Source organism: Dermacentor silvarum, chromosome 3 (assembly GCF_013339745.2).
Source record: "Dermacentor silvarum isolate Dsil-2018 chromosome 3, BIME_Dsil_1.4, whole genome shotgun sequence".
In the NCBI taxonomy this organism is placed as follows: Eukaryota; Metazoa; Arthropoda; class Arachnida; order Ixodida; family Ixodidae; genus Dermacentor; species Dermacentor silvarum.
The window spans coordinates 88,293,213-88,365,301 of NC_051156.1; positions in this window are offsets into that span (position 1 = coordinate 88,293,213).

The following is a 72,089-nucleotide window of genomic DNA, read 5'->3' on the forward strand; positions in this document are numbered from 1 at the left end:
CTCCCGTAAGGGTTTTTTATAACTTCCCATTCAAGTTCAGGAAATATGGATGGAGAAGCTATGCTGAGATCTATAGAAGAAAAAGTTTTGTTTGCAAGACAATAATATGTAGGTTCTTTTTTGTTTAGCAGACATGCACCGGATGAGAAAAGAAAGCCTTCAATTAGACGGCCTCGAGCATCGGTGCGAGAGTCGCCCCACAGTCCGCTGTGTGCATTCAGATCCCCAAGAACAAGATAAGGTTCTGGCAATTCGTCTATTAGGGACTGGAATTCATGTTTGTGTAAGCGGTAATGTGGGGGTATGTAAAGCGAGCAAATGGTGACGAGTTTGTTTAAGAGAACAAGTCGAACTGCCACTGCTTCGAGGGGCGTTTGCAGCGGTAAACGTTGACACGCTATGCTTTTCTGAATTATAATGGCAACACCGCCTGAAGATGCAAGAGCATCATCGCGGTCTTTACGAAACGTAACATACTGTCGAAGAAAGTTTGCATGTTCCGATTTTAAGTGAGTTTCCTGTACACACAGCACTTTTGGATTGTGTTCGTGGAGAATTTCTTGCACATCATCGAGGTTCCTAAGAATGCCTCGGACGTTCCACTGTATGATTTGTGTATCCATACTGAAAGTAAGATTGGTGCTGTGTGTACAAAAAGGAAGTGTTGCCTTAGATTACAGAACCTTTTCCAGGCCCTGTAACGCGGGATTTGTCCTTTTTGAAGCGGTCGAGGGAGCCTCGCCGCTCCTTAGGCGCTTGATGCGCCGTCGGGATGGGTGTAGTGTCCATTGACTCATGTGAGGCGCTGGACACGCGCTCTTGCGAGCGAGAAATTTCGCGAGAAAGTCTCGCCGCGAAGGACGAGACCTTTGCGCCCACCAGCCCGGAGGTTGATGGGGCTGCCTTTGGGCCTGAGCTGCGCCGGCTGTTGCCAGCGGCAGCAGGGGCCGGAGAGGGTGAGGCAGCCTTGACTGCACCCACCGTGGGCGCTGCTGGCGGTCCTGCCGGTTCGCTACGCGAAGCGCACGATGCCGCCGTGGACTGTTGTGGTGCCGGTAACCCTAGGGTAGCCGGGCTTGTTTGCTGGTTGGGTGGGGTAGGCTTAGCTCCTTCCACCCCGGGGGCAGGAGCCACAAGCGACAGCTCGCTGTGTGCGGGCTGGGCAGGTGGCAGTGGCCGCTGCGACGCTGCCCCCCGACGCGCCGCATCAGCATAAGACGTGCTGTGGAAAAGTGAGCATCTCTTACGGGCTTCCTTGAAAGAAATATTTTCTTTTACTTTTAGGGTGATTATGTCCTTTTCTTTTTTCCAGTTTGGACAGGAACGTGAGTAGGATGCGTGGTCACCACTGCAGTTCACACAGTGAGGAGTGCCAGTACAGTTATCGGAGGAGTGGCCCTGTACTCCACACCTTGCACAAGTTATTTGACCACGACAGCTCTGTGAGCCATGGCCGAATCTTTGGCATTGGAAGCACCGTCTAGGGTTAGGGACATATGGTCGAACAGTTAACCTAATGTATCCTGTTTCGATTGTTTCAGGCAGAACGCTAGATCCAAATGTTAGCACAAGATGTTTGGTGGGGATTTCTTTGTTGTCCCGTCTGATAATGATACGTTTTACATTGGTGACGTTTTGATCTTTCCACCCTTCCAGGAGTTCTGCTTCTGATAATTCTAGGAGGTCTGCTTCTGATACGACTCCGCGTGAGCTATTCATTGATCGGTGTGGTGATACAGAAATTGGTATGTTGCCGAACGTCACAAGGTTGCTGAGTTTCTCGTACTGCTGTTTCTGAGGGACCTCAAGAAGAAGGTCTCCGCTAGCCATTTTGATCACTTTGTAACCTGACCCTAAAGCTTCGGTTAAGGATTTCGCAACAATGAATGGTGAAATTGATCTGGCCGGTTTTTGAGAGTTCTCACTGTGTACAACGTGGTATTTTGGATAGTTGTCTTTTGGTCGGTTGAAAGATAAGCAAAGTTCATCGGTGCGTCCCCTCTTTAGAGGATGACGATCAAGTATGCGGGGAAAAGCTGGTGTTCCCATAGCGGTTTGTTTTATTTCGGCGGCAATGGCGGCCACCCACCACGGAGCCCAACTAGGGGACGCTGCAGCACTTAACGCGTAAGGCTGCAGGCGCCAACCGTACATTGCCACTATAACCTAATATATTATACCCAAGGGAGGGCACATACACAAGGTTAACCCAAGCCGCCTGTGAAAATTTGGAAGTAACGGAAGAGAAGAGATGATAGGAGAGTAAAAGAAAGGAGATAGGAAAGCAAAAGGTTGGAGAGGGGGACAGGAAAAGGCGACCACCGGTTTCCCCCGGGTGGGTCAGTCCGGGGGTGCCGTCTACGTGAAGCAGAGGCCAAAGAGGTGTGTTGCCTCCGCCGAGGGGCCGTAAAGGTCCAAACACCCGACATCGGCTCAACCCCCAGGATCCCCTTTTCCCCGGACACGGCTAAGCCGCGCACGGCTACACGCGGGAGGGTCCAACCCTCGTGTGCTCGGGTACGTGGTGGCGCAACTCACCAAACGCCTGCTGCGCAGACGCCCCTGCGGGGCGAAAGCTGGGACAAGAGAAAAGAAGATTATAGAAGATCTAAAAGTAAGCGGCGATTCCTACCCGTCTTCCTGGTTGGGATCGAGTCCTATGTTATTCTATTCGTTGGCAAACGAAACTCGAACGGTGCGACGTTGCTTGTGTACAAGCACACTCCTCATCAACGCCGAGCGAGCGCCACGGGCTCGGACAAATTGCGAGACTACAGAAGACAGCACACCTGAAAATGAAAGCGCGCAAGCATCTGGATTGATTACAACGCCAAAAAAGAACTCAGCGAGAAGAGGAAGAAAGCACAAAGGATGCAGGAGCAGGAGCATGAAAAAGTATACGTTGAAATAAGATGATGTAATTAGTGCAACCGAGTCCAAAGTTAACAAAGCCGAGCCATGTTCACTTGCGATTGGACATTCGCAACCATCGGGCTTCCTATCGGTGCTGTAGTACCGTGCCCGAACACTCAGACGTTTTTCTTCTCAAACTTTGTCGCTAACCTGTTCGCGCCGTAGTAAACGTGAATTGTGATTGCTACTTCTCGTTTTATTTGGGTGTAGAGAAGCCCCTTTACAAAATTACCGATGGCGTGATATAAAAGGCGGCAGATCCCACGCCCTGTGGGAATCGATGGTATGCGAAGCGGGGTGCGGGGAGTCTACCAAGTTAACGAAACGACCATGACATCACCGAGACATAGGCGGCTGTTTCATGCCTACATGACACACATGTCATGACATGAATTCATGTCATCAGTCCTCAGGAGTCCCTTTAGCTATGCCTAAGAGACCTTAAGGCAAAATCCTTAGTCATGCTCATGACTATGACTTCTACCATCATCCTTTAGTGTTTACTTCACTTACTATCTACGTCAGAACTCATTTCAGTGGTTTTTAGTGTGAACACTTTTTTGCCGAGTCATTTTCATTTTTGTGAGTAATGGTCATGGCTATGGCTTCTACCACCATCCTTTAGTGTTTCCTTCACCCACGTTCGAACCCATTTCCGTGGTTTTTAGTGTTAACAATTTTTTGCCGAGTCATTTTCATTTTTGTGAGTAATGGTCATGACTATGGCTTCTACCACCATCCTTTAGTGTTTCCTTCACCCACGTTCGAACCCATTTCAGTGGTTTGTGAGTGTTAATCTTTTTTGCTGAGTCATTGTCATTTTTGCTGAGTCATGCTGATGACTATGACTTCTACCATTATCCTTTAGCATTTCCTTCACTTAGTACCCACGTCAGAACCCATTTCAGTGGTTCTTGAGTGCTAATTTCTTTGCTGAGTCATCGTCATTTTTGCAGAGTCGTGCTCATGACTGTGACTTCTACCATCATCCCTTAGGCTTTCCTTCACTTAGTACCTACGTCAGAAGTCATTTCAGTGGTTTTTGAGTGTTAATCTTTTTTGCTGAGTCATCGTCATTTTTGCTGAGTCATGGTCATTACTATGGCTTCTACTATCATCATTGAGCATTTCATTCACTTAGTACCTAAGTCTGAACCTATTTCAGTGGTTTTTGAGTGTGAATGTTTTTTCGCTGGGTCATTGTCATTTTAGGCAGCTGTTTCATCACCTACATGACACGCATGTCGGGACATTTATGTCATGACCTATCATTTATGTTTGCCATACACTGTTATCATACTATGCCAATTTTGGTACCTACCAAGTTCACTAAATCGCCATCAGGCCACCAAGACGTAGGTAGCTGTTTCGTGACTTACATGACACACATGTCAGGATTTTCATGTCATGACTTACCACTAATGTTCGTCATACACGCCTCTCATACCATGCCACTTTTAGTAAATAGTAAGTTAACAAAACGACCATGAGAGCACCAAGACGTAGAGAGCACCAAGATGAGATGAGATGAGATGAGAGCACCATGACATGTCATGTAGGTCATGAAACAGCCGCCTACGTCTCGGTGCTGTCATGGTCGTTTCGTTAACTTGGTAGACTCACACCGCTTCGCATACCATCGATTCCCACAGGGCGTGGGATCTGCCGGCTTTTTTTATGCAACGCACCTATAGTTTAGTCATTCTAAGAAGGTAAATAAATTTCTGCCTCTCCCGTAATCTAGAGTAGATGTGAGCATGAAATTGCTGCCATACGGCGTCTTTTTCTGCCTGTGGTGCCGCCGCCTTCAACCACGTTTCTTCTTGCAACAGTCCAACGCGCTTAGCGTGTGTCGCCACTTTTAACAGCGGAGCTGTTTAAGCTTTTCGTTTCCCCGCCTAGCGTTCGCATAACTCGCCTAGCGATGAGGTCACTGCACACAGCTGCGCCTCGCTTCACCTTGGGACAGCCAATCAATAGCTAATCGATAATTGATTAGTAATCAATAAATTCAGGAAAATGCTGGGGATGACTTGGTAGTGCTTAGCGTAGCCCAAATACGTGGCCAGTACCTTGCGATAGCCTATCAATAGCTAATCAATAATCGAACAGTAATCAATAAATTCCGGGAAAAAGATTATGGGGATGACTAGTTAGTGCTTGGCCTAGCCCAAGTACGTGGCTAATACCTTTCGGTAGCCAATCAATCATCATCATCATCATCATCATCAGCCTATATTTATGTCCACTGCAGGACGAAGGCCTCTCCCTGCGATCTCCAATTACCCCTGTCTTGCGCTAGCGTATTCCTACTTGCGCCTGCGAATATCCTAACTTCATCATCCCACCTGGTTTTCTGCCGTCCTCGACTGCGCTTCCCTTCTCTTGGTATCTATTCTGTAGCCCTAATGGTCCATCGGTTATCCATCCTACGCACTACATGACCGGCCCAGCTCCGTTTCTTCCGCTTAATGTCAACTAGAATATCGTCTATCCCCGTTTGTTCTCTGATCCACACCGCTCTCTTCCTGTCTCTTAACGTTACTCCTAAGATTTTTCTTTCCATCGCTCTTTGTGCGGTCCTTAACTTGTTCTCGAGCTTCTTTGTTAACCTCCAAGTTTCTGCCCCATATTTTAGCACCGGTAGAATGCAATGATTGTACACTTTTCTTTTCAACGACAGTGGTAAGCTCCCGGTCAGGATTTGGCAATGCCTGCCGTATGCAGTCCAACGCAATTTTATTCTTCTGTAAATTTCTTTCTCATGATCAGGGTTCCCTGTGAGTAATTGACCTAGATGAACGTATTCCTAGATAAACGTAGACTTAGATAAACGTATTCAGATAAACAGGGGACCCTGATCACGAGAAAGAAATTTACAGAAGAAAAAAATTGGGTTCGAGTGCATACGGCAGGCATTGCCAAATCCTGACTGGTAGCTTACCACTGTCGTTGAAAAGAAAAGTGTACAATCATTGCATTCTACCGGTGCTAAAATATGGGGCAGAAACTTGGAGGTTAACAAAGAAGCTCGAGAACAAGTTAAGGACCGCACAAAGAGCGATGGAACGAAAAATCTTAGGACTAACGTTAAAACACAGTAAGAGAGCAGTGTGGATCAGAGAACAAACGGGGATAGCCGATTTTCTAGTTGACATTAATCGGAAGAAATGGAGCTGGGCTGGCCATGTAATGCGTGGGATGGATAACCGCTAGACCATTAGGGTTACAGAATGGATACCAAGAGAAGGGAAGCGCAGTCGAGGTCGGCAGAAAACCAGATGGGATGATGAAGTTAGGAAATTTGCAGGCGCAAGTTGGAATACGCTGGCGCAAGACAGGGGTAATTGGAGATCGCAGGGAGAGGCCTTCGTCCTGCAGTGGACATAAAATAGGCTGATGATGATGATGATGATGATGATGATGATGATGATGATGATGATGATGATGAAACGTATTCCTTTACAGACTCTAGAGGCTGACTGGCGATCCTGAATTCTTGTTCCCTTGCCGTGCTAGTGAACATTATCTTTGTCTTCTGCATATTCATCTTCAACCCAATTCTTACACATTCTGGATTAAGGTCCTCAATCATTTGTTGTAATTCGTCTCCATTGTTGCTGAATAGGACAATGTAATCTGCCAACCGAAGGTTCCTGAGATATTCGCCGTCGATCCTCATTCCTAAGCCTTCCCAGTCTAAGAGCTTGAATACTTCTTCTAACCATGCAGTGAATAGCATTGGAGAGATTGTGTCTCCTTGCCTGACCCCTTTCTTGATAGGTAACTTTCTACTTTGGAATCCTTGTGCTGTGGAATCCTTGTAGATATTTGCTAAGATGTTCACGTACGCCTCCTGTACTCCTTGATTGCGCTATGCCTCTATGACTGCTGGTATCTCTACTGAATCAAATACCTTTTCATAATCTATGAAAGCCATATAGAGAGGTTGATTGTACTCCGCAGATTTTTCGATTACCTGATTGATGACATGGATATTATCCATTGTATAATATCCCTTCCTGAAGCCAGCCTGTTCCCTTGGTTGTCTGAAGTCAAGTGTTGCCCTGATTCTATTGGAAATTATCTTGGTGAATATTTTATACAATACTGAAAGCAAGCTAATGGGTCTGTAATTCTTCAATTCTTTAACGTCTCCCTTCTTATGGATAAGTATAATGCTAGCGTTCTTCCAGCTCTCTGGTACACTTGAAGTTGTGAGGCATTTCATATAAAGGGCCGCAAGCTTTTCAAGCATGATATCTCCTCCATCTTTGATTAAATCTACTGTTATTCCATCTTCTCCAGCCGCTTTTCCCCTGGTCATGTCTTTCAAGGCCCTTCTAACTTCATCGCTAGTTATAGAAGGAGCTTCTGTATCCGGTTCATCACTATTTCGAATGAAAGTAGCTTTACTGTTTTGGGAACTGTACAGGTCAGTATAGAATTCTCCCGCTGCTTTTACTATGTCATCGAAATTGCTGATGATATTACCATGCTTATGCCAAGCTTTCTTCTTACTGATTTAATGCTGCGTCCATATTTTACGGCTTCCTCAATCTTTCCCACATTGTAATTTCGAATATCCCTTACTTTCTTCTTGTTGATCAGTTTTGACAGTTCAGCGAATTCTATCTGATCTCTTGAGTTTGAAACTTTCATGTTTTGTCGTTTCTTTATTAGGTCCTTTGTTTCTTGGGAGAGCTTCCCTGCTGGTTGCCTTGGTGCCTTACCTCCCACTTCAATTGCTGCTTCTGAGATCAGCCTAGTTGCAGTTTCGTTCATTACCTCTGTGTTATCTTCGTCTTCTTGTTCTAAAGCTGCATATTTGTTTGCTTTCACCCTTACTGCGTCTAGGTTGGCCTGTTTCCTCTTGACTAATTTCACTCTTTCTCTCTTCAAATTGAGAGAAATCCTAGACATCGCTAACCTATGGTCACTGCACTTTACCTTACCTAACACTTCTACATTCTGCACTATGCTCGGATCGGCAGAGAGTATGAGATCTATTTCATTCCTTGTTTCTCCATTAGGGCTTTTCCAGGTCCACTTCCTGAAGAATGTATTCATTATTCGGAGCCTATTCCTTTCCGCGAATTCTACCAACATCTCTCCTCTTGCATTCCTAGAATCGATGCCGTAGTTGCCAATTGCTTGCTCGCCAACCTGCTTTTTCCCCACTTTTGCATTGGAGTCCCCCATGACTACAGTATACTGAGCTTGCACCTTTCTCATTGCAAATTCGACATCTTCATAAAACTGTTCTATTTCTTCATCATCGTGACTGGAAGTTGGGGCGTAGGCTTGTACTACCTTCATTTTGTACCTCCTATTCAGCTTTATTACGACGACTGCTACCCTCTCACTAATGCTGTACAATTCATCAATGTTGCCCGCTATGTTGTTGTGAACTAGAAATCCTAACCCGGATTCTTTCTTATCGGGAAGACCTCTGTAGCAGAGGACGTGGCCGTTAGTCAGCACTGTGTAAGCCTCACCAGTTCTTCTAACCTCACTAAGGCCAATAATATCCCAGGCAATGCCTGATAATTCCTCAAATAGTCCTGCTAAGCTAGCCTCACTCGAGAGGGTACGCGTGTTGAACGTTGCCAGGTTCAGTTTCCATTGGCGGCCTGTCTGAACCCAGAGATTCTTAGCACCCTCTGCCACGTCGCAGGTCTGACCACCGCCTTGGTCAGGTGCTCCGCAGCCACTAGGGACTGAGGGCCATGGGTTAATTGTCGGAGTCATGAGGGAGGTAGTGGCCGAATACTGCACCAGGGAGGCAAATTCCTGTTCTGGTGAGGGAGTGACTTTGATGAAGCTTAGTGGGCCTGCCTAGTTTGGTTGCACCTTAACTAGTATAGCCCCACTACCTCTCGGCAATATTTTTTGCCGGTGTCAGGCACCACTCAATGCCTGAAAATGTAGTGGACTGGAGCAGGATTAGAACTTATGACCTTCAGATTTGAAGTCGGGTGTTCTACCTCTGCTCCACGCCACCACTTTAGCCAATCAATAGCCGATCAGTAATCAAGAAATTCTGCAAAATGCTGGGGATGTTGGTAGTACTCAGCCTAGCCCACACACGTGGCCAATACCTTGCGATAGCCAATCAATAATCGATCAGTAATCAATAAGTTCCGGTCAAGCATAACCCGTAAGGCCAGGACCAGCTAGGTGCCTATCAGCTCCACTGTTTCTTTAGCCTTGCGCTACTAATGCAAGCTGCGCAAATTTTTCTTTAAAAGACTATTACGGGGTTTTGCGTGCCAAAACCACGATCTGATTATGAGGCACGCCGTAGTCGAGGGCTGCGGATTAATTTTGACCACCTGGGGTTCTTTAACGTGCACTACAACGCAAGTACACGGGCGTTTTCGCATTTCGCCTCCATCGAAATGCGGCCGTCGCGGCCGGGATTCGATCCCGTGACCTCGTGCTCAGCAGCGCAACGCCTTAGCTAACTGAGCAACCGCGGCGGCTGAACGTCGCTATTGGAAATGACAAATAAAACTTCAGCGTACTAGAAGCTACAGCTTAGGAACAACTGGGAAGTAATGTTTTTTTGTAATTTGTTTGGAGAGTAACTACCGTATGTAAGGCGGTCCTGTACAAAGGGTTTGGGGCCAGAGGCTGCATTTTCTTTAGTTTTGACAGGTTGCCCGGAAACATGACCAGACAATGAATACATGATCATCAGCATCCTTACTACCGTAAGCGAGTGCTTGACTGCTCTAGAACAAACATACGAGGTCGCGGTGGCGGGGAAGTTAATAATTCTTGATATTATGTTTCATTTCAGTAGTGACCACACCTATTGGTGTTATGAACCTCGAGCGAAGAAACCGTCGCTGCCGTTTCATTTTTCGCATTCAAAGCTTGTTAAAGGAGCATTGTTAACTTGACGTTCAAAAACACTGCCTTGAAAACTTGCACACATTTAATTGATCAGGTGCTCCGGAACCAGGCAGCTCGCTTGTCGAAAGCTGGTTATCCAATTAGTCTACAGGGGCGGTATTCTGTAAGAGTCTACCTAGTGGACTGTCCATTTCGGCTGTCTCTGATTGGCTGCTGCTTGACGTGCTGGCTGGCACCTTCCCGCACATCAAGCAGCAGCCAATCAGCGACAGCTGAAATGGACAGCCCAGTAGGTAGACTCTTACAGAATACCGCCCCAGGTCGCGGTGGCTTAGTGGAGCCGGCGTGGCGTCGGGGAAGCGTGCACCCCAGAGGCCCGGGTTCCCACCAGACCGAAATGTGCCGTAACGGAAAGCTTGCTTCATAAACTAAACGCCCGCACCATCGAGCGCACTGATGGAACACGTAAGGTAGCTGTAGTGCCTTATATTCACAAGGTTTCTGCCTATCTAAAAAAGATTGCGGATCGCCCAGAGGTAACTGTGGTATACAGTGCTCCTGACAAGCTGGAAAAGAAGCATATCTAAAAAAGAAAATCTGGAGGGTTTCTCAAAGACGCATGAATCTAAGTTTGTTCATTGTGTTGAGTATGCCGTATAGAGAATACCGACAAGCTGCGACAAATACTACATCGGGCAGTCCGATAGATGCCTAAATGACCGTGTCGGACAACGCAACAGTAACGTGTGCAAGTCGAAGGATGGTCTTCTTGCCACGCACTGCAGCACGTGCGGTTGTCAGCCACATTTTGGGAAAGGTGACAGTCAAGAATAAAGAAAAGCTAGTATAAGGAATAGTTGAGGCTGAGATAATCGACAGACTGGGCAGACGATGTGTTAGCCCACCGCATCTCGTGTTAGCTAGAAAAAAACTTGCCTTTCTTCGTGCGGATTTTAAATAGTTGTGCGGTCATGTACACTCATAGGCGGCACGTTTTCATTTTTCCGGGAGAGGGGGTAGGGGCACCAGCTTCATCGTGATCAGCCTATGTTTATGTCCACTGCAGGACGAAGGCCTCCTCTCCCTGTGATCTTCAATTACCCCTGTCTTGCGCTAGCTGATTCCAACTTGCGCCTGCAAATTTCCTAACTTCATCAGCCCACTTAGTTTTCTGCCATCTTCGACTGCGTTTCCCCCCTCTTGGTTCGGATAGGTTCCTTACTGAGTCGCTCTTAGTGGAGCTAATTACCTGGTGCTCCCTTGCCGTAAGACAGTCTCGAAGCTACCTTCATGCTGCCATTCGGTGCTTTTTTTTCAGTGAATGAGTGATTCTCAGCAATGCGTGTCCACGTAACGTGTGGACTCCGTTTTTTAACTAATGAGAGGGTTCCTTTCGTAAGGGTGGGTGAAGGAATCTTTCAGAATAAACTTGTTTTCTCGATGCAAGCCACCCGGTATGGATGCATGAAGGGCTCCTCTCATAGTGGTTTAAGTGCCCTTAAGAGTGGAAGGTTTCATAATTTCATATTAAGCGTCCGCACGTTATTGTACGTTTGTGAACATGAATTAGTTTTTCAGTCATTTCAAGACGCCCAATGTTCCCCCAGCAATCCAACGATCAAGTTCATTTTTCTAGTTTCTAATATAAACTCCTTCGTTGGCTAAAGACAGCTTGACAGGTTACATAAGGGGCTCTACATGAACGCGCGTGATTATTTTGTACCATTAAAGACCGCACAAGAAAGAACACACAAACAAAAAATGCGCACAATGCTAGTAATATAGCCATAGTGATGATACCTCACATTCAATATTTCGACCACGCGTGTCTACAGACGAAGAACAGGTGAAGCCGTGAGAGAAAATGAAGACTATGTTTATGGTTCGGTGGCCTTCACCCGATTCACAATTTTCGCGTCGATCCTTGCAGATAAACGCGTCCCGCCTTGTAAGATTTTTTACACAGGCACTGGCGGACACTCCTGGCACGACCACATATTCATGTTCGAGCGGACTCCCATTATTCTTCGGAAACCAGCGCGACGTCCTGGTGGTTCACGAAAGCACAGCGTGGAACCTGTCGCGTAGCCCGGGGGGAGCAGCTGCGAAAGTCGTCCGTCGGCACCGGACTGTGGAAGATGTACTACAAGATGCTACCCACAAAGTTAATCGAGAAGATGCCGCTGAGACGATTGAAGACGCCAAAGCAGGTGAGCGTGCCGTCCACGTAGCGTGTGCTCACACGGAATCATGCAAAGAGAATCGCGTCGAGGGAGCTCAGCCGGTATGTGACCGCCAGGCTGGCGTCACCAGGCGGGCCTACCGTTCGGAGTCCCCGAGCAAGGAGGACCGAGGGGCCTACTGCACAGGACACGCTCACCTCGCCCAAGAGTGAGGCCAACACAAGGGCGCTTTGTAGCCCTTCGTCAAGCACAGCGCCAGATAGACATGCCATAAAGCGACGTCAACCCATTAGTGACTCCTTGGCCAGCAGCGATAGCGAACTGATCAAGGCTACGAGAATATAAAGGGAAAGTGCTCCCACGACAACAACCGCGGGCGCAAACACACGTTCACGAGCTGCCAATCGCCGACCATTACACCCTCCTGCCATGAAAGAGACGCGTTCTGGACCCAGACAGGAAGCTACCACCAGTCTACAAACCGGGCCATGAGCACTGAAAGCCGGAACTACAGAAAACAAGGCTATTCAAGGTTTGCAAGCGTCGGTCCCTCCACGTCGACCTGCGCGGTTGGTATCCAGTCATATGCGAGTCTATTCATTGACAAGCGAAACTCGAACGTGCAACGTTGCTTGTGCACGAGCACACCCATCAGCCATGGCGAACAAACGCCACAGGCTCGGACACATCGCCAGATCACTGAAAAAGGAAAGCGCGAAGGCATCTGCATGGGCTACAACGCCAACAAGAAGCGCAGAGAGAACGGAAAGAAAGCCCACATGATCGAGGAGGAGGATCGTAACAGAGTATTTGTCTAAGACAATGGGATTAGTAAATCAATCGAATTCACAATTTTGTGAAGCCGAGCCACGTCCTCCTGTGATTGCACATTAGAAGTCATCGGCCACCCGCGAACAGCAAGACACTTGCCCCCATTCGCATTTTATGCCACTAACGTGCTCACACCGTATAAATAAACTTAAGATCGCTTCTTCTCGTTTTCTTCGTTATACAATATTACAATTCCTTTAAAATATTATCCGTGTTAATATTGCTACACGCGTGTGGTATTTGATTGTTTGACCGAGGCGCGCGGGCGCCATCACTCGAGAAAAGAAGAGGAAGAACGAGCTGGGCTCGCGCTGTGAACCTAACCGGTCAGCGCTGCAACCGCTGTTGTAAATACATCCTGTAAATAGTTGCCCGTCTTACCGACTCGTTCTTCGCGTAACACCGTGGTGGAGGTGGAACGTTCCCCGTCCTCGCCACGGAGCTTCGAAGCGGCCGCACCGTCGTCTTCTCAGCCATGGCTTCCGATGGAAACACCCCGTCGCCACCTACACCTGCGGCGCCTACCACAACGTACGTTACGGTTCCTAGTCTCCGTGATCCTGGGACATTCTCCGCCCAAAATGGCGTTGACGTCGACGACTGGCTCAGCATGTATGAGAGTGTTAGCCGAAGCCACCACTGGGACCCTACCATCATGCTTGCCAATGTGATATATTATCTGGACGGGACACCGCTTGTCTGGTTTCGCACCAATGAGGTTGAGATATCGAGCTGGGACACTTCGAAAGAGAGGCTTCGCGACCTCTTTGGCAACCCGTCAGGTCGCCAACAGGCTGCGCGAAAGGAGCTTGCTACCCGTGTCCAGTCGTCGACAGAATCGTATGTCGCCTACATACAGGAAGTGCTCGCGCTTTGCCGGAAAGCCGACGAGCACATGACCGAGGTTGACAAGGTGGGCCATATCCTGAAAGGCATCGCGGACGACGCCTTCAACTTGCTCGTCTATAACGACGTCTCTACTGTCGACGCCATCGTCAAAGAATGCCGCCGCTTCGAGGTAGCCAAAAGCCGCCGCGTCGTCCCACAGTTTTCCCGGCTCCCAAACACCCCTGCCACGTCGTCTTGCTCCGCTCTTCCTGCCACACGCCCTTTTCAAGAGAACGTCACTCGTATCGTTCGCCGTGAGATTGAAGCGGCGAGTCCGGCCCCCCTTCATCCACGACCCCTCGACGGTACCTTTGACCCAGCGGCCCCTACTATTTCCGTCATACAAGCAGTTGTGCGGCAAGAAATTGCCAACCTTGGCATCCCTACCGCCTGCTCTGTCTCCCGACCTGATTCGGCATCCATTCCCGTGGCTCCATCCTTCCAGGACCAGTATTTCGCTCCCCGACCACGCAATCCTGCTGAATGGCGTACCCCCGACGACAAACCGATCTGCTTCCGCTGCCACCGAGTTGGTCACGTATCCCGCCACTGCCGCAGCACCTGGATGCCGCCGTACTGGAGCTCATTCCCTGCTCCTCGCCCATACGCCGACACTCGCCGTTACTCACCTCGCCGTCCGTCTTCTGATGCCCCTGACAGCCGCTCCTCCGGGCGATCGCCGTCGCCTCAACGCCGTCGCTCCCCGTCACCCCAACCTCGCCGCTTTTCCTCGCCAAACCGCCGGACGGAAAACTAGGCCATGCAGTTCTTGGAGGTAGTGCTGCATCCCGTCCGTCCTGTACAAATCCTCCGCTGACGCTCCTCACGAACGCGAACCTAATTGACGTAGACGTGGATGGAGCCCAAGTGTCCATAATGAGCGCTAATCTTTGTCGTCGCCTCAAAAAAGTTCTTACGCCTGCCATCACTCGGGCCGTACGCGTCGCCAATGGCGCCACTGTTGCCGTCAGTGGTATGTGCACTGCGCGCGTAGGAATTGCTGGCCGCCACGTTCCAGTCCTGTTCACCGTGCTGACCAGTTGCCCTCACGACCTCATATTATAACAATATTATAACAATAGGGGATACTCTAAATGTCCAGCCACATTTATAGATTTGTGGAAAAGCATCATGCGCCATTGTGTCTAAAGCACATCAAAACGAAAGTGCTCGCTCGAAAGCATAGCTACACGCGCTTAGGCGAAGCAACGGGTTCGTAGCAATGCCTGCAACAAGCTAGGATTGTTTTTCTCGGTAGTAGGCATAACGAAATCAGCGAATAAAATAATGCCCACCTGCTAATCAGTAAGCTACGAGAGGACATTTTCCATGGTCCACTCGGGCCTGTCTATTGGCTGCGACGTGTATAGCAAGCCCCCTCGCCTCCTTAAGAGTGTGTGTGTGTGTGTGTGTGTGTGTGTGTGTGTGTGTGTGTGTGTGTGTGTGTGTGTGTGTGTGTGTGTGTGTGTGTGTGTGTGTGTGTGTGTGCGTGTGCGTGTGCGCGTGTGCGTGTGCGTGTGCGTGTGCGTGTGTGTGTGCGTGTGTGTGTGCGTGCGTGCGTGCGTGCGTGCGTGCGTGCGTGCGTGCGTGCGTGCGTGCGTGCGTGTTCCAAATATTCAAGCGTAGTGGTAATGGAGGAAACTTCACTGGAGACAGCACGATGTTGACAAAAACTTGTTCAAAAAAAAGGGTGTTGACAAAAGCGCACTTAGCAAGCAACGAAAGGAGATGGCGGCCCCACCGGCTCCCTACCGCGTGCCCATATCGTGCATTCGTGCAGCGCAATATGGGCACGCGGCATGCGTGTTACAACATTTCATGATAGAGTGATGTCCGATGCGCTACCAAACATGTGCCACACTGAGACCCGGCACTTGAATTCCTTTCATTCTCTTCTTTATTATTTTTTTATGCCGCGCGGTGATCTTTCTCGGTCTCGGGCCGGGCTCGGGCCTTAGCTAAAGGGGTGGCCGGCCGGGCCGGGCGGGTAACGTACATTATTTCCGGGCACGGGCCGGGCCCGGGCCGAGCCCGGGTCTCGCCATAAAACATTGGTTGGGCTCGGACGGGCAGCCCAACGTAAAAACGGGCCCGGGCTGAAAAAATCGGCCCTTGCAGCGTTCTATCTAGTACAGATAGAGCGGTAATTGTAACCTGCCCTTCTAGCAGAAGATTTGTGGACAGGCACTACCCGTGTTAGCTTCCAAGCCCTAGAAAACGTGCTCGACTTTAGGGAACTGTTCAATATTGTTGTGAGAACAGGGACAAGTTCTTCTGTAAGTCTTAACAGTGTGGGAGGATACCATTAGCGCCACCACAAGAAAGGGAAGGTTAGAGGAGCTTTACGCAATTGAAAACAAGGTCTTCACTGAGTGATAGCGTACGCATCATACCAGACTGAGAAGGAATGTTACTTGAGGCAGAAGCATCTTCTTTTACACCATATACCAAACAGCAATGTTCAGCAATGGCATCAGGGCAGTGTTCGGGACAACATCACCACTTTCATCAACAAGACATGCACCTTCGGCGCTCTTTTTAGACGAGCGAGCAGAGCGCACGTAGCCCAGAAATATGTTGAATTACGTGTCATGTTCAAATCAACACGTTCAATGTGGTTCTAACGATGATTGTTATAATAAAATTTGCAAAAACAACGACAGCGCCTACATTCAAGTTTCCACTTATCTAAGCCTGTTTCTTCCGCGTTTCTATGTGCATGGTTTTCAGTTTATTTTTGTTTTCATTTTTTTAGAAAACCAATGAGCGAACTTTGAGTTTTTAGCGGTTTTGTAGGTATCAATACGCGCATGCCATCTTCAATGACTTTAGTAAAGAAATTGACTTGTTCATCAACATCAGCCGTGCTATCTCCGAACAACCATGCAGCCAGCGTTTTCACGATAATGCTTCAAGCCAACGTAGTCTGCAAGCAAAAAGTTGAAGCTGCGCTTGGTGTTATCGGACCCGCCGCAGTGGCTCAGTCAGCTAAGTGCCCATTCACACTTGCGACTACGCGAGGGCGCGCGACCAAGTTAGTCGCAAAGCGACCAGTATGAAATAGTCGCAAATGGTCGCTTTTCTCGAAAGGCGACCGTTAGGGGCCAGTCGCTCGCTGCTCTATTTTTTAGTCGGGCGACCGCAGTCGCAGAACAGCTGAACTAATCATATGCGAAGTAACAGGACGTCCGTTACGCTGACGCTTATTTTACGCGGCGATAACATTGCAAGCAGACGTGAACGACGTATCGCGAGACATTTCGGTTTAGCGACTCGTCGGAAACATTTGCCAGGGTGAACATCGTTCGTCTTGAGTAGCTTTCTAGTCGCCAGTCGCAATCGGTAACGGGACGTCGTCTAGTCGCAAGTGGAAATGCGCCTTAAGGCGTTGCGCTGCTGAGCACGAGGTCGCGGGATCGAATCCCGGCCGCTGAGAACACATTTCGATGGAGGCGAAATGTAAAAACGCCCGTGTGCCTCCGTTGCAGTGCACGTTAAAGAACCCCAGGTGGTCAAAATTAATCCGGAGCCCTCCACTATGGCGTGCCTCACAATCAGAACTGGTTTTGGCACGCAAAACCCCAGAAAGAAGAAGAAGGTGTTATCGGAAAGGATGCCGCGTTTCTTGGCTACCAGAGTTAAAGAAACAATTAAAGGAGAGTCTAACACGTCTGCGCAACCAGATGAACGTTTCTCCGAATGACGAAAACAGTAACATGATTCGTAAGACGGAAATCTAGAACGTTGCGCCACAGCAATTCTTGGTGAAGTTTTGCTGCTGCAGGGAATTAAAAGAGATAAAGTCAAGTAAGAAATGCCACTTTTGACGGATGTAAAGGAAATTCTGGCAGACAGTATTATTAGTTCATGAAATTCTAGGAACAATAAAGTCACCAATAATTAATAGTTTGTGGTTCTTATGCGAAATCATAGTGGTTTGAATTGATGCCAGGATAAGGTCAGACGCTGCAGGAATTACGCCAGGTGCTACATAGAATGCACCTAGCAACAGCCTTTCACCACCGGACCAGCGCATGTCTATCCAAACAGCCTCATGATCGTACTCTAGATACAAGCGACGGACTCACTCTATCGTGATATAAACAATGATAAGGACACCACTAACTTTCGGCATCCAGGAGGAATAATTTCGATCCCTACGAAAGACGTTATAATACGCAGGAAAATAGGCAGTAGATGCTATTTCAGGTAAAACCAAGGTTTCAGTTAAAACTCTTTGGGATGAAGTAGAATAAGCAGTATTTAAAAAAATCTATTTACTTAGGGTGCGTAGGCTTCGAACATCTTGATAGAAGATGGATACGTCTGCTGCGTCACTGTTACGTCACTTTACTTTTGTCCAGTCTTTCGACGCCTCCTCTCCTTGCGGCTCCTCGCACAAGATCATATTGTCGTGAACGGCTTGAACAAGCAAGACTTTGGCCACATAGAAGAATCACTGATATGGTTGAAAGCGCCGCCGGAAATCTCGACGTGGAACGAAGCATACGTATCGCGTTTCGTTTTCAGGTGCTTAAAGGGGTCCTGAACCACCTCTCGGGCTTGGCGAAAAAACACAGTCCGCGGACAGCATTCGCTGCTCTGAAGTCTGAATATCTCAGCCAAGTCTTGGAGTTGCGCGCAGAGCGTGGAGCTCGCAAGCATAGCGCGAAGTCACTTTTCTCTCAACCGCTCTTTTTTCAACAGAACCCTCCTCCTCACTCTATTCTGGATGCTGTATTTCGTAATATAACAGATTCCCATAGGCGGCTGCTATTGGCCAATAGCTCACATCAATCAAGAAGGGTGTTTGGATCAGTGCGCTTCTTCCTCCTTTACTGTGCATATTTTTGGCGCATATTAATAAACAGGCAAAAATAAACGAAAATATGCTTTCGAATTTCGATAATCATTGCGCACTTCCGGAAGAAGCCAACATCGTCTGCTCACGCTCGGCCGCGGCCGCCCGTGTAGGAACTAAAGTTTGGCCACACTGCTTAACGGTGTCATAGCCGTCGGGCCTCGCTAATGTCGACTAGTTTTGAACACTCAACTAACCTATAACTACAGGAAACTTAACGTGAGACCACACGCATGGTTGCCAGCGTGCGCTCACTTTTTGCCCGCTCCTGGTTAGACGCCTTGCCAGATTTTGCTTCGTATTGAGCTATTGATAGCGCTTCAAAATGCACAAGTTTGATGTGGCTACTATCCGTAGGTCAAGCTGGTGCAAGACAATGCTAATCCGCACCACGTAGGACGTCCAGAAAAAATCATACGAGCGTGAGCGGGCACCAAAGCTCTATCGTGCACAAAGCAAACGCTGCGGATACGCATTGAAGATACATGTAGCTCTGGTCTGCTACGTAGCGTAGATACCCCGGCCGCCGCGGGGTGTCGCGACGAGTCTGGTGGCTGAGCATAATCCGGCTCGCAGAGGACAACCGCGTTTGGCTTGTCGTAGGCACCAAAATCGGAAATAGTGGCGTGCGCGTGAACATCCTACATCAAATTTGAACTGCGCGCCCGGGTGACGTTTAGTAGGTGAAGCGAAGGAGTAGAAGCGGAGGAAGAAGAGGGTTTCTTTTTGTGGTCTGGCGGCCTCAGCTCTTCCAGTCTTTTAGCGCCGAGGCTTCAGAATAATTGCTTCCCGCGGTGCAACCTTTTTGGCACAGGCATTGGCAGAGGCTCCTCGAACTGCCGTACAAGCTTCGGAGACCAGCACGACATCCCCGTGGTTGACAAAAGCTCAACGCAGTCCCCGTGGTGTAGCCTGGATGGAAGATGCGGGGGTCTTCCATTGGCACCGGGAAGCGCAAGGTCTACAAGACACTACCCGCCAAGTGCATCGAGAAGATGCCGCCGAGACGACTCAATACGCCAACGCAGGTGAGCGTGCCGTCCACCTCGCGTATGCTCACACTGAGTCAGGCAAAGAGAATCGCGTCGATGGAGCCCAGTTTGAATGTGACTGCCAGGCTGGCGTCACCGAGCGAGCCTAGCGTTCGGATGCCCCGAGCCAGGAGGACCGGGAGGTCTACAGCACGGGGCGCACTTACACCATTCAAGAGTGAGGCCAGCACAAGGGCGCTTGGTCGTACTTGGTCAAACACAGAGGGAGATCTAAATCCAAGAAAGCGACTTAAACCGTTTAGTGAGTCCTGGGCCCGCAGCGATGGCGAAATGAAAATGGCTACGGGTATAACGGAAAAAAGACCCTACGACGACTTCGGCGGCCAAGACACAAACCATAGAGCTACACATCGCCGACTATTGCGTCCTCGCACCGCGAGAAGGACGTGTTCTGCACCCAGACAAGAGGCTTCGGTCAGTCTATAGCCCGGGCCACAGCTACTGATAGAGGCAACAGGAAAGAAGCCAATGGAAAATCTGAAAGGAAGCTTCGTTCCTTACTCGCCGACCTGGCTGGGATCAAGTCACATGGCAGCCTAATCGTTGACAAGTGCTACTCCAACGGGCGACGTTGCTTGTGCACGAGGATGTACACATCAACCATGGCAAGGAAACGGCACACGCTCGGACACGTGGCGTGACAACAATAGAAAGCACAGGTGGAAAAGGAAAGCCCGATATAGTATGGCATGTGGATAGGCTACAACGCGAAGTGCTGAGGTAAAAGGAAGAAAGCACAAATGACGCAGGAGGAGGATCGGGACAGAGTGTCCGTGCAACTTCCACAATGGGATTATTACATGAACCGGGTCTACAATTTTTCGAAGATAAGCCATGTTGTCCTGCGATTGGACATTTGTAGCCGTCGGTCGTACGCGAACAGCAAGATATTTGTCTGAACTTATGCCACTAACGCGCTCGTACCGTACAAATAAACTTATGATCGCTTCTTTTCCTTTTCATCGTGTATACAGACGCTTCGTTACATCATTATCGACGACGTTATAATATAGGAGTAAGGAATAATCCGAATGTCAAGCGCCATTTATCGACTTGCAGCAAAGAGCCATCCGCCAACATTTCTAAGGCACCGAAAAACGAAACTACTTGCTCGGCAGTATAGCTACACTCATAACTGCTGCTTTCTCCCCCTTTCTGTGATGTTCTCTCAATGTTTTTCATTGCTTTATCCGAAGGAAGGGGTTCGTTGCAATGCGGCCACCGCCGGCAAGAAGTTAGGCTGTTTTTTTACGATAGGCATAAGACAATCAGTTCAAAATATAAAATACACCTGCTAAACAGTGGCCAAAGTAGATGGCGTGTTCCATCTCGTCCCCTCGTGTCCGTTTGTTTACTGCGACGTGTATAAAGAAGAAGCTACCTTCACACCTCCTTCCATAAAGCAAATTTCAGCAGAACCAGCCTTGCGTTGACATCTTTGTGCACTGATAGCTTGCTGATTATACTAGAACAGGTTACTTGCTGCAGATTCCACTGACGAACGATTCCCACAGCAACCATAGTGTACCTTCCGGAGAAATCAGTACTTTTATTCAGCGTTAAAACATGTGCAAACAGGGGAATTTGAGAACAAAAAAGTCATAGGCTTGCGCGGAACACGCAGCACCGTCAAAGCGTTAGCTGAATCAGTGGCTCCATAGGAGCTCCATTTTCGGCAGCACGCACTAGACGGTCTTCGTGGCGAAGTTAGTTTGCATCGTTTTCACAAGAACGATTTGAATTGACCGCCCGGCGTCGACAGTGAGCTGCGGCTTGTGCTGATCTTTGCATAGCGGTTTGGTGAGCTCGACGTTGCCTGGTTGCACCCGTGCGCGTGGCTCTACGGCTCGCATCTTGAGCAGCAGTTCGTACCTTTCTGGGAGGCACTATTACGTGTGCCGAAGAATAAACAAATGTATCTAGACTACTCAGTGCACAGCTCCCATCCCTCGACCCGTGGCACGATACGATGCTGTTGATGATGATGATGATTTATTTACATCCCCTTTGAAACAGGGCGGTGACAAATAGTCAACTAGCCTGCTTGAGTTAACCAGGTCCAGCTACATGCAACTGCTACATGTCGGAACACCTAGTGGTATACAACGCAATACAATCCAAAGTTTCCACGTATAGACGCTAGGCGGCGCGCATGTCACATTGCGTGACAAGTTTCACGGTACGATGCTGATGATGATGATTTATTGGCATCCCCTTTGAAACCTGGGTTCGTTCTGTAACGGGAACCGAATTCACGGGACACGAGTGTTCTTGCATTTCTCCCTGATCAAATTGCAGCCGCCACGGCTGGCCTTTGATTCCGCCACTAAGCCATAGCAATTAAGCCACCAAGGTGGGTAGATTATACAAATACATGTAAAACGACTCGCCATCTCAGCCCTGCGAAAGTGGATGTACAGCAAAGCTGTGGAAAACCGCCACTACAACTCGTGAGGGGGGTATTCTTTATAAATACGAGATCATTATGGGTCATGAAGAGAAAAATCCGGCGTTAACATACAATGGTACCAAAACCCATGTGACCAATTGGTGACGTCACGTTTGACATGATAAACATGATTATGTCATCACCTCAAACTTCGCGTGATGACATCATCACGTCAAACGTGATAACGGCATCGTCACGTCACGATATCGCCTGGTGATGTCATGTGATCACATCATCACGTCAACCGTGATGTCACGCAATGACGTCATAGTCAAGTGATGTCACCTGAGGACGCCATGTGATACCTCTTGGAGAAGCAGCACATTGCGCTTCCCGCTTCTTTGCACAGTCTCCGGGATCGGCCTGTGATGATGTAACGTAATTACGTGATCCCGTCAGGCGTCGCGTGATGACGTGATCACAGCCAAAGTCGCGTGATGACATCATCACGTCAAACGTTACGTTCTACCAAGACGACACCACCATGCGATGATATCGCCTGATGACGTCCTCACATCAAACGTGTCCTCACGCGACAACGTCATCGTCAAGTAATTGTGTCACCTGATGACGTCATGTGATGCCTCTTGGAGAAGCAGCACATTGTGCACTTCCCACTTCTTTGCACTGTCTCCGGGATCGGCCTACATTTTTGTGTGAATCCAGCGCACGCGCACACGAAAAAACCGACCAACTAGAGACTAAGAGCTTCACTGTCATACAACATGTAATTACATTTATTTGATGCCACATAGTTATTCGTAAAACATTCATTGGGGAGTGTCCAAATATGGCCAGACACTGGGTCGAATAGGCACGCCTAAGAATGGCAGCGTACTACACAATAACTATGATAATAAATGTGTCACTGACACAACATGCGATGTCTATGTGCCTCTTTCTCAACCATGTGTCAGAGCCGCATGGATTTGTGGCGCTCTGTGCACATGATCAGCGCGTATTCAGAACTACGAACAGTCATTTTTAGTTCGGAAATAGTCCGATCATACTTATTCTTTCTCTTGTGGGCTCGTTCGATATGATTTGGTTTGAACCTGTCGCCAATATAGCGTCCTAATAAAAAAACACCACCCAAGCACTCCGTACAAATGGTTAACCAGCGAAGTTGAAACGTGTGGCCCCGGTGTTTAGCAGTGGGTTAATCCCGACGCTGTATTCTCAATTATTGATTACGTGTTTGTGTTTTTAGTGGAACACAAGCGCCAATGGCGGGCGGATGCTACTAACCACGACGCCGAGCTAACTCGAGATATCCAACGCATGCGACAACGGCGAGCCGAGGAGACTGCGTTGCGGGAAGATCAGCGTCAACGTGGCAATGGCGGGAACGCGTTCGCTAACGACGTCACTAACGGCGCTGCCAATAGCACGCGCGCTAGGGTGCGACGTAGAGAATGACGTAACTGACGGCGCAGCCAATGGAGACGTTTAGAGAAACGGTTTTTCGTTTCGCCTAGCCATATACAGCTTTCGCCGTAACACCCGACCTCGAATTGACCAAGCGATGTTGAGTCTTTCTGTCTCGTTTCTCGCCGCTCAGCCAGGTCACGTTGCGGAAGCACGGCGATATTATTTGCACCGCCAATCGACAGACGTCAATGGTGTGCGGAATAAGGCTTGCCTAGTGAACCATACGTCAGTCCTAGGCAATGCACAGACAAGCAGTGGGCGTTGATGAAGACGCATTGATTTGATTACCTTATTTGAGTGAGGCATATTCATTATAGAATATTGGGTAGTAATCGGAATAAACGCAGCAAAGTCCAATTCCCGGAGAACTGCATTGCTCGGGTCGAGTCTAGAATGTAGTGCATGGGAAAAGATGACGTTGCAGAACGCACACTTTGCAGCATGCAAGCAGCATACTTTCGATATTGAGGAGCCTCCTTGTACAAGTGTTTACTGCTGTTTTTTTTTTGTGGATTTCTATTGAGTGTTTTCCAGGAGTATGGAGGGGTGGTCTTTCAAGAAGGAAGCACAGCTCTCTAAACATATCTCCATTTCAAAAACGTTTGTAGTAACCTTGTAAAGGAATCAATGGTCACTGGAGACTTTGAGTCTGTAATTCCTGGTGGGGCTATTTATTTCAGCACCAAATTAGGTGACCGGTGAATCATAGGCTTTGAGCACTCCGGGATATGCAAAAGAAGTCGCAATTAGATGAGTGAGCACTACGTAGATGAATAATAGTACCAGTCGGGAAGACCAACTCAATCACAGCGTCTTTTTTTCTTCCTTTCTTTTTTTTTACTTGTTTCAAAGGCCTTCCGCTTGTCGCCTTCTATGAAGGTCTTACCTGACTCCCTTCGTTAAGCTCTTTGTCGTTCTTGAAACGCTTTCTGATGAGAAATCTATGATGTGTTCTGAAACTCCGCTAATCCAGGTGCCCCATGCGGCATAGAAATTAGAAATAGCAACGGAAAAGTTTCTACCACGTGGACGGCAAAATAGCCACCACGTGGGTAGTGCTATTCGGCATGGGTGTGTGCAAAAGTCGAGAAAGGTGTGTATAAAGGGTAAATTCAGAAACATTTCTTACCTTAGTAAGAAAGCCTTGCTTTCGGTTAGGCCGCCTTATGTCAATTCTAAAACCTTCCGTCCAGAGGCGTTCTTAGTGGATTCTTCCCTGGTGCTCCTTACCATAAGCCTTGAAGCATAAAGGCAGCCTGAAGCTACCTTCATGCATCATTTCCTCGCTTTTTTCAACGAACAAGTGCTTCTCAGCAGTGCCTACCCAAGTGGCACGTGTAAACCGTTTTTTACCTAATAAAAGGGTTCCTTTCGTAAGGACTAGCGAGGGTAGCTTCAGATTACACTTGTTTTCTCCATACAACCTTCGCGGTAAAGAAGAATGAAGGGTGCCTGTCATAATGCTACGAAGTGGTACAAGGAAAGGAAGGTTTAGAAATTTCGTCCTAAGCGTCCTCACATTTTCGCGCGTTTGTAAAAATGAATTAGCCTTGAAATACTTTAGAGACGGCCGAGCTTCCCCCAATAATCATAGAATCAACTTCGTTTTTCTAGTATACACTATAATCGCCCTGCTTGGCTAAAAACAGCTTGATAGGTTCCAGGAGGGATTCTACGAGAATGCGCGAGAGTATTTTGTACCATTGAAGGCCACACAAAAAGGTATACACAAAGTGAACCCGACATACAATACTAATAAAATAAAAATGGAACGAAGTAAAAGAATTTCAGACATACTTTTGTAGTGCGCAACAATGATTATACTTGACATTCAATGTTGGAGGCGCGTGAGCACAGAAAATGAAAAGAAGGAGCGGTGGAAGAAAGGGAAGAAGATAATGATGTTGTTTATGGTCGGCCGACATCAGTCCTGTTATGTCGTCGACAAGCGCAGAGACAACAAGAAGAAAGCGAAAAGGATGCAGAGGATCCCGAAGAAGTCTGTGTCTAACTATGACAATGGAATCAGTACATCAACTGAGTCCACAGTTTCCTAAGCCGAGTGGTGGCCATGGATGCTGTCATGTACAAAGACTTATGTGCGCGTGTCTGGTGCGGCGGACGGCCAGTGACCATAAAAGAAGAAAAAAATGGCGGGATTCGGCGCGAGCTCACCTTACGCGGCACCTCGGCCAACAGCCAATCACGAAGACACATGCGTGCTGGAAGAGGGAGCAGAAGGAGAGAAGAAGGAAGGCGGCGTTCGGAAAAGAAGGAAGGCCGGTGTGCGGTGTAGTCGAAGCAAGGTTGTCGGGCTCCTGGTCCGAACCTCCAGACCTCAAGAGCACCGGGCGGAGAAGCGAGGCTGTCGGACTGTCGGTCCGAGTCTCAAGACTTCGGGAGCGCCGGGCGGAGAAGCGAAGCTGTCGGGCTGCGGGCCCGAGTTTCCTGACTGCAGTGACGATCCGGCCTCTGTCCTACCTCCAGCCTTTGGTGTTCGCGCATCCTGATGACATGGTGCTGAAGGCAAGCCCTTCCTATGCCCCTCCTGCGACTCCTTGGCCGAGCTGCGGACGATCCTCAAGACGCAAGTAGTGTCTTGTCGTCTTATCCTCACGCGACCGACGCCCTGCAACTGACTGGCCGTCGCAACGCCACCCCGTACAGCCGCACCGACGCATGCCAAGTAATTGTGACCGGTCACGAACTTTACTATTCTATATAATTGTTTATTGTGTGAGAACATATAGAAGTGTATGAACATTTGTATTAGTCTTAATATCTTGGTTAGCTAGTATGTGTGTGTGAAAGTTTGTGTTAATTATATGTTCATGTCTTGTTAACAATCGGCTTCGTTGTTTCTTTTCCCCACTGCGAATTAGTCTCAGTGGTGGCCACAATAATTCGAACCATGCAAGTACAAATACACTCCCGGGTAAACAAACCCTCGTTGACTTAGGAAGACCAAATCATCACAAATTGGCGTGATCCAGGAACGTTACCAATGCACGCTCTTCGCAATGCATCGCGGAGACTTCGCGCACGCAGATAAACTGGTGCATTTTCAATGTTCTGCATCACTACGGGCCCTACAATACCGCACAGCAATTTTGCAGCGACAGCCGTTGCCCCCGTCTTTATGGCTAGAGTGTCGTTTCAGTAGGTAAAGCGGCGGCCTTAATAGCCGCCTCGGTGAAAGCACCTTCGGTGAACAGCCATGCCGCAGCGCTGCGTTGCCATTCCCCTAATAGACAAGGAATGGACAGATCATTGTCATGACTGACTTTATGCGTCATTATCGCATCGATTTTATCGAGAATAGCACTGCAGCGCCCCTGGCGGCTGCTCGCCGTATGAATTCCCTCGTGCGTGCGACCGTCTAGAATGTATCCGCTTGTAAGCTTTCGCCTCACTGTCGCCACTCGCGGCAAAAAAGTGCAAAATTTAATGATTCATTCGATGTTCGTTTGTCATGACAAATTTATAGCATTCAAAACGAAAAACCGATACTTTAGAAACAAAATGTTTGTTATTTTATTTGTTGTATTTCAATGTATTCCATTGAGGGAAAGTGTAGCACCGCATGTGCCCTGTTCGCATTCGACGGAGGATAGAAAGATAATGCTCGAAAGAAGAGGCACGCCCTTGACGCGCCCGAGAAAGGCGTGGCAAGCGGCTCACGGCAACTGTGCAGATAGACAGCGGTACAGTGACGGTATTGCTAAATTGCGATAATACGTTGATAACAATACTCGGCGCTGGCGCGTTTTGTTGCGCCGTCCTCTGTGCTTGAAGCGCGGAAGCACTGTGCTGCGCAGGGTGCGCTCATGTTGTTCTACGCGGCTTTATCTCGACATTTCTTTTTGCCTGCTGTTATTGCACGTTCCTTGCTATCTCCGTTCACTGAGTGCCATCGAACAACCTCGAGTAAAACTCGTGCGAACGAGAAACTCGGCGCATCCTGCATAGCACCCCAGTGCCAATGATGACAGGAACGCGTCATGAAGAACCCCGTTACCATCGGCTCTCTCCGTCATGTTTTCTTCCTCTCTCTTTTCTCTCTCTTTTTTTCCGTATTCTTTCTACCTGAAGGTATAAAGAGAGAGTTGCGAGAATTTTCTGTATCTATTGAAAAAGGTCGGTCCATTGATCGAAACTGGGGTGCTATGCAGGATGCGCCGAGTTTGGCGAAACTCGGGATCTTCACGAGCTCTAGCGACGCCCCAAGATGAAAGAACTAATGGTAACACGACAAAGTTTGTCCGTTGGCACGCCTCCAGTTTCATTGGTTTATCTAGATTAACTCTGGGTGGCTATCATCTCTTGGGCGTTGCCATATGGGCGGTCGACAAACTGGGGCTCACGTGATCATACGGTCGGTGCATGATCGTACCTTCTTTCACTTGTTTGTCGTTCCACCGAGTGAATTACAGGCACAAGCAAGTTATAATATAAATACATTTAGTCCAACAATATTAGTACCATTAACGTGGGTTATAAGCATTTTAAAGTTTACAAGGTGTACACTGAATGTGTATTAGACTAACTTGCCGTTTAATACGGTTCGCGTTATACCACGAGGGGACGCTCGCCCTCCTCTTTCTTCTGGATTGGATTGGCGCGGCTCGCTACGTGCTTGCGCTACCATTTCCTAGCACAGATTGGTGTGCGCTTGGTTTTCGCATTGGACTTTCAACAGATCTCTCGTTGCTCGCGCTAAAGTAAGGTTGCGAGACGAATGAGCGTCGGCTAACGCAGAAGTGGTTTTCCGCGCGCTTACCGTGTATACGCACTCGGGAACGCCGGAAAGCGCTCATACAAGGGTCAGAAAGCTACGCTTTATTTTCTTTTACTGTGTGATGCACCTTCATACTGGCTAGCGCCGAGCGATGGCTCCGAACAACCGCAGGAAAGAGCCTTCATAATGAGTAACCCGAGCGATCAGTGGCTGGTAACAAACGCAAGAAAGGGTCTTTGCAGCGTACCTGGCCGTTAATTGACTACCACCACATCTATGCCAGGAAGGACTCCAGCAGCGGTGCAGTTCCCCTGTAACCACCGCTGACGAGGTGGCGATTCACTTTTTGGCAATAGATTTCTTTTTTGTTTGCGTTTGAACGCCCGTGATGGGGCCCACAATCTTCACGCTGTGGTTTACTGTCTCCCAGTGCAGATTAAGGCTCGCTTCGTTAGCATCCACTAAATTTGGAATACAGTTCTATGCGGCCCATTCATCACTGTGAATAATAGCCCCCGGTTGAACATTGGCTGCAATAATGGCTGCGTCTCGTCCAACCTTGAAAAGTCGCAGCACTCCTGTGGTAGCGCAGACCATGCCGAAGACCCATGGTGCATGATCTTTTAACATAGCCGTAATTTTGGTGTCTCGGTGGAACGTTGTCGCCCTTCATCAGGCGGCCTCGATTGTACTTTCGCTTGCCGCGAAGAAGGCACTCGCCAATTTGCACTATCTTCCCGGGGCCCACGAGTGGAGGTCGCGCCAGCAGCTCGTCCGTACGGGCGTAGTTCTTCCAGTGGCGATGGCGTGCTTCGATAAAGGAAACGAGTCACTAGTCATCTCCTTCAACAGCCACACGTCTACGCTATTGCTCACGCAGTACGTGAGCCAAATGACTTGCCGCCTAAAGAGGTGGACGTGCGGACGGCCGAGGCGGTCCGTGTTAGCGAAGTAACTTCTTTCGCCTCTTCGCCCGTACAGTGCAGCGGTACCGTGTAACTGCAAAAACTGCTTTCGGCACCTTGTTGCAGCGGAAGTCAGCCTGGCGTCCATTGTGAGTCTTCCTGTAAAATGTGACCACCACTACAATGGGACCAACCAACCGCAGCTTGGTTGGTCCCATTGTCTTCGCGATGTACGACTTCGCGATGTACGAGTTTGGCACGAGTTCGTCTGTCAATCAAAACCATAGGCACGCCCCGCGCGAGGCATGTAACTCACCCCGGTTGGACCACTCCCAACTTATTTTTCGGCAACAGCGACGTGGTGCGGAACTGAGAGGCATTAACAATCTTGACCAGCGAAATAAAACACGCACAACGCACTGTCATTTGTGATGTACTGAGCACCACTATCGCTGGCTTATACATATATCTTCTCGGGCTGTGACGGCCCCACAACCTGGTTTCATTGCCTGCATTGTGGTGGCGTAGCACACAGCAAATAATTATCGGCACGTCAGTGTAGCTATTTGCAAGGTGTCGATGCGCCGTGGTGGACGACGATGCTGAGGAGTGCGTAGTGTTTTCCAATGACAACGTATCGCAGCTGTCATTTGAGATGACTGCTCTGTCATCGGCTGTTTCGGAGCGGCAGTGTCGCTAACACGGTCAGCGCCGGGCATCGCTGGCTTTTCTAGATTCATTACGATGGCATTTCTTCATCAGAAGCGCTGCACACTAGACAGCTGCAACACCTTCCTGCGTTCGAAGTCTCACTTCATAACTGCACACTAGAGCCCTCACCTGCCAAAATGCGATTGTTGCGGTGTCGTTACGATATCCATCTGCGATCGCTGTTAGCTCCAGCAGAAACAATCCGCAAGCACTTTGGAATGCACAACACACTCAAAATACTGCGTATATGAGCACAGAGGCACCTTCACTGGGCAAGCGATGAAAATCAATTGTGGCGCTGGGCAGCACGCTCTTCTTCACAGTGGATCACGGAGGCTTCGCGCACAGAAATAAACTGGTACCGTACAGCCATTTTGCAGCGACAGCCGTTGCTCCCCTCTCTATGGCCAGAGTCTCGTTTTTCGTTGGTGAAGCGGTGGCTTTAATAGCCTCAGTGAAGCGCCTGCGGTGAACAGCCATGCCGTGGCGATGCGTTAGACAGGGAATGGTCAGGGAATGGTCAGATCACTGTCATGACTGATTTAATCAAGAATAGCACTGCAGCGCCCCTGGCGACTGCTCACCGTATGAACTCCCTCGTGCGTGCGACCCCCTTGAATGTACGGTATCCGCTTGAAGCTGTCACCTCACTGTCGCCACTCGCGGCAAAAAAAAGTGCAAAATCTAATAAATCGCTCGATCTCCGTTTGTCATCAGAAATTCATAGCATTCAAAACGAAAAACCGATACTTTAGGAAATAAATTGTTCGTTATTTTATTTGTTGCATTTTAAAGTATTCTATTGAAGGAAAGTGTAGGTGTAAGAATTCGCCGCATGTGCCATGTTCGCATTCGACGGAGGATAGAAAGATAATGCCCGAAAGAGGAGGCACGCCCTTGACGCGCCTGAGAAAGGCGTGGCAAGCGGCTCACGGCAAGTGTGCAGATAGACAGCGGGACAGTCACGGTGTTGCTAAATTGCGATAATACGTTGATAACAATACGCGGCGCTGGCGCGTTTCGTTGCGCAGTCTTCTATGCTTGAAACGCCGCGCAGGGTGCGCTCATGTTGTCATACACGGCTTTATCTCGACATTTCTTTTGGCCGGTTGTTTTTGCGCTTTCCTTGCTATCTCCGTTCACTGACTGCCATCGACCAAACTCGCGTAAAACTCGTGCGAACGAGAAACTCGGCGCATCTTGCGTAGCACCCCTGTTGAGTAAATAAGCTTAAGATATCCGCGCAAGTTGTGCTTCTCATTTTTCTAAATACGTTTGGCCCATTGAAAAATGCAGTGACTACTATATATATATATATATATATATATATATATATATATATATATATATTGCACAGTATTCACTTGAGGACTGACCAACCCTGAGAACTCTGAAAAGACGCTGCGAAAGTACGATGAAAATAAAAGATAAGTAATAATGTAATTTCACCGCACCTAAGGACGTAGTGTGCTCTGGTGCATTAATTGCCAAATGGACATGCAAATTTGTCTCGGTAGCTTAATCTCAAGGAACATTACTAGGTGGTCCCGCACTTCAAGAATGAATTGGTGAGTACTTAAAAAAACTGCCTTAGCGCCCGCGTCTGAGCCTTCTAAAAGCCCAGAACGCACTCATATTGACAGTTGTGTATATTATTCATATCGTGTGAATACTGTAGTCATTCATGTCAATTCTGAGGTTTTACGCGCCAAAACCACGACATGATTATAAGGCACGCCGCAGTGGGTGACTCCGGATTAATTTTGGCCACCTGGAACTAATTACAGTGCACCCAATGCACGGTATACGGGCGTGATTTTTTTTTTTTTTGCATTCCACCCCCATCAAAATGCGGCCCCAGCGGCCGTGATTCGATTCCACACCTCCGGGTTTATCAGCGCAATTAACGCCAAAGCCACTATGCCACCAAGGCATATGTGTTTACGTCTTACGTCTTTCTTTCGTGTTGTCCTGTAAGAACAGGAACAGCGACGTGAGTCTGCAATAAAGGAAAGCGAAAGCAAAGCGACGGGAACTTGCCCACTTCGGCAGCCAACGAGGCCCAATGAATACGTCATTCTTGCGCTGGAGTTTTGATCATCAAATCAAATCACATCAAATCATTTATCATGATACTCTAGTCTCACTTCTTCTGGTTTACATTCTTAGTGCACGTAACGGCCTAAGTGGAACTCATTCAGCTTAATTAGTTTATGCATGACAGGCCAGTGTTCACAGGCAAGTTAGTTGCTCTAATTCGACATTTTATTGCCCCTCGAATAATAGTGAAGACAAGCACTTGAATTGTTGCTGCGATAACGAACTGTGTACACGCGTTATGACGCTCGCTGAACTGCTTATCAATATTATGATTTTATGTGTCTCCATGCGCTGCGGGAAACAGCTAAATTCTGAAATTTGTTGGCTCCTCTTGATTAGGTAATCTATGACAGGAATAATAGTACATCCCCGCAATGGGACTTAACCCTGCTCACGGCGATGCGCCTCCTTGCCTCAGGTGCGGCTTCTCACGCAGGTTTTCCATGGTACGCAGAGCACGCAAATGCTTTTCTATCTGCAATCCTGCCTCGTAACTGAGATAAACAGTTCATAGAGGCACTAGGTCCTGTGTAAGTGCCCTTTTACGTTTTTCGTGGTATCCTGTAAGGAAAGAAACTGTGACGGCGGTCTGCAATAAAGGAAAGCGAAACCAAAGTGATGGAAACTTTCCTACTTCGGCAGCCAACTAGGCCCAATCAGTACGCTATTCTTGCGCGGGACCCCCCTGATGCAGCTGAATTCATTACATTATTCGGTGTCCCCAGTTCTCATACATGCCAAATAACACGCCATCAAAACTATTTTCTTGAAACTATCACCTTGTGCCACGGAATCGGTGCGTCCTTTGCTCAAGAAGCGAGTTTTTCGCCACACCTTGCAGAGCCACTTTCCAGAATCGTCTATAGCACACTTGAGCATTCCCAACCCGCTAGGTCTAAACGGCACCTAAACCACTGCCGATAAGTACAAAAACGACGAAAATAATCGCATGGTCCTCTGTGTGCTTCCCCGGTCCCTCTTCACACTTCGTGGAGCCAAAAGAATCATACACGTGACGTCACTAAGGTAAAATATTTCAATTGGTCCATTTACGAAGGACATCAGCTCTTATGGGCAAGCACTCTAGCAGAGCTCTTAATGGCTAGCACGCCTTTTCCATGCAGTTGCATACGTCTATTCTTCTTCATTGTCTCGTTCGCCTGTCGTGTGCAGTCAACTGATATATTCTTGTATAGCCTGTTTCGCACTGCGCATAAACCGGGAACAGTGTGTAGCCGAAATTCGCGGAGTACTGATTCGCGGAACGATGCATTTAAGAGCGCACACAATGACAACCAGTGGTATACAACTCGACATAGATCTGTTTTCAACTCCGCGATTCCCAAACATTTACCTGCAAAATGTATTGTATGACTTTGTATCTTTCGCGAGAAGGGTCGCACTTTTCTTATTGTTCTCATCATAGAGCAATGCTTAAGACCACACGGACGTATTTTTATAGCTACAGCGCACCGACCCAGAGTGCGCCAAATCCACGAGCGTGCTTCGCCATCTCTATGCAAACGTACCGCTCGCGTCAGTATTCTATGATTAAATATAGCCCTCACTCCAAGACGATTTTTCCTGGTTCCTGTGCAATGTTCTTTCTTTCTTTTGGGCTGTTTGCCTTTCGTGTACCGCATGTGCGCCGGCGAAATGCGATGCGTTCTCTGAAACGTTGCATGAAAGGAGTATTGTTCTGCGCGTTGTATTTTTGAGCGCACCCCTGAGGTCAATGGAACGTGCGGCACTAATTATCTTTGAATTCTTCAGACAAACATCACATTGTAGGCACGGCTCGTCTCGTCCATTTCTTTCTTGTTGTGCGCTCTCTATCTTTGTGCTGTTTGCCATGCCCATATGTGACATTTGAATTACAAGCAGAATTGCTTACTCGCTAACTACTCCCAGAGGGGGCTACACTGTCAGACGCATCTTCCGTTCCAGTCACATTGTTCCCACAAAGCATTAAAGCACCCTATCCCAGTGGTTGAACCGAAAAAGCATGATGGGTGCCTCTTAGTGTACATTAACACCTCCAAAAATGTATTATTGATGTAAGCACGGGAAAAACCACAAGGTGCACATTTTCAGCATGTGAGGAGAAAAGTATCATGCTTTATTATTCGCTTATTGACAACAAACCAGAAGATGAGCACTTCAAAGCGACGTCTGTCAATTCTGAGAACTTCTGCCGATGAATGTGCGACAAAGCTTTTCATTTAACGTGACCACAAACGTGCATTGCGGGAGTCGTGTCTCATTGTGCAAGGTTTATATTTAATGAATCATTCGAGCGATCCTATACGATTCATGCCATATGTTACGATTCCGCTTTGCAAGTGGCAATGTCTGATGCCGCATCACGTGACGAGTACATTGTACCACTTGGACAGATTCGAAGCTCAAAGAGAAAAGCGAGATTCTGTTCCATCTCAGAGCACCTTGAGCATGAAAATATAGAAAGAGACATCCTATAGTATCCTTCCTCAAGACAAGTCGAGTGAGTTCAAAGTCGCTAAAAAAGGTTTCAGAGCGACTGAACTTGACAGAACCGTCAAAATGTCTTATCCTGTGAAAAACTATAATGCTTTAAATGAGTATGAGTAGGGTGAGTAGCCAATATTATGATGGTAATGTTTTGATGAGCTGAGTGCGCTCTTTTTTCGCCTCGGCTTTCGCTGCACGAATCTTCTATTCTACGGCGTTTTGCCTTGCACCGACGTGCTGCGTAATTTACTTGGACGTGAATCTCAATATGACATGAATAAGCCACTCTATAGCAAAGACAGCGATTGAGATAAGTTGCAACATGCAGTAGTGCTTAATGAACTGCTGCAACTCAATTCTGACCTCGACTGGCAACCTGGGGTCGTAGTCGCAATGGGGTTCAATTCTACTGCCCAAAGACGCTTCCCGCACAGCGAAGAAAAATTTTCTAAGAGCTGGCAAAAACGGATACCCATGTCGAACGGGAATGCCACTCAGCACCGTTGTGAAAGGCTCTGAAAATGGCCGAACGCCTCTAGCCACTTCCTCGACTGTGCAGCGAGGCTGAAGCGGAGAGTAGCACACACGGTCATGTCTCCCAGCGCGTAAAATGCACTCCAGCGGCGTCTTTGCCACAAGTTCTTCGCCGGAGTGACGCCGGTACGCAGCGGCGAGTTTCCCGAGAAAAGATCTGGAGGAGTTCCGCGTGGTGTGTTCCAAGATTGACTTTGTCGATGATCCTGTGACGACGCACGGCGCAACGGTACGTCTATCCAAGGCGTCCTCGAGTTCTTCCAGTGTATCCAACTGATTTGCAGGTCCCGTAACCGTGACCAACGCGGTCATTTCGCTTCGGATGTAGGCAGACATGGACAGGATGCATACGAACCAGAAGAGGTACATCAGCCGACGGATCCTTCTGTGTCCCTGGTGCTCCGACTCCGGCAGTGAAGTTGCGAGTAGCGCCGCCAGAAGAAACATTGCTTCACGAGTGAAGTTAACGGCCAGGTTGCTCAATGAGCGAGTTCTTGTGAGAGATGCCAGTGCTAGTGCACAAACAACCATGCAGGTTAGGGTTAGAGAGACGCCCACGGTGGAGTACGAGAAGACATCGAACACCGAAATTGTTCGAGTATTGTTGGCTCTGGCATAGAATGTGTCGTACGCAACTTCCACATCTCCGTATGAAATCAGAGTAATAGAATTGCCTTCGAGGTTCGTCGTCATTACAATAATGTCTATTTCCCCGTCTATCAGTGCGGAGAAGAACGTTGATTTCCTGTAGAACAGACGGTATGAGAGTGACAAGTTCTTGTGCTCCAGGAGTTGGAGAAGCTGTTTGTAGCGCACGGCGTGGCATAATGAAGGGTTATGTGCAAACGATCTTGCCTTTCGATAACTGGAAAGGTACAGGCAACCGAGTCGTAGCACATTACCGGAAAAATGTTCTTGCTGTTCACTCCATGGCCGTTTTGACAAGGGGATCAGTTTCGGAAACTCCTCTGCCGTGAGGGAAACGGGCCGCCTTTGTGAGTAAGAGTAGATCAGGGCGTTGGTCAGAACATTACCTGAACAACCTAGCACTGACAACCTTACAGGAGGGGAAATTTTCTTGTAGCCCTCTCTTTCCTCTTGCATTTTGTGGATGTCGCGGATGAGAATCCAGTGCACAGAGGCGTAATAGAGATATCTAGATTGAATGATTCTCCCAAAGAGTTTCAATCCTATCTGGAGATCAGGTACAATTGATACGGTCACCTTTCTGTGCTGTGCATTCGTTTCCAGGAAAGACTTGAATCTTTCATCGAAGAACCACCATGTGGTCTTCTTGGAGTGTAGAAGATTTGATCGCGCATCTGGTAATCGCTTCGGATGAGGACTGAAGTACACCAGTGCAACTTCCATTTCACTCGGTGCCAATCTTTGAACGACGTCCAGTAGTTTATGGCATGTATTGCAGTGCACGTTGTCAGCGTTCAACAGGGCATAAAGATAGAAGGCATAAATTGCAACGGTGGAACAGAAGAGACCGAGCATCGAAGTTCGCGCCATGTCTTTCTGATGAGCGCGTAGCGACTTACTGCGACTGTGTGCGCGGCTTCTAAGAGTCCTCAAAAATTGGACTGTTTTATGAGTAAGGGAAAAATGTCTCCTCCGCCCCCACACAATATCTCATGACCTCCTCCAACTGTTGTTGTACAATTATCGACATAAAAATGTCTTGCAGTAAAAGAGGAAAGGGTGGCTTTGCTCACTCCACCTACCTTCCATGCCCCAATCTTACCGCTGACAATCGATCCAAATGTTCTACAGCGGTCAACTAAGCCTTTTGGAGTTCGTAAGACGTGCGATACCTGGGTGAATGTACGCGAGGCGTGTTTCATTAAGACGTCGCGTATACAATCATTGTCGGGCTGCAGTTGGTGGTAGCCGTGTTGACAGCTTAAGAACTTACTATTCAAGAGTACATTGAACTCTTTTTCAGGTAACTTCTGCAAAAGAAAACAATTATCTTATATCCTATAAAACACCGAACTGCTGCTTATTCAAACAGTAGGTTCTTTTATCTGTCAACAAGACAGAATGATGACAATCGTAGAATTCTGTTTCGATTAGTCGACGAGGTAACCAAAAAATAAGATCGCAAGCCATTCATCTATAACAGCACTGCGACTAGAGCCACGAGCAGTTAGATGGCTTACAAGTGAGAATAGATGGTCCGCTGCACTCCACCCACTTGTCATGCCCCAATATTACCACAGACAATTGATTCAAATGTTCTACAGCGGTCGACTAAGCCTTTAGGAGTTTGTAAGACATACTATCTGGGTCAATGCACGCCATGCGCGTTTCAATAGGACGTCAGTTATACAATCATTGTCAGGCTGCAGCTGACGGTAGTCGTGTTGACAGTTAATAACGTATTAATCAATATAGTACATTGAACTCTCTGTCAAGTAACTACAGCAAGAGAAAACAACTCTTTTATATCCTAGAAAACACTGAACTGCAGCTTATTAAAACAGCCGGCTCTTTTATCTCTCAACAGGACAGAAGGATGCCGACGCTAGAATTCTGTTTCAATTAGTCGACGAGGTAAACAAAAAAAATGATATCGCAAACCATTGATCTATAAATTCACTGTGAGTGGAGTCACGAAAAGTTAGATGTTTACGAGTGAGAGTAGATGGAGCAATCAATACGCCGGAGGGGCTCAGCCAACCAGCCGAACATAAACTGCACAACACGAGTAATTGAATACCTGTGTCCTTTCCACGCCGATCCCTTTTTGTCAACACATGCACAGAGAGCGAAACATTGAGGATCCACCCAACTGTATAGTGTATTCTTCTACTGTCATCTAAGCTTTTCTTAGATACACCCTCACTTGGCTGCCGTGATAGCAAAACATAATCTCGCAGTCACCTGAGAGTGTGTTCGCCTTCTCAATAAAAACTCCAAGCATTAAACTGGAGAATAAAAATCACAGTCGTGCCATAAGGGCAATTTTGCCGTTTTACCATAACCACACTTTTTCCACAGTTTTCTGACACTGCGGTGAATGAGTTAGCAACATGTTGAAATATTACACGAAGTGTGAGGCTCGTAGTTCGTACTTGCAGTATGAATTGCAGTAAACGTATGCTAATTAAACACGTGTGGTGTGGCGTGTGTAGGCACATAAACAGAGAAAACTCGATGACCGCAAGCAGCATCGGATAGAATTATTATCGACCAAAAATGTTTACGGACCAAGGGATCTCACAATAAGCCAAATATCTCCGCAGCCTCAAAACGCAGCCTGGTATTTCCATTTCCAGTCTCTACTGGTATATGCGAGCAATATTGTGATGTACGGTTTTACTAGCTACTTTTAAAAGCCGCTCGGATATTTAGCGTTTTCTGAGATCCCGTTGTCCGTAAACTTTTTTGGTCGATAGTAGACGGTCGTGTCGGCGTTGTCGCCTTGTGTTGACCTCGCGTTCCCTTACTGCGGCATGCTCATGGCGTGCATGATGTGTGCGTATGGGCTTCGCGCTTTTGAACTGCAGTATTTTGTCGACGCTGTCGCTTAGTCTCGGCCTCATAAGGGTGCCTCGATGTCCTCCTCCCACGCCGCTCCTTGCAGTGTGGCGACGACCTCGTCGTCTGCTACAGCGTTCGCCGTGTCAGTGCCCAATCCTCAGCCGCGCACGGTTGGCGCGCGGTTGTAAAAATGTTTTCCAGTGAAATAAAAGCATTTGACGCATGAAATAACTTCACGTCAAGAGTTAGCAGTCAAGGGTGTTCATTTCTGGTCATTTTACTACTTTATATAACTGTTTTTCTTTGCATCATAGTGATTTCTGACACTGCATGGTCCTTTTACTACCTTATCCCGCGATGGGACGTCTTTGGTTAGGTATTGTTACTCACTGAGGGTTCAAACCTTTTTAAAAGAACGCTACGCTTAAATACTCGGAATTTGATGCCGCAAATGATTTTACTATGCTAATTAGTGTAACGAAAAAGAAACTAGAAATTATAGGGTTTTACTAAAACCACGAACTGATTATAAGCACGCCCTATTAGGGACATCAGGTTTAATTCCCACCGCCTAGGGTTCTTTACCACGCACAATGCAACAGCGTTTTTACATTTCGCTCCAATTAAATTCCGCCGGTAGCAACCGGGATCGGACCTGCGTCCTGAGCAGCGCAGCGCGTAATCACTGAACTAAGGCGACGGGTTCGTGTCTGGAAGACGGTAATAGTTTTCAAATATTTTGGAGAAAGTAAATATACAACCGACAGAGCGCAAGTTATTTGGGGGCGGACTTGCCACATTGCACGATTTATTTTAATGTATATGATCAGTATATGATCACGTAAAAAGACATAATTGGAACCGTCGTTTGATATTTTTCCAAGGACGTGGTTTTATATTTCTTTGCAGGGCTTGTATATGGTGTTCGTTTGAAAACTTGACACTCTTTCCAAAAGTTGCTTCCAATCTGTTTTCGAGCTTATGAACTTTCTTTTTCAAGTCCTCGTGTACTTCTTGAAGTTGCGTGTGTTTTCTTGTGATGAGCGCTAGCTTTATGCTCAACTCATCACAGGTTCTGCAAACATAGTGGGGGTCGCAGCTTTGCGGAGTGGACGTTTTGGGGCCATGGTATGATTCAAACAAAGTTGTGCCCTCGTCTAGAATATCATTGCTGACACTCTATGACGGTTGTTCTAGGTCTCCTCCTGAAGGCACAACAGTGGTAGCAGAAGAGTCGGTCTGTTGATCCAGTGGGTTGGCTAATTCAGAAACGGAAGATGGTAGGTTAGGCGCAGGTCTTTCCTTGAGTAGTCTACGGTGTTGAAGCGAAGCTGCAATAATAGGAAATAAAAGGTGCGAAAAACGTGACAAAGCGTAATGACAAAATATCTTCATGTGTATTATCAATCATTATGCAATAATGGTGTTGCTATTTGCAGGTTGTATATGTAATGCTGAGCTATTCAGAGACCAGAGGCGTTGCAAGGAGGGGGGGGGGAGGCTGATGCCCCCCCCCCCCCGAAATTTTTCGTGCTGTCATGCACGGCCGACCAAAACAACCACCGGCGCCGGGACTCATTCTGGATTTTGTCTACAATGTCTTTTTCACGCTTGCAAAGACATCTCGGCACGAAAGTTTCGAACTCAGGCTGCATTTCTCGGCAACGCCCATTGCACCTGGAGTCACGTAACGCAAGGAGCCCCATCCGAGCACAAAGTTTCGAGGGCTTTTCGATAGCGAAGCGGACGCGTCGCGGCATCTCGCAGCGGCCGCGGACTCTACGAAGTGTATGAATTTCAATTCCGAAATTTTATGGGTATAAACTTCTCATAAACTTTTAACGCGAAAGGTGCACAGACATTTCCAAAGGCGTGCTTTGGAAGATTTTCAATTCTGCAACTTTATGGGGTTAATGCTTCTATAAACTTGGGCCAACATACGTGCACTGGAGCCCTCGTGTCCAAGCCGTTCCAGAAATGAAAGCACGCGCTCGCAATCTTCTACACACACGAAAGTACTAAATATCACCGTGACTGTCAGCTTCTAATTTTCTCCCAAACATTTCCAGGAAGCGCGCCCAAAGTGATCGATCAGCTGGATCAGGGCATGCAAAGTAAAAGCATGCAAAGGTTCGGTCGAGTGGGCCGAATGGCGCTCTCCCGCTGAGGCGCCGCGTGTGGAAAAATTGTGCGAGGGCGCTGCGAGCTAACTGGATTTAGGGAGGCTACGTGCAACGTCGTTTTATGGTGGTAACAACACCAACATTTTGACCGCTATTTGCCGCCAAATTTGGTGGGTAGCCATTTTGGTCCCCAGTCTTTCTGCCTTTTTTTTTTTTTTTTTTTTGTACGCTCTGATGTACTCATGTTGGCACGCGAACTATTATATTTCTTTAATTTAGTTTTGCGCCAACGCGCACAAGAAACCTGCATACATCTTTAATATACTAGTTGCCGTTTCCGTTTATTTTAACACATCAAACTTACTTTTCTATTGCACGTCGTGCGACACATATAAAGCAACAAGTTATAAGGCACGATGGCGTGCTCATGGTAGGATTATCTCACGCCAAGAATGTGAAATGCATAAAGTATTGTCGTTGCCTTCCAGTTGTACATAATATATAAAGGGTGATTTTCGAAGTGTGCTGTAATTAAGAGTTTTCTTACTAGTCTGTTTGACTTAAACGTAGGCGTGCCGTCTACGGCACTCAGACGCGCCATTTGTCCCTGGCTGCTGATCGCGAGGGCAAAGTTTATTAAAAGAAGTTAATTAATTTCACGTCACCAAGGGTTGCGGGAAATGTAGTCTGATCAGCTGGTCTTTCGCCATTGTGTGCCCCAGATTGAACCCGCAAATTTAGCTCGCGGCGGCAAGTCCCCTTACAAAGGCTGTCACCAACCTAAAACGGCGTTGCATGTAGGCTCCCTAACTGGATTTAAAGTCCCTATATAAGAAAAGTACCGCCATCCTTTGATAAACGCCGCTTCTCTCTCTCCTGTATCTCCCATTGGACGATGATAGCGCGCGCTTTTCACTTCTTTATATTTTCTTTTTTTCCGCTTCAGAGCCATGTTGAAAGTCCTCTGCGCAGCCGCAGTCGCCGGCGGCGGCGCGCGCCCGGCCTGAAAGCTTCAACGGGGACTTTCTAGGTGCGCCACCGTCGACTTGGCTTTCGCAAGCAAAAAGTAAAGAAAAAAAAACACCGCATATCCACGGGGTGAATGATGATGAGTGGACGAAGCTCCGGAGGGAATCATCGGTAAACCGTGAATCTTCCGTGTAATTCGCCCACTCTCCGCCGCACTAAATCGAACGATTGACTTCCACCAATGACACGCGCCATATGTGACGTCATTCCTATTTTATAACAGCGCCCTTCCTTATAATTGCACCATCTCCCGCTTAAGGGGATGCTAGCACAAACGCGTTAGAAAGCTGCAGTACTCTCTAGTAAGGGGGAGAGGCCACAGCGTCTTACGCAGCCGTTTACACATGCCGGAACGTGCACCGCGTTTGCCGACGCCATCAGCGTTTATGAATACGGGGGTAAGGCGAAGAGGCCACAGCGTCTTACACCACCTTCTTACACGGGCCGTAACGCGCTAGCACAAACGCGTTAGAAATGCGCAGTCTTTCGTTAATGTTGGGTATTTATTGCCATCGTGGTGCGTCTGTCCATGTGCGCTTCGTGGCGTAGTACAATAAAAAAAAAAGCTTCGTGGCGTAGTGGTTAGCGCCACTACGCCACGAAGCTTTTTTTCTTTCTTTATTGTACTACGCCACGAATTCGTGGCGTAGTGGTTAGCGCCACAGTGAATCGTACTGGAGGAATGAAGTCGATAACCTGCGGGACAAAGTAAACAAGTGGAATGGCTGGAATTGGTCTATGTTTTCCAGAGCTACAATTTGTAACATTTTTTCAGTGAGCAAACTTTGGTATATCCTCCAAGTGTTGCACTGCTCAAGGGTAAACATTCGGAAAATTCACCCTGTGTTCGCTGTGTTCGTGTAGGCATCGTCTTGGGAAAGATCAAGTCGAACCAATTTATTTCTTCGAGTTCGAAATGGAGGACTTGGTTTGTCACATTTGTTTTTGAGACAGGTAGTCAATCGATTTTCTTTCTTCAGGGACGTAAAAAACCCGTTCCTATACACTGTATGTCAACTTCGCCTGGGGAGACACTTGCCCAACATGGTTGTCTCAACCGGCAGTTTGCCCGGTGCTGTTTATGGTTTTCTTCGTGAAGTTGTGGTTTCTTGTAGGTTTTTGTCAGCGCGGTTTTCACTAGAATACTTGAGTGTAGTCAATCGGAAAAAATTGTACAAGGACCTTTGTGATGTGGTTCTACCCGTGCCTCTATATCGATCCCTTTATGGTGCAGGCCATGGGCACAATGTTCTAAAGCGCGTTAAGGCAATGCTAATACCGTCAGGTGTTAAGACTTTCTTTTTTAAGTTACACACAGGCACGCGCACTGTCAAACCATGGATGGCTGAAAGGGTTTTTTTTTTTTGTTCCCTGGGGCACCCATTGTATAATATGCAGAAAGGAGGAGACAATTGATCATGTATTCCTCGATTGTTGGGATGTTGTTTTTCTTTGGGATGTGCTCCAGCGCACAATCAAAAAAGAATTCCCCCTCGATGCGTATGGCATTCGCTACTTGCCAATAGAAAGTGATGACGGCACCCCATTCGATATGGTAATGCTCATGGCCCTGCATAGCATTTGGAAATGCAGAATGGCAGTAAGGCACGCTGATCTCGACGCAAGAGCGGCTCGCCAGTATTTTAAAGAAAGCATAAGGGACTTTGTCGAAGAACAAAAGTTGCTAGAATGTATCCCAGAATGGTTGCCTCGGGTGGAATTATTACTGACGATGAGACAATTTTAGCGTGTACGCGTCCGCACAAGTTGAGCGGTCGTATTTAACGAATATTGTGATTGTGATTCTGTTTTGTGATTCTCTGTGAATTTATGTATTTCTGTGTGTGCCAAAGACCGGCAATAAAGAAATAAAAAGTAGTGGTTAGCGCCACGCGTTCAGAAGCGAGGGGTCCCTGGTTCGATTCCGCTACGGACACAATTTTCGGAATTTTTTTTTCTCATAAAAGTAGACGTGGCTACCTACTACTACTACTGCTACAGAGGAGGGACAGACCCACACCCTAAGGAGCTTCGCCCCTAAAGAAAGCTTCCTGGCGTAGTGGTTAGCGCCGCGCGTTCGGAAGCGAGGGATCCCTGGTTCGATTCAGCGCTACGGACACAACTTTCGGAATTTTTTTTTTCATAAAAGTAGACGTGGCTACCTACTACGACGACGACCACTACTACTACTACATACTACAGAGGAGGGACAGACCCACACCCTAAGGAGCTTCGCCCCTAAAAGCAAGCGCTTTAGGAGAGGAGACGGCGGAGGAAAGAGTAGATGGCGGTACTTTTCTTATATAGGGATTTTAACTGGATTGGGGTGGAGACGCGCTCCGCGGCATATTCAACGTACTTTCTCAGCGGGCGCCGTGACCGATTGCGCATAGTACGCTCTTAAAATAGTGCTTTATTTCAACTGCAAAATCATTTTTTCACCATTTTTCCGAACATATACATTTGAGGCATGGATTATACAACGCGACGTCTTCAATTTTCGTTGTCAAGCGCGTCGTCTGATAGAGAGCGCGCGGACGCTGGCAGACGCCCAGTTTTTCTCGCAGAACGTGTGTGCAGTATATTTTTTTATGTTTTACGTGCTTTGCTGCGCCTATGACTCTTGACGGCTGGTACTAAGTACAGTTTTAGCCAGGCGTACTGCTGTTTTTACCACTGTCTTCTAAAAGTAACTGGTATCTCTGCAACATGAAGCTACGTAAGAAAAATTTTTTAATGATATCGTCTCATTTTACACGCGCTTCTTTTTGGCTGATATTGATCAGGGACAATGATCGAAGAAAACAACGTTAGGGTGAAATAAACCAGGTTTATTAACTGCGTGGCGCAAAAATGAGAAATGTATTTCTAGGTAATTAAATCAAAGGGTATATATACATATATATTCACGATATATATGTAAGGGAAAAATAACAAATATTCTAAATGCACTAATTCAGAAAGGGAAAACTCCCGACCGGAATTAGCGCACGTTTTTTAAGTAACAAACATACTTATTAGTGAATACCACACATAAAACTCGCAATCGCAGAAATCATACTCATAGCAGGCAAAACCATCTTATATATATATATATATATATATATATATACTTATGAAGTGAGGTTATGCCGGGATCCAGTAGTTGAACAGGAACTTGTAAGTTGAGGACGCACGCACGAAAAAACTATGCTTTACTTCCAACGTTTTGGCCGGGGTCCGGCCTTCGTCAGGGAATACATGAAATGGTAAGGCGGTGTGCATAAATACCTACATGGTATTGGGGGGAGGGGGGGGGGCGGTCTTCACGACACACTGTTGCTGTGAGGTACTCGTGTCGAATCAGCATTGCACATGTCAAACGTGATTAGAAAAAAGGAGAAAAAAAATATAAATAATAAAAATATATAAAAAAAGAAAACAATGATTGTACGCCACGGCATGGTTGTAAGAAAAGGTTTGTACAACAAAGTCCGCAAAGCAGCCAATGTCACCAAGTATATGCACAAGAAGATCAGGGTTTACAACAAGATGACACATCAAACAACCTTGACAGAGACCTACATGGTATTGGAGGGGGGGGGGGGGGTCCTCACGACACATTGTTGCTGTAATATATATATATATATATATATATATATATATATATATATATGCATGCAAGTGTCATTGAGATACTTTACGACGCCGAATAGTCATTTCCGTTTGAATGTCGCGCACAACAGCACTATTGAAGTGTCCAAGGTGAGTGACCGATGCAAGTGAGGACTATTATTCCGCATGATTTTGCTGCCGGAGAGTTGTGGCTGCTGCGCAGCGGCGCAGTTCCCGAGAGAATTAACGCACGGACGTTATCAAGTCCTGCTTAAGAAGTTCCTAGCTGTAATTCAATATAAACGCCCCGTTTTTTGGGCCGCCTGTAAATTTCCTAACTCGATTCAGGCAAGGAAAACGGTTTTTGACAGTCTCGCCATGTTCGCAACCCATTAAAACTGGTGCCCCATGTGGTACCACACTTATCTTCTTCAACGAACGCAACAGATCTGCACATATCTCTACATGTATGCGAGACATGCCGTTCCTTTAATTGTTTCATTATGGTCGTTATGATAGTGAACCGGATAATTGAAAGCAGTCGTTTATAATATTCAAACTGCTGAGTTGAGCTGCCATACATTTGGGAACGGCATCACGTTCATGTATGAAATATAGGATAGGCGTAACATAATTTTTCTCGGAAATCAGACTCGAGAATAATTTATTTTATTTACACCCCTAGAAAAAAAGCCGAAAAACGCAGCCACCTACTTTTTTTTTTATTGAAACAAATTCTTCGGTTTTACGAGGCAAAACCAAGATATGATTATGAGGTACCCGGTTTAGTTTTCACCACCTGGGGTTCTTTAACATGCACCTAAATAGAAGTACACGAGTCTGTTTCTATGTCGTTCCCACCGAATTTCGCGACCTGGATGGAACCCGCGAGCTCCAGTTTAGCAGCGGAACGCCGTATCCACTATAAAGCTACTAATTAGGCTACCACGCAGGCTTTCTTTTTCTTTTCTTTTTTGAAGTATCGACTGAAATAAAATTCCACATACGGCTTACGGTCAAAGATTAGCATATACAATGAGTGACTAAAACGGTTTTCGGTGCTCGAGGTCCGACCGCAATAAATGAACCCGTACCCGCATTCAGTTACGCGAGGAAGGCGGAAACTTGAATGGAATGTTGCGCTGCAGTTTACTCTTTTTTTATCTATAACACTGCTTCCCGTAAATCTGAGTACAAGGCGCCGGATGGGGCAGATATGCTTTACTTGACATGTTCTTAGGGGTGGGCAGCACTACTCGGACGAACGACAGCGCTCGTATCGTCTCTTCCTCTGTCGTTCGTCCGGGTAGCGCTGCCCACCCCTAAGAACATGTTCAGTTACCAACTCGCCCAGCTTGCTGTGTTAATGCTTTACTTGTTTGAAGCGGCAAACAGGAAGGTTACTTATGTTTCTTTGTCTGCGTTTCGCAAGACCTACTGATGGAAAACTATATGCGCAACAATACACACGAGAAATACATACTGCTTGAAAAACGAGAAAAGTCTTTGTTCTCCAAAGGCAACCCTACATTAACATAGTAGTACGAAAGCCGACACTGCGGCCGCAATGCACGCGCAATCACCGAGCGGCATTGAAAAAATAAAGAAATTATTTATTAAATCATAAATACATATCATATGCAATTATAAACACCATTAGAGCGGTCTGAATACAAATACCAGAGCGCGAATCAGTACAAATGCCCTGCCGAGCCGTAAAACCAGCAGTTTCCAACTGGCGCGACCTTGATGCGGCCCAATCCACTTCGATCGCATCGCCACCGCAGCATTTTTCCACATCGGGCACCTCACTGCAAAGCATGCGCCGCCCCAGCCGCTCGTCCCACTTGACCGTATTCTAGTACACTCTAACTAAAGTAAACAATTATCTGGTGGTCGCAACTCACTACTTTTGACTGAACAGGTTAAGAAACCGTGAAACTACCCGCGTTACCAAATTGAGACAAACGCCAACAAGCAAACCAACAAAACATTTGAGGGGGGCGTATTGTAACAGGCGAACTTTACGAGCACGCCTTTCTGCACACTTCAAGAGCTGCACTGCATTGCAAGTGATAGCAGTGTCAACGCCCTGCCGCTGTCGGTGGGCGTTCTTACGGTGAGCGCTGAAAAAAAGGTATGTATTGATAATGATCAAGTAAAATAGAGTTGTCTCTTCCTTTTCTCGCCATGCATATATAAAATTGCTTAGGAACTTTATTTTCGTTGAATGGATTTAATTGTGTCTCGCTTTAATTTAAAAAAAACGCTTTTTTCGCTTTCCCAATCTTTGTTCCCTCCATACATAGTCGCTCTTCAATCGTTGCTCCCATAACCACTCTTGCTGATGTCGGTGACAATTCGTTCTGAACCGCTCTTCGCCCGAAGCTTCGCGACCTATTTGGATCGACCTTGGTATTGACGTGAAAGCATCGGCTAGTTGGTTACTCATTTTCATGCAAACGCCCGTGTCCCGTGCATTGGGGTTACGTTAAAGATACCCTGGTAGTCAAAATCAAGCCAGAGTCCCCCACTACGTGTGCCCCATAATCAAATCGTGGTTTTAGCACGTAAAACCCAAGAATCCAGTCCATCATTTTCAGGCGGGAACAGCGCTTAAGACACGAACACAGATAGATAGATAAACTTTAATTCAAATATAGTTTTGTCTTGCCCCAATGGGGCATCGCTAATGGTCGGGGCCCCTAGTCCAGGGCTCCGCTGGCTCTTGCCATCTTCTCTGCTCTCTGGATCAGCTTGAGCTGGTCGTCGAGGGCCGAGCTGGACAGCAGTGCCTCCCATTGCTCCCTCGTGGTGTTCGTGTCATGGTGTTCTATGTTGTGTAGCGTGCACTCCCACGTAATGTGGTATAGGGTTGGTGTGGCCCCACACCACGGGCATTCGTCCCTGTAGGCAGATGAAAGCACATGGAAAATGACACGTTGCGCTCTATCAATTAATTCATTACTACGACCGACAAACATTTGAGTACGCTAGAACGAGTCGCCAAAGACATAAAAAAATATAGACAGGCGTTGGTCACCCTCTACAGCGAACGTTTTCGTATATGTGTAAATAGGCAAGTGGGCACAGAAGCAACGGCTGCATAACGTACTCACCAAAGGATCCTTTCAGTGCGCAGGTGAGTTGTATTGCACAGCTTCCTCACAAATGTATTAGATCGGATAATCGATGTATGTTTGTGCTTCCATGCCCAGGAGCCTTTCTAGAACCTTTCAGTGCATTGGTGCTACTGCTGAGCGGCGACGTCGAGCGTAATCTTGATCCTGACCAAAAGGAATTAATGGTCATCAATGGTGTAGGAAGTGAACGAGCGTTCCATTCGAATCGAATCGATCGAGTCAAGAACAAATGGCCAACGATATCAGTTGGCAAAAGAACCAGTACTAGGCTTTGACGAACGTCGTTGCTGACATTAAAAATCGCCTCGGAAGTGTGGAAACAAAAACATGTCAAATAGGCACTATGGGGACAAATAGACACTTTATTACTCAAGTTCGCGCGTGCGCATCTGAGCCTTCTCTGGATCGCATCGCGCCCGCGGAGCGGCAGTCGCTCGCAAGCACTTTCGCAGCAGCCCTAACAGTCAGAGCTGTGACCCCTAACCCGCGGTTCGCAGTGAGTTGCGACCACGGCGGGTTCTGGCCAGGGGGACAGGGCGAGTCTTTGACTTAAGGTGTTTATTCACCTTGAGTTTCACACACCAACAGAGCAACAACAACAGATACACAAAACGAAAACCACAGCGGCTGAGCGTTCCGTACGATTGAGGTGACAAAACCACACAATAGTGGAAACACACGAGAGGCTGATAAGGGTTCAGCTCACCTAGCGTGGATCCGCGCTCGGGCCCTGGGTGGTCAGTCGGTCAGGCACCAGGAGCAGCGAAGGCGGCGAAACATGCCCTCTCCTCGCTACCCTCCGCGAGCCAGCAATCATCGCGTGATAATCGCGCGGCCGCCCCGAAAATATCGGAATGCGCATGCATTCGCAGTTTCCCCCCCTCCTTAATATCACCCTTTAGCCACGAAGAGGCCACCGTCACCTCAGGCTTTCCCGAGAAGGGCCCGCTACTCCGCCATCAAGGCGGCGAAGGCCATATCGAAGTCCATATCCGCCGTCGGTGTCGCTCGGCTGCCGGCCTCCGCAGGATGAGTCGAGGTGCCGGGCGATGGTGTTGAACGCGGCGAGCATGACGGTGGCGATGATGATGCCGCAGGGACCTTCTGCGTGGTCCCCGCAGCTGTCTCCAGCAGCCATTGCGCAAACTGCGGGTCCGCCCTTGCCCGCCGAATGAGGTCCGCGGCGGCCGCGTTTATTTGCGGCTCGGTGGCTTTGGTTAACGGTGATCCGTCACCAAGGGCCGTGATCCGCTGTCGATGCAAAGTGGATATTTCGTGGCTCTCGTGGACGACAAGCCCGCCGCATTCGCAAAACACAGAGCCCTGACACGGGGGAAGGCAGGCGCTGTTCGACCGGCGATCCATCTCCGTTATCGTCCGGCCTTGAAAGGGTGCGAAGAGCCGGTGTTCCTCTTGGAGATGCGTGCCCGCTCTTGCTTCTTCCACGGCGCCGCCGAAGAGTATGATACGGGCGTCTCCGTGCCGGCCTGGAACGTCCACGTAGCCACTGAGCGCTTTTCTCGCCGAGTGATGTTGGCCTGTAGGTCCAGGGTGGTGGCATCGGGCGGCTTCCTGTCACCTCCTCGCTGTCCAGGCCACCGGACGCGGAAATCCTAGGAGTGGCAGGAGCCAGGTGTTGTTGTTTCGGCCGCTTGCTTCCCGAGTGGTCGGGCCAGCTGGAGTTGAGGCCCAAGTCCGATCAGTGCTTCTTCGCGTTGTTTAAGTGGGGCATCACCGTGGTTCAACATTTTCGACGAGCACGGAAGAGAACTCAATACGTTGCTGACTGCTTACGGCCTGCTCGTTCGTGCCCACGGCGAAAGCGGTCTTTTCGGAAATGTGAATATTTCACACAGAAACGTCTCGCTGGGAGGGACATTAGAGAAATTGAACGAAAGTCCGCCTGAACGGCCGACACGTCTTGCTTGGAAAAGGGCGAAGCGGTTCTGCAGGAGATAATTGCTACCACATGCGCGTGGCCGGTACTCGACAGAAAGACGTCCACGTGGTACGGGAAGCAGGCAGGGAGAGGGGACAGGGCAGAAGGCGGCAGGCTTTGATCCATACGCAAGGTTTCAACTGCAGAGGGGAGGAGGACAAAGTGCGTTATAAACGCCTCGCAGTTGAAAAAAAAAACGTCGAGAAAGGGAAAAAAAGAAAAACAGGAGAAAAAACAAAGTAAAAACCAAAACTAAGCGCGACGGCCAACAAAGAACACGATGGGCGCCCGGCACACTTTCTCTCTGCCGCTTTTCACTTTCCACTTCTCTTCGAAGAGCACGTGAAGGGACCGGTTGCGGTGGAGAGGGGGTGACTCCTGTGTCTTCCTCCGCCGCCGACAGGCATTGTGCGTTCCCGAAAGTCTTCACGCTAGGCGCTGCTTTGAAACGAAGTGCCTACTTCGATTTCCTTTTGCGCCGGCGCTGTGTGCTGCTCAAAAAGCTGCAGCTAAATATAGACGGCATCTTTCCCAGTGATAAACAAAATTGTAGGATTAGTCAAGCGCCGCGAAATATCTCCGCCTGACCGCCGCGCGTTACACCATGTTTGCAAACAACGGTAGGCGCCGTCAATATCTTCGAGACCCTGAACTGGATTCTGGGGTCTTACGTGCCGAAACCACCATTTGATCACGAGGCCGCCGTAGTGGGGGACTCCGGATTAATTCTGACCACGTGTGGATCTTTACCGTGCCCCCATGCAGTGCACACGGGACACGAGCGTTTTTGCATTTCGCCGCCATCAAATTGCGGCGGCCGCGGATTCGATGCGGAGACTTCGTGCACAGCAGCGCAACACCAAAACCGCTAAGCCACCACGGCGAGTATATCCTAGCCGTCGCGTAAGTAGTAGTAGTAAAGGTAGTAATTAAAGGACTCCGGATTAATTTTGACTACATGTGGTTCTATCGCGCGAACCCCACGCACGTTTCTTGCATGTCGACGCCATCGAAATACGACCAAACGAAACGGTTGGCCGAGCACGCTGATCGCCGCAATCACGGCCGACGTTACATGCAATCTCGCCGCAGCACGTCGTAGTGCGCTTATTTTTGGCAACACGATTGAGGCTTGGCCTCCCCGTCCCGATGTGGGAGCGGCCCGCGGTCCTCCCTCCATGAAAACGAGGGGTGACTACTTCAGGACTTCAATAAAGTTTACTACCTACCTACCTACGATTAAGGTGGCTTAAATAAACTGATTTTCTCGGTGTCATCGGTGCGAATAGCAATGGAGACGTACTACTCGTAAGCCACTCGAGCCAGATTGCTGAGATTGTCGGTGTTTGCTTCCTGTCTGCGATTGTTGCTCACGATCACGCCAGTGATTTCAACATAATTTTGTTCTGTTAAGTAGTACGTGTACAAAATTCACCGACGATTACGATACTCCGTGATGCGAAATTTGAGCGCGGCTCTATACGTGTCTTCATTTCACGATATACTGGCTGGCGCGGACAATCTTCCTCGTGCGACACGCTGCAAAGGGAGCCAAGTGGCGCGACTGCCTCGCTAATCTGGAGATCGCGAGAGTCAGCTAGGGTGCCTCGATGCCAGCGCCGCTGCGCTCGGCATCGAGGCACCCTAGAGATGATGATGATGATTTATTGGCATCCCCTTTGAAACGGGGCGGCGACAAATAGTCACCTAGCCTGCTTGATTTAATCAGGTATACTATACATGTTCTTTATCTAGCGTTTTTGTATACCTCTCATTATTGTTTCTCAAAAATTTACCTTGTACCGCTACCTATGATTTTAAGAGATTAGGTCGTATCCATCTTTTCCCAACTTTTTTTTTCCACGATGTGACGCTATCCAAAGGGTACGACTAAGGTACGACTAGTGTTCCTATACGATATATGCTCCCGCAGGGAGCAGAGTTGCGCATAACTTTTCTGGCGCCGCTCGCACCGCTATTCGCCGAGCACTATCACGTGGCGCAATATGACGTCAAATGTTCAACTGCACCGGGCGAAGTGTACGGGCGCGCCGCCGACTCGTCGTTGTCGACTCGCCGCCAGTGTCATCGGCATTGCAATCAGCGAACCGTCGAGCATGCGCTTCATTCATCGGCTCCGGGTTGCAGGTACGTAGGTTTTTCGACGATATTAAGTCAAGGGCCTCCGTGAGGTGATACGAAACACATCATATTGACACTCGTATTCCAATATGACTGGGTGCAGCGCACCAAATCGCACAAAAGGTAGCAGAGCTTTTTACGCGATGCCGGGCGGACGGACAGACGTGCGCCGGCGACGGGTATGGCTACTGCGTATGGACCGAGACGGCCGGCTCCCAAAGGGACATGTATATTGCGTTCTCTTCGGCGGCGCCCGTGTCTCCCGCTCAAAGCAGACGACACGGGCGTTCGCTTCAGCGTGCACGCCTTAACGTTGTTTTTGTGGGCTTTTAAGTGAAACAGCAACTGTTCTTGTCGGTGTCTGTTCGAGGGCCGTAATACAGCGCTGATACATGCACTGTACCCTTGTTCGGAATTTGCTAGCCTAAGATGGGGGACGCAGGTGCGACGCGTGAGTGCCCTCAGAGCCTCAGTAGAACTTGTGGAGGCGCGCGGCCGAACGGGAGCAACGTGCGCGGCCGCGAACGGGAGTAACACACGTGAGCGGTTGCCCTGGCAACCAAGACGGCAATAATTTCTTTCTCGGCCGCCAGGTGCGCCAGCATGATAGTGGCTCCGCGGCATGGAGGAAAGAAACAAAACAGGAGAGGCCCTGACGTCACTTTTTTGAAGCCGGAAGTGCAGCCATGTTGGTGTGCCACCTCTCTTTGCGCCTCCAATCAGGGGTTCTGCAGCTCGCCGGAGCAGATGGGCGCGAACTTTGAACTTGCATTGTTACGAGCCGCCGGAAGTGTGTGCTCCTGACGCGCGCCAAAACAAAGCTTACAAAACTTCTGTAGCAGGTTTAGTGAAGCAGACGCACTCCTGTGTTTTTCCGTGGCACATTGAAGAAGGCAACGAAGATCCGCGCCGTGATCGCTTGAGTGTATCTGTTGCTGGCTGACACTCACACTCACAGAACCAAAACACAACTTTCAAGCTTACACACCAAACCCCAAAGTCAGCTTTTCTCGCGAACAAAAGGTGCTGCGGGAAAGACACCGGCGGCAAAATCGTATCTCACTTTTCAGAGACCGCGAGCAGCAGCGAAAGCTTTGGGAGCGCGGTTGCCATGGCAACGTTGACATTTGGGGTACCCGTCCCAGTGCTGCTTTGCGAGAAACAGCACGTGACTTCCGCCACACCTTCTCCAATACGTTCGTGCTGGCCAGGGCCTCTCCTGGGGTTTCCTTCCTCCATGCTCCGCGGGCTTGTGACATTTTCTGGTCGCCGCAACTGGCGGAGTTTCCACTCCTAAAGGTTTCTTGCTCCGGGATCGCAACCCAGGAAGCAGGCATAGCATAAGGCACAAGCACCAACACCTTGTGTGTTCACACGCATACGCCGTACCCATTGCATGCTGCACGCATTCTTCGGCACGCAACTTAAAACCGCCATAAAACAAAAATGTGTAGCGAGACTGCACACCGCTCTTGCAATGCCCAATAATCCAGACAAGGCTGCAAAAGCTAGTGCTCGCATTCCAGCACGGCCGTCCATCGCCATGGTCACAATAGGTGTGAGTGTGGTTTCCATTTTGTTTTGCTAATGTATACGTATGTATCAGGAAGACGAAATCCCACGTGGAATAGCACAGCCCGTTTCTTCGTTTCCATCTTGCACATACTAAGTCATAAAAGGTGATTTGCCATTTTCAGAAAACGACCACCTTAAAGGTGTCCTCAAAGTTGACGGTAGATCCGCTAACGTTGATATAACACTGTTATAAAATTACATCTTCATTTATTTGATTGACAAAGAGTGATAACTAGGTGAGAAAATTATCGTAAATTTCCGTTTCTCGAATTCTGCGCCCTAAGAGCAGCGTTGGTTTGACGTCGCGGATTCCATTGTATTTTCACCTATTCCAATCCTCTTAAATTTGTGAGGTAAGAGCTCTGAAATGTTGATGGAGTGACATTAATGTTCTATAATGTTGCGCAATTCTTGTTTATCGTCAAAACTTGTATCCAGCAGAAGCTACTGAAAATCTTTGACGTCACAAAAACGTCGAGGTGTCATCGCTGGTCCTTGCTTTCTTTGAGTCTTTCCAAGCGTGCTTATTGTAAATTGTGCTTTTGGTACCCCACCATAGATTGCACTTGGTACTTGGGACTACAAAATTATGGCACGAAGTCTGAATTCCACGAGAGCATGACAAGTAATTATTTACATCTATTCAATCCGTTCAAACGCGCGCCAAGACCAGCGCGCCTTTTTTTTTTTTTTTTTAATATGGAGCTTCACGTGCCAAAACCATGGTCTGATTATGAGGCACGCCGTAGTGGGGGACTCTAGAATAATTTGGACCACCTGGCGTTCTTTAGCGTGCACCTAAATCGCAGCGCGGCTTCGGACGTGAAAAGGAAACTATTTATTTATTTATTTATTATTTATTTATTTATTATTTATTTATTTATTTATTATTTATTTATTTATTTATTTATATTTATTTATTTATTTATTTATTTATTTATTTATTTATTTATTTATTTATTTATTTATTTATTTATTTATTTATTTATTTATTTATTTATTTATTTATTTATTTATTTATTTATTTATTTATTTATTTATTTATTTATTTATTTATACGTCAGATACCCCTTTCGGGGTTTTGCATGAAGGGTGGGCATACCTAGTAGGCTATATTTTCGATGAATGCCTTGAACGATGAATGACTTGAGTGGTGCACCGCTTGGACAGGTAGATGATTCCATGCAGTCTTTCGCTGTTATAACGAAGAAATAGTTAAGATGAGTGGCGCTGCGAGCTGGAGGGGAATAAACAGCCTTTCAATGGCTATGACTGGATGAAGTGCGATGCGCAGGTATGATGTCGGTCTAGTGAAGCAGCGAGTGATAAAACTTGTAAAAGTTTGCTGTTTTGCGGCGGTGCTCGAGGGTTCGAAGGTTCGGATAGTGACGCTAGTGCGGTAAGAGTAGTCGGAGGGAATTTCATTTTCATGTTTATTTTATTTGGGCCCACCTACAAGCAAATGGAGGGGGCCCAGGTAAAAGCTGCTTATTGGCAGCTTGAGTGGTCCCTGGCCCCCTTTACATATTGGCAGACCGGTGGCAAAGAACACTTTCAGAAACGAAAAAAGAAATAACAGTGGGTTACATGTTAAAGGGAGTAATCACATTTATTTCACTGTGAGTACACGTGGTTTCACTGTACCAGGGTGATTTAAATTATAGTTTTCACAAGACAGATGAGCTCCGATGGTGTTAAGGCATGAATGTCAATTCCGGCTTCTAGATAAGAATTTAGTAGCCGTGGCAAGGTGTTTGCGATCATTTGATGGCCGCAATTTGTTCTCGAAAAAAGTATGAGCCATTTTTCATGACTTCGCGTGTCATATGTGGGTGTATACTCTTTTAAGTTTGCTATGTTTATTGTAACCTTGCTGCGCGATTCTGTATGGATGCCAGTGCTGTTGTCATGTTAGATTGGTATGGGTCCCACACTGAGCATGCGCATTCCAGTTTGGGTGGGACAAAGGTGAACTATGCAAGTAGTTTTACTGAAGACTAAGACTAATAAGACTAAGATTACGGCGCAGGTAGCATAGAACACGATTGGCATCATTGCTAATGTTGCAAGTGTGTGAAGACCAACCGAGATTACTGGACAAGTTAACACCTGACTATTTATAAGAAGTGACGGCACATATTTCAGAACCGGCGATAACTCATTTAGCTGAAATAAATGATTGGCGGCGGTGAAAATTAAGTGGCGACGTTTTCTTGACGTTGAGAAACATTAGAGAACGAGAATCAGCGTCGTTAGTAATAGGGCGATAGATAACGCAATCATCAGCGAACAAACGAATTTTCGAAGAACAACCTCTCGTTAAGTCGTTAATGTACTCGTATATTAAGAAGAGTAGTGGTCCTATATAGGACAGTGCCTCGCGGCACGCCGGAGATAACGGGTGATATATTAACCGAGCATTGGTTAGCGAAAACGAACTGTTGACGGTTAGTCAGAAAGTTGCGGATCCATTGTAGAACAAAAGGGTAAAGATTTAGACGCGATAGGTTTAGGAAGAGCCGTTCATGAGGAACCTTGTGGAATGCCTGTTGGAAATCTAGAAAGAGGGAATCTATAGGTACGTTTTGATCAGGATATGATCTTAGGTCATTAACGAAGAGAGCTAGTTGAGTCTCACAGGACATGCCTTTCTGAAAACCACGTTGATTAGGATTGAAAAAATTAGCTGATGTTAGAAACTTTAGAATGTGAGAGTAGATGATATGCTCCATTAGTTTGGAACAAACACTGGTGAGGGAAATTGGACGGTAATTGTGGCACGCTGACGATGATTCTTTTTTTTTTTTGGGGGGGGGGGGGGGGGGGCACTGGAATTATCTTACCTATTGTCCAGTCCTGCAGCACCCCTCCAGATGATTATGATTGCTCAAAGAAATGACACAAAATTACACTAGAGATGCGCGCAGTGTTGTTAAGCATTTTCTAATTGATCCCATCAATGCCGGCCAACGATGTTAATTTGAGGGATTCTATTAGTTTAGTGATAGCGTATGCGTCAAGTCTGGCATGGTTGGATGGTTGAGGCAAGGACAGCCTGAGAGGTCAGTGTTAGGTTCAGAAGTGAAAACGGAAGAGAAGACAGAGTTTAGTACTTCACATGCTTTATGGTCAGGAACACGGTTATGGTCGTCATCATACAATAATAATGGTTTACAGTTATTTGGGTTAATGTATTTCCAGAGTTGTTTGGGATTGTTTTGCAGCGTGCTAGGGAGCGTTGTCGAGAAAAACATTCGTTTCGCTGTTGCGGCCAAAGAATCAAACGCCTTTTCACTGGCGCGCTCACTGAAAGCGCAGGTGGCGGTCTAGTGGTATAACAACCAACTCAAGAGTGCACCGGCAAGCTTGGGGCGGAGGCTGAAAGTCATACAATGGCCGTGTAGCTTAAAGCTGATAGTGTGTGTGCGTGCGCGTGTTTGCTTGAGCGCGCGTTTGCTTGAGCGCGCGTTTGCGTGTGTTCGCGTCAATGGTGTTTGGTGGCACGAGACCGCCACATCAGGTTTTGGTGTAGTGTCTCTAGACTTGCATGTATGCTTCCTAAGTATGTAGTCTTCAACAGTTCAAAGCGCGCTGCATCTGGCACGCGCTTATCTTATGAAGTTTTGTTTGTCTAGAGTAAGTGAGGCTCAGTAGCGTAATTACTGGCGTCGACAGCTATCGAATACAGAAATTAAAACGAGACAAAAAACTTTCCGTCAGCATTCTTTCAACCTAATGTTTTTAGAGTCTCTTTCAATTAAAGCTCGCCATAGAGACAAGGGGCAGGAAGAAATAGGAACAACACATACCATATAACAAACTCCGATTCGGGCGATTTGGTATTCTTTCACTTTGATATAAACCAGTGCACAAAGACTACGAGCGCGAGTTATCGCTGTGGGTGTGTGGTTATTTTAAGGCGATAGCGTTAAAGGCCCCGCGTCGAAGAAAATCCGGCGTCAGCGTGGATGTCGGCGTCCCGTGGCGGAAAAATAATCTCCAAACACGCGATCGCGCACGCCCTCCGCGTGGCACAAGGTGTTAGCGAAGACCATCATCCCGACCCCCGACCCCCCGACCGCGCAGGCCCTCGACGTGATGCAGGGTCTTGGTGAAAAAAAATTTGAATTGCTCACAGTGAAATCCATCAGAAAAATGGTAAAGTACGACTTAACCACAACCTACAGACATGGTGGCATCGGACTGTAATTTGAATGGACGAGAAATCATAATTCTGTTACAAGGAAACTCAAACACAAACCCCTTTTCCAGAATTTACACCACACCAACACGGAGCGCTCGGGTAATTTACTTGCGAAAATGCTATCCAGATGGCGCTCACATCCTCGGCAGGTCAACTTTCGCCTGCCTAATGCGTTTTGGACACGCGCGCATGTTGGGGCAATAGCAAACAAATAAAAAAAAAAGTAATAGAAAAGGTGCTAGGGCCTTCACGTTTGAATATAAGACGACTTATATTGCTTCTGGAAAAACGTCTTCCCAGCAACCCACTTCTGTTTAAAAGTGAAGCCGACTTTGAGGGGATCGGTGTAAGCTTGGTCTTTGTAAGCTGGCTTTCCCACGTTCTGTGTTGCGGTGAAGCTCACTTCAACAAAAATGCGATGCGAATGGGGCCCGATAACGCTATCGCGTTCCACTCTTAAAGACGAAGCTTAAGCGTCCTCCAATTTTTTATCCTTCCTGGTGTTCCTACGCTGGTTTATATCAAAATGAAATACCGTACACCGTTTCCTTCACCCTCTATCCCGGTTGTTTAGCGCTGAATGCTGAACGTCCTTGACAAACTTCTTTTCTTTTTCCGGTGCTTTCATTGTATACAATACTTTAATCTAGCTAGATACATCTCACACTTCTATGTTGCTTCACCAGTCAGCAGCGCTCTTCCCTCGTCAAGCATTGCTCAATAATTGCCTTCACCCTCGTGACATCACTACGTGGCCGTCTCACACTCTGTATTCGCCTGATTTGGTGTTTGCATTGCAGTACAGAGTGTGAATGGTGCAGTAGATAAATATAAAGTCGTCCCCTTTGCGGTGCGTAAACTGAACATTGCATGACGTTGCGCGCTGAATAGGATCAAAGTAAACACATTGTATTGGTGGCGTGGAGCAGAGGTAGAATACCCGGCTTCAAATCTGAAGGTCGTAAGTTGGAATACTACTCCAGTTCACTAAATTTTTAGGCATGGAGTGGTGCCTGACACCGGCAAGAAAAAAATATATTGCCGAGAGCTAGTGGGGCTATACTAGTTCAGGTGCAACCAAACTAGGAAGGCCCACAAAGCTTCATGAAAGTCGCTCCCTCACCAGAAAAGGAATTGGCCTCCCTGGTGCAGTATTTGGCCACTACCTCCCTCATGACTCCGACAAATAACCCATGGCCCTCAGTCCCCAGTGGCTGCGGAGCCCCTGACCAAGGCGGCGGTCAGACCTGCTACGCGCCAGAGGATGCTAATCTCTGGGTTCGGACAGGCCGCCACGCCAATGGAAACTGAACCTGGCAACGTTCAACACGCGCACCCTCTCGAGTGAGGCTAGCTTAGAAGGACTATTTCAAGAATTATCAGGCATTGCCTGGTATATTATTGGCCTTAGTGAGGTTAGAAGAACTGGTGAGGCTGACTAATGGCAGACAGTGCTGACTAATGGCCACGTCCTCTGCTACAGAGGTCTTACAGATAAGAGAGAATCCGGGGTAAGACTTCTAGTCCATAACAACATAGCGGGCAACATTGAAGAATTCTACAGCAATAATGAGAGGGTAGCAGTCGTAATGAAACCGAATAGGAGGTACAGATTGAAGGTAGTACAAGCCTACGCCCCAACCTCTAGTCACGATGACGAAGACATAGAACAGTTTTATGACGATGTTGAATGAGCGATGAGAAAGGTGCAAACTCAGTATACTGTATTCATGGGCGACTTCAATGCAAAAGTGGGTAAAAAGCAGCTCGGTGATCAAGCAATTGGCAACTACGGCATCGATTCTAGGAATGCAAGAGGAGAGATGTTAGTAGAATTCGCGGAAAGGAATAGGCTCCGTATAATTAATACCTTCTTCAGGAAGCGCAGCAACAGGAAGTGGACCTGGAAAAGCCCTAATGGAGAAACAAGGAATGAAATAGATTTCATACTCTCTGCCGATCCAAGCATAGTTCAGGATGTAGAAGTGCTATGTAAGGTAAAGTGCAGTGACCATAGGTGAGTGTGGTCTAGGATTTCTCTCAATTTGAAGAGAGAAAGAGTGAAATTAGTCAAGAGGAAACAGGCCAACCTAGAGGCAGTAAGGGTAAAAGCAGACCAATTCAGGCTGGTGCTCGCAAACAAATATACAGCTTTAGAACAGGAAGATAAAGACAACATAGAGGTAATCAATGAAACCGTAATTAGGTTGATCTCAGAAGCAGCATTTGAAGTGGGAGATAAGGCACCAAGGCAACCAGTGGGTAAGCTCTCCCAAGTAACAAAGGACCAAATAAAAAAACGGCAATACATGAAAGTGTCAAACTCCAGAGATCAGATAGAATTCGCTGAACTGTCAAAACTGATCAACAAGGAGAAAGTAAGGGATATTCGAAATTATAACGTGGGAAAGATTGAGGAAGCCGTAAAATATGGGTGCAGCATTAAATCAGTAAGAAGAAAGCTTGCCATATAGACAAGGCAAGATGTATGCACTGAAAGATAAGCATGGTAATATCAGCAATTTCGATGACATAGTAAAAGCAGCGGAAGAATTCTATACTGACCTGCACAGTGCCGAAAGCAGCCAAGCTACTTTTACTCGAAATAGTGGTGAACCGGATACAGAGGCTTCTTCTATAACTAGCGATGAAGTTAGAAGGGCCTTGAAAGACATGACCAGGGGAAAAGCTGCTGGAGAAGATAGAATAACAGTAGATTTAACCAAAGATGGGGGAGATATCATGCTTTAAGGTGGTGGTCCCACTCCGGCGGCACGAGCCCCCCGTTTTCAGTACTTTTGGAGTAACCGTGGCGGCTCTTTTACTTAGGATATAAATTTGTCGTATATACCATAAAAATCCTAATTCTTGTAGATTCTAACTATATATAATATAAGGAAATTGATTAATGTGATTTAGAAATAAATGTTCAAGAACAAGCATGAGATACATGGTTTTTGCGAATTGTGTCTCAGTTGTGACCATATTTAGAAGAAACTACCGCACTTACTGCATTGTGGCTTGCTCTGTAGCTTTAGGGCATACTTATCTAGTTCCTAGACGTGTCAAAATAATTTTGAAATTTTACTTGTTGGATAATTTGCTTTTGAAAATTGCCAAATAACGCAATCTTCTGTTGTAACCAGCCCGGCAACTACATGCTCAAGGAAGCTAAATTTTGGATAAAGTAGAGTTAAAGGAATTTCCATTTAGGACGCAAAATTTCTTGATGTACCTTTATTAGTTTTAAAGCGCACCTTCGTAGCTTTATTACCTTCTCGCAAAAATGGGCAAAAATAAAGCCAGAATTCTAAATATTGCCTAATTTCGGCCGCATTATTAGGAAAACTAATAAAGTTACATGAATGAAATTTTTCGTCCTAAATGTAAATTCTTTGAACTCTGCTTTATCCAAAATGTAGCTTCCTTGAGCATGTAGTTGCCGGGCTGTTTACAACAGAAGATTGCAATATTTGGCAATTTTCAAAAGCAAATTATCCAAAAAGTAAAAATTCAAAATTATTTTGCTACGTCTAGGAACTATATAAATATGTCCTAAAGCTACAGAGCAAGCCGAAATGCAGTAAGTGCGGTAGTTTCCTCTAAATATGGTCACAACTGAGACAGCTCGCCAAAACCATGTATCTCATGCTTGTTCTTGAACACTTATTTCTAAATCACATCAATCAATTTCTTTATATTATATATAGTTGGAATTTACAAGAATTAAGCTTTTTATGGTTTATACGACAACTTCATATCCTAAGTAGAAGAGCCGCCACGGTTGCTCCAAAAGTACTGAAAACGGGGGACTCGTGCCGCCGGAGTGGGACCGCCACCTTAAAAGCTTGCGGCCCTTTATACGCAATGCCTCACTACTTCAAGTCTACCAGAGAGCTGGAAGAACGCCAACATTATACTAATCCCTAAGAAAGGAGACGTTAAAGAATTGAAGAATTATAGACCCATTAGCTTGCTTTCAGTATTGTATAAAATATTTACCAAGATAATTTCCAATATAATCAGGGCAACACTTGACTTCTGCCAACCAATTGAGAAGAGGCTGGCTTCAGGAAGGGATATTCTACCATGGATCATATCCATGTCATCAATCAGGAAATCGAGAAATCTGCGGAGTACAATCGAAGAAAACGAGGATCGGACGCGCTCGTCTCAGCTCCTAAATTTTTCGCCTCTTTTTGCGCTCAAAGCCCTGGAATTTGCACCAAAACTGTCGAGTGCGTGCGGAAGTATGCCAGAACTGTTTTGACACCGACTTTTCGGGCCGACTAAACCAATTTCTTCCCTTCTGAGGTGACTGAGGACCAGGAATGCCAAGCCGCCGTACTAGGCCTGACGGCGGAGCGGGGAGCAGCGCATCGGCTACTAACACCCGACCTGGGCACAGCGATGGAGACGCAATGGATAACGACCCGGAAACCACAAGGGATAGCATGGATACGGACGATCAAGAGTTGAAAAGTCAACTGGGCTCTGAAACAAATCGCGCCGAGGATTCCCCTTCGTCTGACGAGGCGATACAAATGGATTCAGCCAGCGACGACGAGAGCGAGCATTATGAAAAGACAAAGGCAGATGACGACTAACTCAAAAACGATCAGTGGCAGCTCGCTGTATCGTTACGGGAACGTAAACGATTTAGGAAGCAAGCGCGGACCCTCGAATGATCCAGGCAGGCCAGCAATTTTCAACGGGCCGGATCGCTAAGCCTAACGACAACAACGGCGGGCGCCGAAACCCGCGGAGTTGGCGAGAACAACACACGTGGCAGTAACGGAACACCTATGAAGGAGCACGGCCGCAAGCGCGATGTAACAGGTGCGACGAGAGGCCGCCGACGCTCACGAGCGGCGCCTCTACCTAAGAACGATATGAAAATTATAATACGGCCCAAACCAGCATATGAAGTAGCAAGAGCTATTCAACGTGCAAGTGGAGATCCGGAAACGTGCAGAGGTGACAAATTCCTGGTGCGTTTCCGCAATGGATCCAACATCATCATCGCAAGTACTCCGCACGAGCAAGTTGCAGAGAAGATACTGATAATAACAGCACTGGAACTCAAAAGCACCAGACATCTTGTGAATACCTACATTTCTACACAGGAAGGGTACCTCAAGGGAGTTGTACACGGAATAGAACGTGAAACGCCAGAAGAGGAACTTCTAAACAACCTAAGAGTGCGCACCCAGGGCGTCACAATTCCAGGCGCGCATGCTACGAAAATCTGAGACGGCATTGATAACTTTTGACGGATTCATTGTGCCGCGTTTCGTGTATTACCATGGTGGTGAGATGCCTTGTGTACCTTACCAACACACGAGACAATACTGCAAACTGCGTAAAAGCCAGGGACACAGGACAGACGTCTGTCCCGACACCTACGGTAAATGTGTGCAGGGACTGCAGACTCAAAGACCCACCAAAAGACCACGAGTGTGTTCCCGAGTGTGCCCTGTGCGGAGGGGCTCATCCCACAGCGGCAACGGAATGCACCAAGAGACTTAAACGGGCACCCCAACGGGGCAAACCACCGCAACAGCCACCGAAATATCAAAACGGTCAGCAATCCAAAGGAATCCTTAAACGCCGATGGTTTAGTTCGGATCTAACGGACTGGGACGTATCGGAGGGGACCGACGCGGGATCACGCTGTAGGTCCCGATCGAGATCCAACTCCAGCTTGAGATCCAGACCTAACTCTCGTGACCGCTCCAGCTCTAGATACGGCAACCGAGGGAAGGACCATGTGGCAGCCCAACAAAGGCAACAACATGACATGAAGGACAAGAATAAGAAGAGCAAGAAGGCGTCGCAGCAGCAGAAGCAGCAGCAGAAAAACAGGGTAAGCTGGGCAGCAGCAGCGTCCCAACCTCCTCCACACCACACGCAAACAACTTACTCACACACAACTCTCACGACTAGAGAAAGAATTAGAGTTAATGCGCGTAAGGATGGGGGATCTAGAAAGAGAAAATAGGCAACTTAGAAGCCAACAAAAGCAGCAGCAACAACAACAACCGCAAGAGAAATCCACTCGAGCCTCCCTGGTAGGGCAGCAGCAACAACACAACGCATCAAGAACGAGCCAAGACTCTACAGTCACGATATCGTTTCTGAAAGAAGTCAAAAGAAATAATTCCCTCCGTCATCGAACAAGTCATGCCGCTGGTAGACAGAAAAGTAGAAGCAATGGAAAAGAAAATCCAAGCGCAACAAATAGAATTCACAAAAACATTGAGAAAGCATACCAATGGTAGCTACATAAGGCAAAGAGCATAAAAAGCATACAACAGGCAAGGCCTAATAAGCACGACACAAGAATCCACCGAAAATGCCTAACCGACCAGCAAAAACTACCGAAGAGTGCGAGATATGGCAGTGGAACTGCCGTGGATTTCGACAGAAGAAGGGACAGCTATTACAGCTGGTGGCCAAACAACAGAGGCCACCAGCTGTAATAGCCCTCCAAGAGGTTGGAGTCAAGCCAAGCCTGCAGGGTTACGATACTCACGGTGAAGACGTCAATACAAATAGTAAATGGAAAGTAGCGACATTAGTCCACAAATCCATAACGGCAACACAGCATAAACCAATAGAAGGAATCTAAATACCACATACCATTACAGAAATCTTATGTAAAGGAAAAAAAAGAACATTGCCTTCATATTAAACGTTTATAGTCCACCTAAACAGAGAAAGATAACCTTCGAGCAGCTCTTTGGAGACGCAGTAAAACTAGCGAAACACAACTCTTTAATAGTTGTGGGCGATTTTAATGCAAAAGATCCAAGTTGGGGATACCTAACGCAGGATAACAAAGGGAAGAACATTTCAAAACAAATAGAAGAGACAGGCATGGCACTCCTAACAGATCCAACAATCCCAACAAGAATAGGAAACAGTAAATCCAATGACACAAGTCCGGATCTAACCATGTGCAAAAATTGTCAGGCTGTGGAGTGGTGCAACACCCTAGAAAATCTAGGCAGTGACCACTATATTATATGCACCACGATACACACAAACCAAATACGTAAAAAGATTGGCGCAGCCAAAATAACGGACTGGCATGCGTTTAGAAAATCACTGGAAAAGCGGATGACCGCCACAGACATAGCAAACTTAAATGAATGGTGCGACGAAATAAGGAGTAAAAAAAAGGGTACACAAAGGAAATAACAAGAACAAACCAGGCGCCTGAGGTCGACTCCCACCTATTACATCTCTTGGAAGCAAGGAGAAGCCTTACAAGAAGATGGAAAAGGCAGAAGCGTAACAGCAAATTAAAGGCAAAAATCAGAGATATCACCCAGCGTGCAGAAGAATACGCCAATCAACTAGCCTCAACCAATTGGGCCAGATTCTGTGATTCACTCAACGGAACCCTGGGTACGGCCAAAACATGGAACATACTTAAAGCCATGGTTGGCCCAACAAAGACGAAAAGTGAAAATAATAAAGCCATCGAAAAATTAATACACTCATACCCTGGCACAAAAGAAGATCTAATTCAAGCCATCCATAAAAAATGATTTGGGGAAGACGGGAAGATACCTCCATACCACGGAAGGTATAAAGGACCACCGCAACCTGAGCTAGACAAGCCTTTCACGGAGGCAGAAGTCAGAGCAACAATCTTTTGTACAAAAAAGAACACGGCTGCGGGTGCTGATCGAATCACTAACGTTATGATCAAAAACCTACATGACGAAGCCAGTGTAGCTCCCACAAAATATATTAACAAACATTGACTTGGAGGCACTGTGCCACGACAATGGAAACACGCGATTGTGGTCATGGTGCCTAAACCAGGAAAAAAGCTGAGCATCGAGAACCTGAGACCGATCTCGCTTACGTCCTGCTTAGGAAAAATCTTTGAAAGAGTGGTCAACGCCAGGCTCCTAAATCATCTTCAGTACAACGGACTGATGCCCAACACAATGTTTGACTTTCGCCCACACCTTTCAGCGCAAGATATTCTGCTACTATTAAATGAAGTACTAACGAACGCCTCAAAGGTGGGGGAAAATGTCATGGCCGTTGACATAAAAGGAGCCTTCTATAACATCAGTCACAAAGGAATACTTGAAGGGCTGGAGGAAACTAACTGTGGACAGAGGATATTTCAATATGTCAAGAGTTTCCTTAATGGGAGAACTGCAATAATCAAGATGGGAGATTATGAATCCGATACCATTCGGCCCCCAGACAAAGGAACACCACAAGGGGCGGTAATTTCACCCACACTTTTCAACGTTGCCATGATAGGCCTTGCAAAGCAACTCAATGAAATCGCCGGTCTACAACATACGATATATGCCGACGACATAACCGTATGGACAACTACAGGTAGCCTAGCGGAGAAAGAAGATAGACTACAACAGGCAGCTAGCACCAGGCGCGTAGCCAGGGGGGGGGCTTATGGGGCTTCAGCCCCCCCCGAAATTTTTTCGTGCTGGCATGCACCGCCGACCAAAACTACCACCGACGCCGGGAATAATAATAATAATAATAATAATAATAATAATAATAATAATAATAATAATAATAATAATAATAATAATAATAATAATTTATTTCCCATGAAAAGAATTACATGGTGGGGTTCTGGATAAAAAGTTGCACGCTGGCAACTTGACCAGCCCAAAAACCCATCAAAGGCAACAGAGGGCGTCGGGCGCTCACATGTGAGTAAACAGATGCGAAGGTGTCAATTTACAAAAAAATAAAAATGTGTATACGAGACAGGTAGTAATACACTTTAACAATTAGGAAAACAAGTAGCCTGCATTAACAAGGAAATATTGAATGTATACATGAGCATTATAGATTACACAAAGAAAGTCTTATTATACAAAAACAGGAAGAAAAATAGGGAAAAAAACATAACATAGCACTATATTCAGTGCAGCATAAACTAAATCAAATAAAGGGGGGGAAAGTCATACAGTATGGTATATGAACAAACTCATTAAACAACAAGGATTAGTTTGACTGAAAGTAGTTGTGCAGGCTGCATAAGGACAGAAGGTCTATTTCTCGTAAGGCGAGGTTATTGAGTAAAGTCGGAATGTATGTCTAAGCATTTGTTGACCATAATTCGTTCTTGAGTGCGGAATGTTCCATTGTTCAGGTGTCAGTGTCATAGGCTGCGACATGTTCGTGTAGGCGAGCTATGTTCAATCATTCTGCATTATGTCTGCAATGTCTTTTTCACGCTCGAAAGACATTTCGGCACGAACATTGCGAACTCGGGCTGGATTCATGGCACCTGGCGTGGATTTCGTGGTACCTGGGGTCACGTAACGCAAGGAGCCCCATCCGAGCACGAACTTTCAAGGGCTTTTATAGCGAGCGGGCGCCTTGCGGCATCTCGCAGCGGCCGCGGAATCTGCAGAGCGCATGGATTTCAATTCCGAAACTGTATGGGTGTAACGTTCTCATAAACTTTTGACGTGAAAGGTGCACTGACATTTCCAAAGGCGTGCTTTAAAAGATTTTCAATTCTGGAACTTTATGGGGTTAATGCTGTTATAAACTTGGACCAACATGCGTGCACTGGAGCCCTCGTGTCCAAGCCGTTCCAGAAATGAAAGCACGCGCTCGCAATCTTCCACACGCACGAAAATACTAAATATTACCGTGACTGTGAGCTAGCAGCTGATAATTTTCTCCAAACATTTTCAGGACGCGTGCCCAATGTGATCGATCAGCTGGACCAGGGCAGACAAAGTAAAATTTGAGAAAACAGGAGAAAGGAAATGACCTATTATTGAGGAAATTCTTTTTGCGGGCTACAAGGTCTGGCTCTCGTTGGCCACAGGGACAGTGGTCCTATGGATTTAAGCATAGGCCCCGCTGAAAATACAGGTATTTTCAGAGCGCTTCTTCGCATGCGAGCTGATTGTGGAGATACATATCTGAAGAACCATTTGGAAAGTTGCCCCAGTAATGCCTCGTATTTAAGCCCAGATGCACAAAACCAAATTATACAAATTTGTGGCGAAATTATCAAAGAAAGCCTAGTTGCAAAAGGTGGCTGCTTCTCCATACGTCCTGACAAAACGATGGACATCGCCGGAATCGAACAGCCTACTGATTGTGCAAAGTACCTAAACAAGGATAAAAACAACATCGAAGGAGTGTGTTTAGGTTTTATCACCGGATACATGCCCTCTCCCTTTGCGACTGCAGGTTCTATGTAAATGTGTACAAACTGTTCCAGATTCTAGTCACCCTTCCAGTGACCACTGCCAGCGCAGAGAGAATATTTTTTAACAAGAGTTTACTAAAAAACTACTTGCGCTCTACAATGTCTGTGGAACGCATGGTTAGACTGGTGCTTCTATACACCCACAGAGACGTCGGCATCAACGTGTCCGAAGTCATTGACCGCTTCGCTCAACTTCCCCGCCGAGAAGTTTGTCCTTTAGATAGCGAAGCAGCAAAAATCAATGCAAGTAAAAAGCTCTGTTCCTTCAGGTCCATAATCTCGTAATTATGAAAACGTATGACTGTTCGTTAGCTTTGAAACCGCAGAAATTTTAGCCGTTTAATCTAGCAGTTAGCATCATGATCAAAATTATCATGCGAATATGAAAATTACGAGGGCATCAATAACCAATTTTGACCGACCTTGCTCATTGAAAGCCCGGCCCACGCGGCGTTTGCCAAGAACACACTCGGATATTGCGTAGTAACTTGCCGCATCATCTGTGGCTTTCGTTTGTCCTTTTCTTTCCTTTTTAGCTACCTGCTTTTATTTCTTTTTTGAAACGAAGCAAAACCCTCCTTTAATTTTGGGTGCAGAATAATTGTTGCCGCTGTGCAGGCAGTTAAATTACACATTTTCGTACTGGTTTCTGCATTATTCCTCTATTATTATACCTGTATGGTGCTGTCGCGACCGCTGCATGGCCCGAGTACATATCACGATTTCTGCGATCATATTTTTGTTCTTGCCTAGATCATCTGTCTTCCTGCGCGCAAAGTTTACTATCTCTGACTCCGCCACGTGTTTATTTGTCTTGTTTGACGCATAATATACAGTGACGTTTGCTTAAATACGTAGATTTATTGGAGACTTAGACGTATATTTAAATATCTTGTTGCGAGGTGTTGTGTATACAAGCAGTGAACTTTGTTTCCAGCGACTCTTTTTGCCCTTTAGCGAGTTGTATCTTCGCATTTATATATTCCATTCTATCTTCGCATTTCTAATGTATATTTTGCAGAACTCCTACTTTTATGTGACTTACACAGATACGAAGATGAGAGGATTGCCCTTCGGACGGCTTTGGGGCACTTAGACGACAGGCCTTTTACGGAGGAAAAGACCTTGGGCGCGTGGCCTCGTGCGTCTGCTGTGTGCAGGGCTACAAAGGCGCGTCTGTGTTTTTTGAAGTGCGCAAGCCTGTATGACCGCCTGTGACGAAACTCAGCGATGAACGCTTAACTTTAAATGTGCAACGTGTGAACTGTGAACTTCTCTCTTCCTTCTCTTTCAATCCCTTCTCCCCCTTCCCCCGTGCAGGGTAGCCAACCGGGCTCAGCATGGTTAACCTCCCTGCCTTTCCCTTATGACTTCTCTCTCTCTCTCTCTCTCTCCTACTTTTTATTTGTACTCACTGTTGCGAGTTTAATCTCGGTGTAATTACAATACACGACCGGTAACAGCTGCTCCTGCGCAATCTATTGCAACGAGGGACAGCGTCATTGAGGTTTTTTCCTGGCCGTTGCATATGTTCAAAAATATAAACAAGGTTCTTGAATGGCGAAGATTCATCAAAATATTTGTCCTCAACTTATTAATTTCATGGCCTTTACGTTCTTCATATCAGCTGTATACACTGCTTTGCTGGTTTCTAACTCATATAGTTGTAATGTCCGTGTGATATTTTCTTTCCTTATTAAATAGACAAAAAAAACGCGGCCGCATTGATATCAGTTATTTCTGCCAGAATTTTTAGGACATCCGAGTATATTCTTTTATGAAAAAATACATATTTTACTTGACAGTGCGTAGCGTTCAATAATTCGTTTGCAGCATCTAATATACAATTGCATTGGCAATGCAGTTATTATTCATGTATTTGATCCCTCGACAACTTCTATAAGGAGGAGGCCGCGCTGCAACCTGAGCCCCCCCCGAACAAAATTTCTGGCTACGCCACTGGCTAGCACCATAGAAGGGTGCACGAGACTACGGGGACTCCAATGCTCAGCGGAAAAGGCGGAACTTATCCGGTTTACAAAGAGAAAATCACTAAGGACGGACCCGAGTCTAAAGCTGCAAGTCAAGCTAGAAGGAAAAATCATTCAAGAGAAAGATACCATAAGAATACTTGGTATATGGCTGCAAGCTAATCAGAGATGCCTGCACACACTAAATACCCTCAAATCAGCAGTGCAACAGATCTCACGCATGATCGCCCGTATAACAAACAATCGTACGGGGATGCGAGAACAAGATACCCTCCGATTGGTAAGAAGTCTCGTCGCCAGTCGCATCACATACTCACTCCCCTATCATAATATGAACAGGGAAGAGAAAGAAAAGGCTAACCAAATAATAAGAATGGCCTACAAGACTGCTCTAAGATTAGCTCAGAATACTTCAAACGACAAGCTACTGGCGCTTGGTCTACACAACACGATTGAAGAATTAACCGAGGCACTGCTACGAACACAAGAAAATCGCCTGCTCCAGACTCCAACAGGCAGAGAAGTCTTAAGCAAGTTAGGGCGTGATGCACTAATAGAAAAATATCAAGAAACTCATGAGATAGCCAGCGAACTTAAAGAATGGTACACGGTATCCCCCATACCAAATAACATGGATCCTACCCTGCATGCTGGGAGAAGAACGGCTAGGGCACAATACATAGAAAAAATGACAAAATACATGAATACGGCAAGATTCACTGACGCCGCGCCTTATCAGACAGATGCAAGGAAGGCGGTGGCGGTGGTCACAGACCGTAGAGGGAAAGTTACAGCCTGCGCTTCAATAGATCGCGCTTCTACAACAGCAGCAGAAGAGGTTGCAATTGCGCTCACAATAAAAGAGGGCTGGACGCGAAACGCTCCATTAACGATAATCACAGACTCACAGAAAGCTTGCAGAAACTATCTAAGGGGCAAAGTTGGAGCACAGGCGCTCCGAATACTTGTCGGGACTGGATGGGACCCCACGGTTCAATACATCCAAACTGTGACCTGGGCACCGGGGCACGAGCGCGTCACCGGGAACCTGCATGCGGACGAGGCGGCTCGAGGCTTTACAAATCACCGTGCCACCCCAGACTCTGCAATAGAGGACCCTACACCCCTAGACCCTTGCTTTGCAACAATTCTGAAATACTTCAGAGAAAATAGAAAGATCTATCCACCCCCGCACGGTAAACTAAGCGCAGCGGAGGCAACCGTGTTGCGAAGATTACAGACAAACACCTACATAAATTTGCACACACTTCACCTGATCTACCCCACGGCATACAGAGACATATGCCCGGGGTGTGGAGCAACACCAACACTCTTTCACATCACGTGGGAGTGTGCAGAACACGGAGAAGAACACGATACAAACAGCGCGTGAAACGAACGGGAGGCAGGCGCTGCTGTCTAGCCCCGCCCTGAAAGATCAGCTACGACTGATCCAACGAGCTGAGCGGATGGCCCGTGCTAGTGGGGCCTTGGAATAGGGGCACCACCCTGCTGGACAAACTTCGTCTTTAACCCCCTACCCCCTCTGTGGACTGGGGTAGGAGCCTGTCCGGTTTCTGATTATAATAAAGTTTTACTACTACTACTACTACAATCAACCTCTCTATATGGCTTTCATACATTATAAAAAGGCATTTGATTCAGTAGAGATA